A 69,576-nucleotide genomic window follows, 5' to 3' on the forward strand; every position below is an offset into this window, starting at 1 on the left:
CGTGAGGAAGGGGCACCACGGTTCTGCGGTCACTGAGGAGACACTCGTACCCTTCCTCAGGCAAGGGAAACGACGACAACAAAGTAAACAAACAAACACAAGGGGCTACCTCAAACAAAGCAAGAAGAACCATCGACAAAACAAAAAGACAACTGACTGACTAGGAAAAGATATTCATCGATGCTAAACCTGCTAAGGGGTCAATATTCAAAATTTGTAAAGAACTCATACAACTCAACAACAGAAAAACAAAAAATCCCACCGGAAAATGGGCAGAAGACCCAAATAAGCATTTCTCCGAAGAAGACATACTGCTAGCTGGCCAACAGACCTACGAAAGGATGCTCAACGTCATCAGTCACGAGAGGAGTGCACATTAAAACCACAAGGAGAAATCGCTTCGCATCCGTCGGAAGAGCTGTCATTAATAAATCGAAAAACAGCAAGCGCTGGCGAGGACGTGCCAAGAGGGGCAGAAAAGGGGCCCTCGTGTGCTGCTGGTCGGGTCGGAACACAGAACAGTCCGGAGCTCCCTCAGGAAATCAGAAGCAGAGTCCGCGGCCACCCGCCCTGAACGCGCCCGATCCCGGCTGATCTCGGAAGCTAAGCAGGTCAGGCCTGGTAACACTTGAATAGGAGACCGCCTAGGAAGACCAGGTGCTGTAGGTGTTAACAAAAAAAATAGATTATAAAAGGAAACAAAACCCAGAACTACCTTTTGACCCAGCGATTGCACCTCTGGGTATTTATCCACAGAGTTACAAAGCACGGTTCATAGGGATCTGTGCATCCTTACGTGCACGGCAGCCCTGTTCGCAACGGCCAAGATGTGGCGGCATCGTCCTAAGCGCCCCGCGGCAGGCACCCGGCTGAAGAAGTTATGCTTCAGACGGACAATGGAATGTTACTCAGCCATCAGAAAGTGAAATCCTACCATTTGCAACGACACGGGTGGACCTAGACGTTATTATGCTGCATGAAGTAAGTCAGCCAGAGAAAGATAGATACCATGTGACTTCACTTATATGCAGGATCTAAGGAACAAACAGAACAAATTAAACGAAAATAGACTCGCAGATACGGAGGACAAACCGGTAGCCGCCGGCGGGGTGGGGCTGGAGGGCTGAAAGGAAGAGGCACAAACTACTTGCAAAACAGCCCCGGGGACGTGGGGCACGACGGGGGACACGGTCGGTAGCCACGGGGACGTGGAGCAGGACAGGGGACACGGTCGGTAGCCACGGGGACGTGGAGCACGACGGGGGACACGGTCGGTAGCCACGGGGACGTGGAGCCCGACGGGGGACACGGTCGGTAGCCGTGACGGCTGTGGGTGGCGCGAGAGCGTCAGCGACCGCTTCAAACGCCACACGAATGTCTAACCAGCGGCCTGTGCACTTGGAACTAATAGTAAAAGACAGTCTTTGGGGGGAAAAAAGAGAAGATAATCATGAAGAATTTTGTACTAAATAGTTGGAAATTTGGGTAAATGGGCAAACTCCTGGCAAAATACAACTTATTAAACGCACACAAGATGAAGTAAAAATGTGAACAGTCCTATAATTATCAAATAAATTTAATAGGTAATTTAAAAACTTCATACACACACATACAAACTCACAACATATGGGCTAGTTATTTCAGTGATAAATTTCAACATTTAATAAAATAACGCTGATATTACATGAATTCTTCCAAAGAAATATAATAGAAAAAGAATCATTCCCCATTGTCAATGAAATGTAAAAGTGAACAAACTGATAGCATAAAGGAACACAATACAGTCTAAATTTTAGGAGTTAGAAAAATACATAACACAATGTAATATACAATGCAATACAGTACAATACATTTAGATCTGGAGGCAAGTGATTGGAGTAAGGCAGATTCTTTTTTGTAGAAGGACTTTTTTTTTTGGTGCTGTTAAGTATAGATATTGTGATTTCAAGACAAGCACCAAATACAGACATATGTAACTTCCAATTCAGTGTAGGAAAAAAATACAATGATAAATAAAACCCATCATCAAATTTTTAATAATGGAAGAAAATAGAGGAAAAAATTAGAAAAAGTCAGACAAATAGAAAACAAAGTACTTCGGTGGAAACATCGTTATCAGTCACTATAATCGACATAAATGTTCTTAACTTTCAATTAAAATGCACGTGTTGTCAGACTCGATTATAAAATAACTCCTTGCTGTCAAGTAAGAGAAACTCCTGTAGAGTCAGAAAGAGAATGGAAAGTAAATGATGAACGAAGATTTTAAGTGAATCAAAGGAAAGCCGATATAGATATAGCTATACTAGTTTTGGACAAACAGATTTTAAGGCAAAAAGAACGAGTAGGTATAAAAAGCGCCCGTGCAACGATTCAGTATAATATTATATAATGATAAAATCAATTCGCCAGGGGACAGAACAGTTTTAATTTTTTAGGCATTAATAACATCTTCAAAATCCATAAAATAAATTTTGGCAGAATTACGATAATGATAAAATGATATATCTCTCACCACGGAGGGAAGATTTGTATCCACTTCTTCAAGTAATTGAAAGGTCGAACAAACAAACAGAGGAAAAGAAGATTTAAACAAAACAATTAAAAGTCTAATTATAAGGAATCCTGCATGCTGTAGGATGCTGCACCCAACACTTATAAAAGACAAAGCATCTATGAAAACAGATAATGGATTAATTACAAATCTCAACACATTTTAGAACTGGTCTAATAAAGACCACCTTTGCTGACCAGGATGCAATTTAGTTTAGAAAATAGTAACTAAAGATAGCTAAAACTAAATTTAAAATAAATAACAAGTTGAAGAGAAAATCATATTGGAAAATTTAAAATGTTTAAACGAAAAGAAATGAAAAATGACTCCTGAAAACTTCGGGAATGCAACCGAAGCAGTGCTTAGAAGGATATTTGTGTCATCGCACTCACAACTGAACTAAGTGGGTGGTTTCCTTAAAGAGTCACTTGCTAAAAGAGGTTTGACCCTGTTTTGAAATCTTCAGGCCCTGTTGTGACTTGCAAGGAACGTCCTAGAGCATCCGAACCAGCCCTGATTCTTGTGAAGCGCCAGACCGGCTGGGGTACACGGGCGACTAGCAGCCCCGCACTGTGGTCTGGACCAGCTGGGGAAACCTTTTCGCTCTGGGCACAAATCAAACCTGACAGCTTCCTCAGTCGCTTGGCAAAGGTATTGGGGCAGAGTAACAGGAAATGATTAAGATATATACGCCGTCTCCAGAATTCAAAGAAGCTCAGCAAGCATCGTACCACCTTCCCTGTGGCTGTGGGCAAAAGATGGAATATCTTTTCTGTGACTTAGGTGACACTATCTTGACACACTCTGACCTACTAATGGCGTAACTTCTGTAAGGTGGCAAGAAATTGCATTTTCGTGGATTTTTATTTTGGCAGGTGATATGTGCTGTAAATACACGGCGCCTGGGTGCCCGCTCGTTCCAGCTTCTGGACCCCACTGGCCACTGTGACAGTGGTGAATTTTGTGTGCCACCTTTAAGAATGATAAGGCAGGCGGCCATGTGTGACAGAGACCGGAGCTCAGCATCCTGAGCCAGGGGAGTAAATGTGTGCTGCTGTCCCCAGCTCATGCAAGCAAACGCTTCTACCATTTTCTTAAATTATTCGCATCCATTAAAAATAACCAGAGTTCCCTTCACGGGTCCCGTTTTCTACATTTCTCTTTAAATCGGCTTGTTTCGGCACCTTCTTGTCTTCCGGAACGTCGCTCTCAGAGGCACGTGGCCCCAGAGGCGGCAGGTAATACCCTTTTGGCTTCGTGCTCCATGAGCGTCCACCTCCCCATCCCGGATGTAAAGTGCGGTTGTCTTTTGCTTCGTCTTGTCCCTTCGATCAATACTGTGTTCTCCCCACTTCTCCGCGATCCTCTCTGTGGACCGCATGTTCTGAACAGTTGAAGTTCCCGGGCAGCAAGCAGCAGAAACTGACTCTGGCTGACGTAAGCGACAGGAAAGAACCTACCCGAGGTTCTGGAGAGCGGCTGGTGCACAGCAAACCTTTGCGGGGGGGGGGGGGGGCGGGGGGGTGCAGGACAGCGGCTCAGGCTCAGCGGCGGCCGCAGTCGCCCTTCCTCCCAGGATGTGTCTTTCGAAGCCGGTTCTGGGTGGGAGGACAGATGGACTTGCGGTTGCACGGCACAGAAGAGAGCGAGCCACACCAGGCAAACGCCGCATCGCACCGCACCATAAGGTAACGCGGTACGACTGTAAGCAAATCCATCCAAACACAAGCCCGTTCTCGGAGACACAAAAAATCGGGAAAATGGAAGGATAGGAACCTACTGCATTCTACTAAACGAAGATTTTCACTGTTACTATTTTTTAAATAATATTTTCCCCAATGAATTAGAAAAAATACTATAATTTGAAACACTTCAAATGTACATAACAGATTAAATTTGCCAATAAACATGAAGATATAAACAATCTTACATTTTGGTAGTATTCACGCTTTCCTTAAAATTTTTAAAGTTAAGGTTTTTTTTTTTAACTTACAAACATAACACACACGGATTACATTGCAGAAATATATGCAACGTAAGCAAATGCTTCCTCTAATTCTGAGATAATCCCTAAGATAATCCCTGTAAAAAGTTGGAGATGTTTTCCCCATTTCTACATATGCATGTATTAAACATGATACTAATTTATTGGATATTAAATGAAAACTGGATTCCATTTTTCCTGCATTAAATACTGTCTTACTTTTATGACATTTAACTGTATCTTGGAAAGTATTTCCATATTAGGACGTATATTCTAACCTCATTCTTTTCAACAGCCCTATGTTATCCCATGAAATGAATATATCACAATTTATTGAACTAATTCTATTGATGGACATTTATGTTGTTTCGGATTTTTCCCTATAATCAACAGTGTTTCAGTGCAAAGTCCTTGTCCCTACACCTATGCTGACTTATGTTTCTGAATCAGCTTTTCCACAGAAATGCACATATTTGAAACATCAGTGTATGCGAACTTACTTCTTGCATTATTAGCCTATCACGAACTGCTCAAATACTATCGAAATCTTTGTTACGTAATATGTATATGTTACTTCATACAGGTGTCATAATTTAATTCATACGATGGTTCCCACATTTGATGATTTTAGGTTGTTTCTAAGTTTGGTTAATAGAAATAGTTTTGCACTGAACACTTCTGTCTCTAAAGCATTATTTGCATCTCTGAATAATTTTAGGGATATTCCTGAAAGTGAAATCATTATACGAACATTATTTAAGGCTCTCGATGTATACTGACAAACTGTTCTTCGAAGAGGTGGTAGGATTTACATTTGCATCAGCAATATGAGTGCCTGTATTGCTGGCCCCTTACTATTGATATATTAGTATCTTTTTCTGTGCACAGTTAAAAAATAAGTATATTTATGTTGTATCATTTATTCACTTGTAGATTAATATAAACAATTTGCCAGTAGGTTTCAAGCTGCTGGTAAATTCCTTTCCATATTTACCACAGAAGTGGCCCGTGGTTTGGTTCATGTCCTTGTTATAGGACACCTAGACAATCTCTTGATTTACTCTTTTATAACGATGGAGCGCTGAGCACCTGGAAACGTCGAAATGTTATCCGGGTCCTGTCGCCCTGGTCCCCTTAATGCGTAGAGCAGAGCAGTGTCCTGCATGGGCCAGTGAGGGCAGGATCTGGCCAGACTGGGTTCTTGCGACCCACCGCACCGAGCTTGGGCTTCGCTTTCATACTACCTCCATGCTGGGTCTCACGACCTTAAACGTCCTCTTAGTGCCGTTAAATACAGCTCCTGCTTCTCTTCTCCGTGCCAGGAATGTTTATTTTAAGCCTGTCGTGACCTTTCTCCAAAGCTCTTCGGCACTTAAGCCACCTGCTGCCAATGGGCACTTCATTCCAGTTGGCCTGGGTAATAACCTAGGCCTCTCGTTGGCCTCTGCCTGCCGCAGGGAGCTGAGAAACACGCGCGGAGTCCCCGGTGCCTTCAGACCCCGCTAAGGCCGACAGCCATCTTCCTGGGCACCTGTATCAACCACTCCTCGTAACGGTCTGTATGGACCAGAGTTTTCTTTCCAACTACACAGTACAGTACATTCCAAGTGCTTTGTCAGAAAAGGGGTTCGTTAAGAGTTTTTGGACTGGTCTTCCAAACTGAAGGAGTAGTTTTAGTAAGAGAAAGATGCTTTTAACCAATCACCACCACTGGAATTTATTCATGAGATTTCAACAGAGATTGCCCAAAAAATGCAGTTGTTAGCTCCTGCCGCTCCCCCAGACACTGCAAAGTACATTTATGAAGTAAAGTCTGGCCGTCATGGATAATTTCCTAGAACAGCAACAAACTCCCGCCTGACTCTTGTTTCATTAACATGTAAAATTTTTTTCCTATAAAGCCATCAATGGGATCCTTAATTCTCTGAGCCTATTAGTTATCTACATGCAGACATCATTTTTTCTGCATTTTTTGTTCTATCCAAAGTTTGTGATTTCTAATCCTAGGCATTGAGAGCAGTTCAATTTATCAGGAAATTCTTCTTTTGAAGTTAATTTTTGTGCCGCTCGTTAGGACCAGGAGTAAAAAGCATCCCGTGCGATACGTGGGCCACTGTTTCAAGTTCAGGATCCTCTTGGTTCGTGCTCAGCCTAGGTCATCGTCAATGCCCTCTCCACTCAGGAGGACGAACGGTAAGCGTAAGGACCGCACCGCACCGCGGATACGATGCACGCGGGGCGTGGAGGGGGAGCCCGGGGGTCTCGCCTCCGCCGCTGGCCGGAGGCGCTAACCGGCATTTTCGCCTCCTACGGCTTATTCCGTGTTTTGCCTATTTCCGGGGAACACCGCAGCTGCTTAAAGTTCTTTGCCTCAGGGCAGCCTGCGCCTCCCTTCCCGGGGGGCCTGCACCCCCGCGTCCTCGGTGGTCCCGCCTGTCGGGGCGGCAGGATCGTGCCGGCACCTTTGACCCCGCGCGAGGCGCGTGGCACAGGGCCCCGGGGGCTCCCGCGCGCCCCCTGCCCCCCCCCCCCCCCCGCACCTGCGCGGAGCGACCCCGCCTCCCTTCCGCGGACAAAGTGGGGCGGCCCGGCCTCCGGGCTACCGGCCTCGGGCGACGAGCTGCCACGGGGACGGTCCTGTGCACGGCGACATGTTCGGCGGGGTCCCCGGCCGGCGGCGACACCCGCCCCGGCTCCGCCGCCGGAGAAAACCGCGTCGAGCCGAGCACGGGCCGCGGGACTCCGCGCGGGGCCGCGATGCCTCAGCGGACGCGCTTCCCTTCGGGCCGCCCGCTTCTACACCAGAAAACGCCTTTTTTGCTAAAAGATCGTCCCAGTTCACCACGAGAGTGAGGACGGGGTGCTGCGCACAACGATGGGGGAGAGGCTCGCAGTCCATTCTACACCAAGCACTGAACTCATTACGCGGGAGGGGGGGGACCCCCACCCCAACATTCAAAGACACTTAATATTTTTCTAAGTAAGGTTTTCTCCATCATGATGTATACTCATTGTAAACAATTTAGAAGACAAAAGTAAAACTAAAACTTCCCATAATCACATCATTCAGAAAAAAACATTTAACACTGAGATGTTTTTGTGTCAGCTTTACGACAAAATTCTACATATTTTCTTTTAAATTATAAAAGTAATACTCGATCATTGTAACATCCAACCGTTAATTTATATTTTAGAACGTGAAAGTTCTCCCTATTTCTGATTCCGGATATAACTACCGTTAACATTGTGGTGTGCTCTTTCTCATACATTTTTTTTGGTGTACATCCTAAATCACATTTTTTAAAATTTATAAAATAGATCTCACTGTAAATAGTTTTACAACTTGCTTTTTTCTCTTGGTGATAATCTTGGATATCTTTTGATATAAATACATAAATCCTAGTCTTTTTAACGACAGTATAGTATTCCACTGTATCTGTGTATACAAATTTTGTTTAACTAATCTACTAATGGATTTGAAAATAATTTCTAATTTTTAACTATTACGACAGCGATGCCGGAAGCATCTTGTGTGTCCGTCTGTGTTTACAGATACGTACACATACACCTATCTTGGCATAATTCCCTGTACTTTCAAGCTATTCTTTAGAAAAATACATACACTGCATGAGCGGTCCAGTTTTCAGGGTTGTGTCCGCAGCGAGAAACCTTGAGAAACGGTAACGTCTTTCTCTAGGAACAAGAGCGAGCTTGTTTACTGCTTTCTATAAAGGCGGTGGGCTCTCCCGTTCGGTGTCCCCGGCTGTGACCCAAACACGCTAGGTGCCAGAACCCGCCTGGGCCCGTCTGCTACAGTGATGAAGACGACGACGTGCGTGAGCACGTAAACAAACGGATGCCTGGAACAGAACAGACCTGGACAAGACCTGCACACATGTGGAATCCTGACACGTGACCGCTGTGGCGTTCTAAATCAGTGGGGGAACGATACAGTATCCACTGCATGGTCCTAGGACAATCATTTATCAACACACAACATCGATTCCAGTAGAGTAAAGGCCTAAGAGGAAAAAGCAAAGGCCTGGACCACTCTCACACCGCGCACGAAAGTGAGGCGGGGGGTGCGGGGGGAAGAATGGGTCAGGCGGGTCAAAGGCTACAAACTTCTAGTCATAAAATAGCAAGTCATGGGCATGTCACACACAGCAAGGCCGACTATAGTTAACACTGTGCTGCATTTCTGACAGTTGCTAACAGAGTAAATCTTAAAAGTTCTCATCACAAGACCAACATTCTGTAAGTACACGTGGTGACAGATGTTAACTGGCCTTACTGTGGCGATCATTTCACAATATATACAAATATCGAATCATTGCATTGTACATCTGAAACAGATAAATGTCCATTACAGCTCAATTAAATAAGACAACCTACATTCCGACCACTAAGAAGGATAAACATGTAACGTGCAATGGCAATTGCATGGCAGTGCATAAATGTACCAAATTAACAATTCCATCTTAAATTTATACAATGTTATGTCAAATACATTTTAATTAAAAATACACAGAAAACAGTTTCACAGCATTTGCTCATTCATTCATTCATTCATCAACGAATGCTGCCGATGTGCTTCGTGTGCCAGTGGCTCCGCTGTACGAGGCCGCGGAGCGTCACGGAGAACACAGCGGACGCCAGCCGCGCCTGCACGGGGCTCGCGCTGCAGTGGGAGAGACAGGGCAACACACGGACGGTGACACATGCAACATGCACACGTGATAGCGCGGGGTGCGGGGCGCCCTTCGAGGCGGGACTGTCACGAGGCGCACGTGTTTTCTATGGCGGCTGTGATGAGCGAGCGCGGACTCAGCGGCTTAGAGCAGCAAGTTCACTGCCTCCCCGCTCTGGAGCTCGGGAGTCTGACCGCGTCTCCTCGGGTCGAGACCACGTGTGGGCAGAGCCGCGCTCCTCCCGGGGGCTCTGGGCCAGGACCTGTTTCCTTCCATTTTCTAGCTTCTAGAGGCTTCCTGGGCTCCTTGGCTCGGGCCCCCGGCCCACAGCAGCCTCGACCCGACCCCCGCTTTCATCACCACATCTGATTCCCTGGGTCTCCCGCCCCCGTCACTCACGAGGACCCTGGGGACTCCGCTGGGCCTCCCTGCACAATCCTGGCCGCTTTCCCTACCTCCAGGCCTTTCTTGGTCACACTGAGGTCACTGCTGCCGTTGAGGCAACATACTCGGAGGTTCTGGTGACTAAGACGTGGACGTCACTGGAGGGCCACCATTTAGGCTGACGCAGAGGTCCTCACTGAGAAGGCGCCGTTTTCTGTGAGCACGTGAAGGAAAAAAGAGCAAGTGAAGAAGCCGGTGGGAGGCGCGGAGGGAGCAGCAGGCGCCCAGGCCCTGGGGCAGCCGCGCCTCGTCTGCTGGAGGCTGGACGGTGGGGCAGAGTCAGCAAACTGCGGACAGCAGGTCAAGGGGTGGAGGGCGGCGTCCATCACGCAGGGCCTTGCGACGCCGGCCGTCCCTCTGAGGGAGGTGGGCGTCCTTGCAGGTTGAAGTGGAGGAGTGACACTGCTGTGCATTTTAACCGAATGACTCGGGCCGCAATGTGGACAAGCGACTGCGAGTCGGGAAAAGCTGAAAAGTGGAGACGAGTGTGCGTCGTCCACTGCCACAAAACCAAGTCTCCCCTGAACTGGAGGACTTTAAAACGAGCATTGATTTTTCCGATTCCGTAGGTTGGCTGCCTGGTGCTGCTCTATGGTGGTGACTGCTGGGGCCACCACATTCAGGAGCTCAGTGGCGACAGGAGTGTCCCAGATGGCTTCACGCACCTGCCGCCCCGGCCCGGCTGGCGGCAGGGCGTGGGACCGGTCAGACTTCTCACACGGCGGCTCCACGTTCCCAGAGAGCTCAGGAGAGGCTGCCAGGCCCCGTACGGGCCAGGTCTGCATCCCGCCCAGGGTCACCTCCCCCACAGGTTCTCTCACAAGTCAAAGGCCAACACAGTCTGAGGGGCGGGGAAACTGTCAGCCCAAATAATGGCCTTCCCAAGACGTCCACACCTTAGTCACCAGAACTTGTGAATGTTACCTTAATGGCAACCTCTTACTGAGGGTACGCCTGTAACCAAGCAGTGTTTCAGGTGACAGATGACAGTAGCTTGGGCTAAGGGGGTAATAGAATTTGAAGAGACGGTCGCATTCTGAATCTCTGTTAAAGGTAGAGCAAGAGGATTTGGTAATAAATAGTGTTTTAGTTGGCCTGGGCCATAACAAAATCCCATAGACTGGGTGGCTTAAAGCAGCGGCCCCTAACCTTCGTGGCACCAGGGACCGGCGCCCCTATGAGCATCTGATGGTCTGAGGCGGAGCCCAGGCGGTGAGGCCGGCGCTGGGGGCGGCTGCCGACATGCAGGAAGCTTCGCTCACTCCGCCACCGCTCACCTCCTGCTGTGCGGCCCGGTTCCTACAGGCCACGGACCGGTACCGGTCCACAGCCCAGGGGGTTGGGGACCCTGTCGGCTTAAACAACACATTTATTTTCCCGCAGGTGTGAGGCCCGGGAAGTCTGAGATCAGAGCGGTAGCAGGTCAGTTCTGGCGAGATCACGCTTCCTGGTCGGTCACCTGCTTGCGGTGTCCTTGGATGACCTCTCCTCGGTGTGCGCATGTGGGGGAGTCAACGAGGTCACTCTCTTCCTTTTTTAAGACCATCAGTCCCACTGGATTAGGGCCCCGCCCTTAGGACGTTGTCTAACCTTAAATACCTCTTAAAAGTTCTATTTCCAAATACAGCGGCATGGAGGGTGAAGGCTTTAGCATACGAATTTGTGGACACGGGTCAGTCTGGGTCACGGGTCAGTCCGTAGCAAATAGGATGTGGGATGTGAAAGAAAGAGGAGCCAAGGACTAGTTTTTCAGTCTAGTTAATTGGAAAAAGATTTACGTTAACTGAAATAGGGGATAATGCTGGAGATGGGGTTTGGGGGGTTCCGTTCAATCTTGGACATGTTAATTTTGAGATACATATTAGATATCGCATAGGTAACCCGATCTGGGTTTGGGCTGGAGATGAGCTGTCGGGACCGGAGATGTAAAACCTGACAGACATAACGCTCGGGACTGGCCCATGTGACCGCAGGCGGCCTCTGACACCCCGAGGACGGGAGCTGGCAGCGCAGCGCCCCGCAGCAGCGCCCCGTGCCAGCAGGAGGAACCACCGCGCCCTGAGGGGGGCGAGGGGGGCGGACTGGTGCGGCCGAAAGGCTGCGGGTCTGGAAGTGACACAGGGAGTGGCCACTGTGCTCGGTGTTTACGGGTCCAGTGCGGCGAGGACTCAGTGTTCATCAGCAACTACAGCGGTGTGGAAGTCTTCGGCGATCCTGACAGGATCTGCGCAGCGACAGCCTGGTGAGACGGGCCCAGGGAGCATGGGAGGACAGCGGAGGGGGTTCGCTGCAAAGGCAGCAGGGAGGTGGCGTGTGAGCCGCGGACAGAAGAGGAGTCGCATGTATTTTAAGGTGGACAACATGATCGCACGTTTGTGTGATGACAGAAACAACGAAGTAGAGGGCAAAAGGAGAAAAATAACACAGGCGAGGAAGGAAGAATTACTGGCACACAGGGAGGGAAAATGCCCCGGATACCTGCATGGCTCACTCGTTCCCCTCCTCCGGGTCTGTGTCTACATGTCACCAAAAATGAAACTCATGCCCTTTACCTGTCATCCTTCTGCCCCCTTCTCCCATGCCGCAGCCCTAAGTAACAGGAATCATCTTCCTCTCTACAGATCTGCCTACACATTTCAAATGGGAACATACAATGTGGCATCTGTTTTAACTGGTCTCTTTGACTTAGGATAGACACACTGTTTCCAAGGTCCATCCCCACTGTGGCATGAATAGTACTTTGTTTCTTTTTATTCCTAAATAATACTGCAGGAACATGTATTTTATTTACCCTTTCATTCACTGATGGACATTTGGGTGGTTTCTACCTTTTGATTACTGTGAATAGCGCTGCTATAAACACATAACCAGGTGTGCAATTACAGGGTCACATGGTAATTCTGTTCGACTCTTCAAAACTGCCTTCTGCAGTGGTCACGAGATTTTACATTCCTACCAACAACGTATGAGGTTCCAAGTTCTCCGCGTCCCCACTAACACCTGTTTGACAGCCATCCTGGCGGATGTGCGCGGTAACTTGCCGCGGTCCCGCCAGCCCCTTCTCACGCCCTCCGATGCCAGCCTCCTTCGCGCTCTGTAAAGAACCGGACATCGTTTTCTTCTGCTGCATCCCAGCAGCGTCTGAGAAATAACGCTGAGCCGGAATGCGTATACTTCACTTTGGACCTTACAGGTGTCTCTCAAACATTGCAGTAATTCCCTCGGACACCCCTCCTCCGCCCCTCCGGAATTTAGGTAGTAGCTACATAATAATGTAAAGGTTGAAATGAAAAATCTCTTGAGGGCTTATATTTCTTCTCTTCATTGTCTGAAGTTGTTTCAATACCAAAACCCAATTTTCATATGATTTTTTCCTGTATGACAAATACGAGGATTAACGAACTGAATAAAAACAAGTGCACTCGAAAAGCTTCGAGCGTTATTCAGAGTCAAATGTGGGGACCTGGAATGCAAGAACAGGAGGAAGAGAGAGCACTGTTCCGGAAGTAAGGTCTCACTGAAATCTCTGCGTTCCTCTCCCCACCCCGAGGCGGTAGTTTTCCTTTCAAAACCACCAAAAACATGCTTTGCCAAAGACCGAAACCATGTACGTGCATCTGAAGAAAACAAGGACCGTCAGGGAGGAGGCGCCTTTCGCAGGGTGCCAGGGGCTGAAAGCTGTTTCCTGACAAAGGTTGGCAGCTGTGTTGGGACACCTGTGGCAACTCCCTATGCAAATGAGAGCCGGGAAAGCGTCCTGGGATTCACCTCCACGAAGCACCGAGAAATCATTACAGGTTGTAGAACTCGGTGTTCTCGTCCTGACGCTGATGGGAAGCCGTTCAAGCCGCACAGCTGTACCGGGCGGGGGACGGCGAGGGGGCGGGGGAGAAACAGGGCTGAGGCGGGTTTTGTAAGCTGAGGACTTGGGAGCGGCCACGGCAGCGGAGCTGGGAAAACACGCTCCTCCCAGACTCCGGCAAAACGGCAAAACGGGCACTGACTCTGAAAACGGCGGCCACGTCCCGGCCGCCCCGGAGCCAGGCGGGGCCGCGCCAACACGATCACGCGTCCGTCGGCGTTGTCTTGTTTTCCTCTCGTCATCCCTCGTCCCCGAGGGTGGACACTGCCGCCTCCGTCCGCAGGGCCAGACCCTGCACGACCGAAAATCACATGCCCGACGCCCACAAACCACGAGTGCAGCGCGGGTCCTCGGGGGCCGGTCTGATCCGAGAGGCCGGTCGCTGCACGGGTGCGAAGGGGCGCGCAGGTGTGCGGGCTGCCTCGCGGCCTCGGAGCTGCAGGGGACCCCGCGACAGGCGCGGGGCGCGAGTCAGGGACTCGAGGTCAGCGCCGCGGTCCAGCCGGGCGGTTTCGCTCGCGTGGCATCTGTGTCGAGGCCACCGCGCACGTCCTGGAGCAGCAGACGCGTGTGCTCCCCGCCGGCCGGGGCCCCCCCGACTCCGCACGGCGTGGCCGGGGTCCGTGCGGGGCGCGGGCGGTGCGGGTTGCGGGGCGCCGCCTGCGCGCGGACCCCCCGAGGCGGCGGCGCACCCCACCCCTTCGCTGCCAACCGCCCCCCTTCCTCCCGGCTTTGCGCACTGACTCGCGCACGTGCTGCGTGGGAGACGCCCCCGCGCGCCCGCGCAGCTCCTCGCACGACCCCGCGGGGCGCGGGCGGCGCCGGCCCCGGGGGCCCGAGCCTGAGGCCGCCCTGCCGGAGGCGGCGGGTCTGCGCGCAGCGTCCGGCCGCAGGGCCAGGGAGCCCCGCGCCACGCGAGCGAGGACGCGGGAGGGCGGGGGCGGGGGCGGGGTCGAGGAGCGGCGGGGGGCGGGGACCGGGGACGATGGGGGCGGGGCCGGGCCGGGGCCGAGGGGCGACGAGGGCGGGGCCGGGGCCGGGGCCGACGGGGCGGGGCGACGCCGCACGGCGGCACCACCGCCTGAGAACACGCCAGTCGCGCCGTCACTTACTGATTTGCATACTCCCACCAGCCTAGGTCTGGAGTCTCCGCCAGGACTGCGAAGCGTAAACGCTCCCGGCTCGGTGGGGTCCCCCTCACGCCGCCTCAGCACCCCGGCCGGCCCGCGGGCGCACTACAGCCCCCAGTGTGCACCGCGCGGGGCCCGGGTCCACGCCGAGGGCTCGCGAGGGTGTCCCGGGGGCGCCTGGACAAAACAGCCGCGCATGTTTTGCGCCGCTCTCCGCCCCCACACGGGCGTCGCCTTCAGGGAGACGCATCGCCGCACCGGGTAACAGTGCACGCCGCGAAGCGTGTGGCGTCGCTTCCGTCTTCGGGCACGGCCGAGGGCAGCGCAAGGACGGCACGCAGGCGCGAGGCGCCCTGCGCACGCGCGGGGCGGAGCGAGTGGCGGCGGGGCTGGCGCGGGCCGGAAGTGTGTGAGGCGGAGGGCGGGGCTTGAGCGGCTGCGGACGCGCGCTTCCGGCCGTGCGTCGACGTCGGCCGGCTGCAAAGGCACCTGGGCCGGCTCTCTCGCCGCCAGCTAACGCGCTCCGCCGGTCCCGAGGCGGCTCTCTGTCTCCGCTTCTCGCATCGTCGGCCGTGACGACATGAGCAACAAAGAAGGTGGCGTCCTCGACCGCGCTGGGCCTTATTTACTCAGAGGGGGCGGACCTCCAGCCTTATTTGTCGGAATTCCCCTTCCGCCGAGGGATGTCCTCCCCTTGCTGGCTCGGGGAGGGGGGCGTCCCGGGGGCTGTCCCGGCCACGCCGGCCCTCTTTCCACCTCTCACTTTCTCAAACCCTCGATCTGTTTTTGTAAATCTTAACAAAGATGACTGCTCCGCCTCGTGCCAGGTCCAGGAACCCGTTGGAGAAGGCCTGGCCGAGTGAGCTTACGGTTTGGGGGCCAGGCAGGGCCGCTTCTTTGTCGGTCGGCCGAGGAAGCCTCTAAGGCCAGGACCTGTGGGTTTAAAGGAAGGAAGGGGTTTGCCTGCCTGCATTGTGTTTTGTCACCTCTTGGTGATGGAAGAGCCCTATCCAACTTTTTTCTCCATCTCTACGTAAGGTTCAGGAGGGTTCAGGAAAAGGAAGCATGACAATTTCCCACATAACCAGAGGAGAGAAGGGAAGGATGTTAATTCCTCTTCACCCGTGATGTTGGCCTTCAAATGTAAGTTCTCTGTAACGTAAGTTGGCAAAGAGAACAAAAAGTGGTGACGATTGTTTAGCCGTGGTGCACAAGTGAACAGCGCCTTAGAACTTAAGATGTGCACATGCCCACGTTTTACTCTTCCTGGAGGTTTTGGATGGTGCTAGGTCGGCCATGAAAGTCAGGATTGCAAACGTCTTGATCTTTAATTCCCTTACGGTTTAACAGGTAAACATTGGTAATGAACACGAGACATGCCACATAACTAAAAATTATGGTGTCCCTGATATGTAAATATATCAGATGTGTGTACACACGGTCCACGCGTGCTGCTTCGTGACTGGGAGAAATGCAACACTAGGCAGTTGCGCTGTGCGGGCATCGTAGAGGGCACGCGCACCTAGGTGGCATGGCCCACTGCTGTCATCGTACGCACTGTGCTTTTGTGTGACTGGCAGCACGGTAGGTTCACACCGTCACCACAAACACGTGAACGATGCGTTGTGCTAACACCTTAGGAAGGCCATGACGTCCCCAGGTGGTAGGACTTTTTCAGTCCTGTTATGTGACCACCATTGTATATAAGGTTCATCGTCGACCATCATGACTATATCAGGTGCATGTATATCTACGTACGTTTTACATTAATTTTTTAAATGCGTATTGGGGTTGTTTCTTCAGCTAGACTTGAAGACAGGGACCACGTTTTGTTATGATCAGCACTCTGCGCAGTGGGAACTCCTGTTAGTAAATCATATATGTGTGTACGGGTGTATGTGGATTCACAGTCCCCCTTTCCTCAGTGTATTAACTTGGTCAGGTGGTTCCTCATTTCAAAACAAAACACGAAACGGAATTCTTCCTCTTGTGCACTCTCTACTGTCCTTACAGTTTCTGTGGTTCAAGAACCTGGTAGGGGCTTAGCTATTTTAACTTGCAGTCATCTGAAGGCTTGATTGGGGTTGGAGGATCCACAGCCGTTGACAAGTTAGGGCTTCTACCAACAACCAGGTGTCAGTTCTTCACATGGACTTGTCCATAGTGCTGCTCGAGTGTCCTCATGGCATCTGGCTTCCCCCAGACAGGGCAAGGAGGAAGCCACGATCCCCTGTGTCCTAACCTCAGATATCATACACTGTTACTTGGCTACATTTTATTTGTTAGAAGGGAGGCAGTTTTAATTCTCCCTTATATGTAAGGAAAAGAGAATTAGGCACCACCTTTCAAAGCGAGGAGTAATTTGTGGACATATTTAAAACCACTGTAGCATCGATAGTGACCGTCAGAGACGTGACAGTTGTGATTGAGAAGAGAGCATGTCGATGCAGCTCCGCGCTCAGTGGGCAACTGCAGCCGACCGAGTGTCCTCCACCCGTGCGCTCTGCCGCGCTGTGCAGAGCTGCCGGTTTCCGAGCGTGTCTTGCTGCTGTTTCACGCAGATTCTAAGCTTGGAACTGCTTCTGACTTGGTGCTCCCCTCGTCCAGCTGGTGTGCTGCGGTTTCATTCGAGACCTAGCTCAAGGAGCCTCTTGGAAGGCTTTCTGATATTTCTCTCAAGCAAACTCGATGGCAGACATTGCAGTCACTCATGATCCAGCCTTTCAGTCATGCAGTATTTATTGAACATCTATATTCTAGCCCGCGTGAGTGCCCAAGGATAATGTAGTTCCTACTTTCCTGAACCTTTTACGTATATTTATAGAATGATCACATTTTATCAGTTATATGTCTGTCTGCTCCTTTACTAAGCTCCTCGAAGACAGGTCTTGTCTTATTTAACTATTCATGGTATCCACCTCACAGTGGTTGTTACGTATTCATAACAAAGAATGCATTTGACTGTCTCGAAGTACAACACACACTCTTAGCCTAATTATTATCTCAATAATAAAAGACCAGATGTGTTTAGGTCCTTGTCAACTATTAATTTGGTTAATAGTTTGTTCAAGATTTTTTTTGGTAATTTATGCAAAATACACCTGGGTGCCTCTTAGGGAATAGGCATCTTGCTAGGTTTTTGGAGTGACAGTGCTCCTGGAATAGAGTGGTGATGAAGTGTTAAGTGGCTCGTGGGTATTTCAAGACTAGGGCTTGAACATTCAGACAATTGGTGTTATTAAACGTTACAAACTTAAAAAATTCTGGTTTCTTGGGGTTGTTTATATAGTATGTGGTAAGGTAATGAAAATAAAACTTTGTTACTTAGGGAGGTAGTTGGAAGTTATTTTTAAAGTAGTTATGTGTGATAATTTTGTGATCTCATGTATAGTCTTGTTTTTTTGTTTTTTTAACGATTTGTATATCTCATGAGGCTCTGAGCTGTAAAGCTCAGTCAAGGCGAGTACCTCTGTTTAAAGAAAGAATGTTTTGGTTGCTTAGAAATAAATGATTTTGTCCTTATTTTTTACAGAGTTAACAGAAGTTGCTTTATTACATATAGTAATGATGTTATTTGATCGGCTTTAATTATAGAATATGCATACTTATGGTCATAATGATGTATTCTTAGCATTTCAGCAGGAACTTGATGCAAGACATGACAAATATGAGAGGCTTGTCAAACTCAGTCGGGATATAACTGTAGAGAGTAAAAGGACAATTTTTCTTCTCCATAGGATTACGAGGTGAGTAAGTAAATTTGTTGGTTTGATACGTACAGTATTAAGTATATATATAAAGCATTATTCTATGTACCCATGTAATTAGAATATGTATCAGCGTATTCCGCGACTTATTGTGAACATTGGGATCAGAGGACGTTAGCAGCAGGCAGATTTTAAGAATAAACATTTTACTAAAAATAGGAGGGAAGAATTCTTATTTTCAAAGCAGCTGGAGATTTTGCGTTCTCTTAAGATCATTGATGTAGCTGTTCGTGAAAAGATTACGTTTTTGATGGTTTATTAGAGCCTATTAAAGCTTTACTGGGGTGATGTATGTGAGAATTTTAACATGAGATAAATGTCAAAATCCGTTGAACTTAGGCTCCCACTCATTTTCCACCTCACCCCGGTGTGTCTGTTTGCCTCTCGACCGTCGGAACGGCCTTCGGTGCCGTCGTGTTGCTGAATGTGGCGCACGCGCAGCTGCTAGTGTCCTGATTCCCATTTTTGCAGCGCGTGATGCTGTCGACCACGTAATTCTTTGAAAATGCCTTTTCCTTCAGCTCTGTGACATTCTTCGAAATTTCTGTCTCAAGGACTTATTTCTCGAGGTGGGCTGTCTGTGTTTTATAGGTTTCTTGGTCGCAAGTGAGAGAAACCTAGTGTAACGACTCGCGAAAGCGGAGGAGGGCAGTGGATTGCGAAGATTCAGGAACATCTGAGCGCAGCCGGGAATCTCCGTCTTTCCTCTTTGCTCGCTCTGTGATTTCACTGACGGGCTTTCGTCGCGTCTCTGTTCCCCGTGGGGGTAGAACGTGCCCACGCCGCCATCCTAGGGAGAGGTTCTCGCTTCCCGTTCTCAGTGCCCCTAGGAGGGTGGCAGTGATTGGCTTTCTCTGTGTATCTACGAATTGTTTAAGGAAGACCGAATATAGTTTATCTTTGTATTATTAAAAATGTTGTTGAAGCATTCTGTTTAATAACTTATAGCTTTTAAGATAAGTCTCTAATTCTTTTAATTTTTGGTCCATTAAGTGGGAGCAAATTTGCCATGGCTTTATTGGAACGTGGCATTGTTAGCTTTATCTTACCTGACTCAAAGTAGTTTTTGCTTATTTTCTTTGAGTTCTCAGGTAGCTTGTGCACACTGGGGCTATATTATGGAAAGAAGCCACACTTTTAATTATGAACACTTTTTCAGTACAAATCGCAATTCTAAAACAATTGCCATCAGCATTCGGCAGTTTAAATGGAGCTGTGACAGGAGAACTGAATGTTTTAGGAAAAACCACGTTATTGTGGGAAGACATCTTGTCTGTATCTGTTCACCGCAAAATAATGAATGCTCGTTAGAGCAAACTTGGAAAATAACCTGTAGGAAAATAACGAGTGACGGACAGCGCAGTGACCGGACGGCGGGGCCGGCGGCAGCCGCGGCAGCGAGCGGCCCCCCGCGTGCAGCCTCGTCGAGCGTGACCATTGTGTGCGGTCGCTTTTTGATTAGTAAACAGAATATGGTAAACTTTTAAAAAATAACAAGCTACGGAAAAGTGAAAATACTTTATGAGAGAAACCAGCTAGCCAGAGTCCACGGAGGCCGCTGCCGTGACGGATCTCACGCTTCACCTGCAGCCTCGTCTCCTTTAATGCCCGCGACGTGGTTTTCTTCATCAGCGAGCTTCGAGCTTGTGTCTTTTCAAGGAATTTTTGCATTTCCTCAATATTTCCTTATTATCCTTGTATTTCTCTGGGGTCTGTAGCAATGTTCCCTCTCTCATTCCTGATGTAGGTGATTCGTGTCCTCTCTTTTTCCTGATCTGTCTGGCTGTGGGTTTTATTGATCTCGAAGGCCCCAATGTTGCTTCATTGACATCGTCTATTTTTTTCTTTTCTGTTACACTCACCGATTTCCGTTTTTTCCCTTTCGATTCATTTGCCCCTCTTTTAAGGTGGACACTGAGATCAGAGAAGAAACAGGTGATTTCTTCTTAGTACAGGCATTTAGTGCTGGGAATTTTCCTTCTGGTGTCTACACGTTAGCAGCATTCCATGAATTTTGATTTTATTTTTTCATCCTTTTCGGAAGACTTTCCCAGGGAGGTTCCTCAGGTCCACGCGGGTGTCTCGCTCCTGCCCGGTCACCGGAGCCGCGCCCGCTGCACGACGGGGCCACAGGGCCCGTGCCCCTCTTCTCGCCCCCTCAGGGCGGCCGCGGCCTGCGGCTTGGTGCCCAGTGTCTGAAAGCCATCGTTCTGGGCGCGTTTTTTCCTTCTCAGTTGTTTCTGGTGGGAGGATGAAGTCAGTCCATGTTACTCAATCCCGACTAAGAGCGACATGTCTAGGTGTCATATTTTTATGAGCATAATTTTTCTTGTAGTTATGATCATAACGTATAACTTTGTATACTTTTCACTTAATGATGTAGCATTTTTCATGTTTTACACACTTTTAATTAAATCAGTGGTAGTTTTGAGTTAGGCGTTTCCGCGTGCAGTATCTAGTCCCGGGTGTCAGTCGGTAACTGGATTGTTTCAGTTTTTCACTGCAACGCAGCTGGCCAAGGTGCTGAACGTTCCCTGTGTCTCGATCATAGTGCCCCTGACATGGAAGAAATACTGACCGAGTCCGAAAGCAAGCTGGACGGCGTCAGACAGAAGATACTGCAGGTGGCCCAGGAGCTCTCGGGAGAAGACATGCATCAGTTCCACAGAGCCGTGACCACAGGTGGGTCCGGGTTCTCTGCCGTGCTAGCGTGTTCCGTCGAGAGTGTTCCATGATGTGTGAGTTGCATGAACTTTAGTTGGTATGCGGTGAAATAGTGCTGGCTCTAAGCAGCTGGGACTGCTGAATAGTAATGTAAAGGTGACCCGAAACCGTAATGGGCTTCATCTCCCTAACTGTGTAGTAATAGTCATTGATAGACTTTAACGAAGTAATTGAGAAAACAGACTTCACAGGATGGGTTTATTCTTGAGTGCGTGGAGTGAATTCAGACGGCACATCTCGTTTCCTCCTGCAGCTGTATCTCGCTGGTGGCTCTAAGTTTCAGATTTAGTAGGGTCATGACAGAGAAGGTATCTCCTAGCCAGGTGGACCCACACCTCTCACAGCGTGACTCCCTACTGGGAATTTTAGGTTAGCAGTGGATTTTATATTTAAAAAGTTCTGGGGAGTACTGGGTCTTGGTGATCATCACCATTTTCAAATTACAGTCAATCCTTGAGCAGCCCAGAGTTTTGGGTGCTGACACCCCCCCCCCCCCACCGTGCAGTCAAAAACCTGCATGAAACTTTTGACTCTCAAAACGTGACTACTAAATGCCTACTGTTGACGGAAGCCTTACCGGTAACGTAAACAGTCATTGAACACGTGTTTTGTATGTTATCTGTGTTACATGCTATGTTCTTAAAGTAAGCTGGAGGGAAGAGAATGCTTTTGAGAAAACACATTTGCAGAACTGTATGAATTGAAACAATCCGCACGGACGTGCACACGCACGGTTCAGACCCGGCTGTGCAAGGGTCAGCTGTGCTAGCGCTTGATTTTTTCTCCCCCTCGTCTTTCTCTTAACGTGAGTTCACCGACGGGCCATGCCGTAGAGCTCAGATGCACCCTGAAGTTTGCAGAGACATAGTCAAAGGATGCTTGGTACTCACAGGAGCAAACGAAGGTGCAGTGTTTCTTTCTGTCAAACGCAGATTCCCTGAGCTCAGGTCACGTCCTGCTGAAGTCAGGTCGGTGGGAAGTGACTTTGTGTCATGTTTGTTCAGCGTACGTCCAGTTTCGGTCTAATCGTTTGTAAGTTCAGAACTTGTTTTTCAAAAGTGTTGATCTGTGGTATGTTTAAAAGGCTTTCGTTGTTCAGTGATTTTGTGTATACGTTTTTATTGAGGTGTAATTGATCTACAACACTGTTGTTTTCAGGCTTACAGCGTAATGATTTGATATGTGCGTATGTCACGAAATGATCACAATATGTCTAGTTACCGTCCATCCCCATGCGTATTTGCAGCATTTTTTTTTTCTCGTGATGAGCTTTTAAGATCTTCTCTCTTAGCAACTTGCAAGTATACAGTGCAGTGTGAGCTGTGGCCCCCGTGCTGGCCTTTGACTGGAAGTTCGTCCCTTTTGACTCTCTCCGCCCGTTTCGCTCGCCTTCCTCTCCTGCCTCTGGCAGCCACTGACCGTCTGTTACTGTCAGTAAGAGAAAGTTCCTGTACACGTCAGCTGAAGCCAGGGTATGTGAGAAACTGAGGTGATAACTCAGATGGTTCTGTGCGGAGCCATAGCTTATTCCCAAAGGAGATACCGTCCTGTCGTCGTAATTTAGACTTTCCTGACGGATTTGTTTGGTTTTTTAAGTAATAGCACACGCAGTGAAAGAGATTTAATGACTTCGGTTCGCGGCATCAGGTGGCACAGATCTGAACGTGCAGATGTGGCAGGGCTGGGCGAGGGAACCGGTGGTTTCGGGGACGGAGGGTGGCACGAGAGCCGGGGAAGCCCCTGGAAGAAAACGGGGGAATGTCTTCATGACCCCCTGGCAGGAAGAATTTTTCGAAAATGGTGCAAATAAGCGTTACCTGCTAAAGGAAAAATAAATCAGTTGCATTTCATTAAAATTTAGAAATTCTGTTCATTGAAAGACAGCATCAAGAAAAAAAGGCATGTGACGTCTGAGAGAAGACATTTACATAAAGCAGATAAAGGACTTGTATACAGAATTCGTGAATTTCTGCAACTGCTAGAGAAGACAGACACTTAAAAATGGATAAAAAAACTTGATCAGAAGCTTCACAAAGGTAAATGTTCAGGTGGCTGATGAGCATACGGAAAGGTGCTCAGAGTCATTACTCACTCGAGTGACACAGACTAAGACCGCGGCGAGACACCGGTCACTCACTCGGCAGCGGGAGCGAACGAAGGCCGACGAGACCACTTTAACGCCCGGCCGCCTCTCGCTGGGAAACGTGCCTGCCGTGTGCTCGCTCCAGTGTGTGCCCGGGGCGGGAGGCTCGTGTCTCCGGAAGGCACGTGCGGGAAAGCCCGCGACAACTGCAGTCATGACATCCTGGAACTGGGACGTGTCCCGGTGTCCACCGCGGGAGGACGGGCGGGCTGCGGCCTCACCGTGCGGGCGAGAAGCGCCATGTGGCAGTAAACGGACGAGCGCACGCCGGGCGAGTGCGAGTCGTGCGTCCTGCGGGGCAGACGCCAGGTCAGAAGGAGGCGAAATTGATGCAGGGCGATGAAAGGCAGGAATGCGGGTACCGGGGCGGGTACCGGGGCGGGGGTCGGGGCGGGGGTCGGGGCGGGGGTCGCCGACTGGAGGCCTGAGGGAACCTTCCGGAGCGGTACAAACGCTTGATACTTTGTCCTGGGTGGGGTGACATAGGTTTACCCGTATGTAAAAATTCACCAGGTTACACGTTTGAGAGTTACACACTTTACTGTCTGTAATTTAGAACCATGTGAAACCAGGAAGGTCACTATTGTCTGATGCGTTCTTAGCTCCTTTGCCCAGAGCGGGCCTTTGTTTCCGGAGGTCACGTCACCTTAACCCTCTTCATGGCAGTCCTGAGGGGGACACGCGGGTGCTGTGTCGAGTGAGTGCCATCCTTCTTAACGATCCTCCTGGTCAGAATCCCTGGCGAGGAGTCTCTCGTCTCTGCTGGTTGGCAGGTCAGGTGATGTTTGTGGCCGCCGGCGCGGGGAGCCTCAGGGAGTGGCCGCCGCGCCCTTCCCTCCCCTAAGGCCGTGTGGCAGCTGGCACCGCCCCGGGGAGAGGTCCGGGCAGGCAGAGAGTAGTGCCCACTGCGTGAGGCGGGCGGCCGTGGGCCACCTCGAGGGCTGGAGGGTGCGGGGAGCAAGCTGGGTCTGTTTCTAGAAAGTCCTCGATCTGCAGGAGCCACATAGTGTGTAAGCGTCTCGCTGTGTCAGAGCCACAGGAAGCCATGGGACTCTGCGTCTTAACCGGGCCACCGAAGGCCGGAGCCAGGATAACTTCCAGGACGTCGATCGAGTTTTCCTATCACGTCGTGCCGTGAACCTGTCACGCGAGTGTGATACGGTGAAAGCTGACGACAGTGGTCGTCACCTGTGACCTTAGTCCGTGCCTAAAGCTTAGGTGTTTTTATAGAAACTTGTTTCTCACCGCGTTGGTTCTTCATCGTAGGACGGTGTATGGTGGTTAATTTTCCCAGTCCCATGCACTGCAGAGCTCAGCCCTACACGTTCCGACAGCTTAGTCCCCAGCCATGCGGTAGGACGGCCCAGCTTTGCTTCGTCTGGCCGGGAATCGACCGTCCGTGGCTCACCGGGTGCAGGCTAGGGCAGGACTCCGCAGCGGCGGGCCCATCCAGACGGCACGGAGGGAAACCGAGGAGGTCGCGCTTCACTTCAGAACGAAACGAGCGCGGGGGAGGGCGGACGGGCCCTCGCATCGAGTCGCCAGGGTCCCCGCGTTGAGGAGGCGGCGCCGCCGGCGGGGCGGGGTGCAGGGGTGCCGCCTCCGGACGCCCCGCTGCACGGCGTCGTGGGGGATCGTCGCCAGCACCGTGTTCTGTGTTAGGCCTTTGTCGATCGTGTGTAACTTTCCTTTGGAAGTGTCTTACTCGCGGATGAGAAATGTAAGGCCTCCCTGTGTCTCACTTTGCCCTGAGCTGTCTTAAAACAGGGCTCTGTAAGTGGAAGCAATCGGGAGTTTTTTTCTTAAAGCTTAGGAGCGAAGCAGGCAGATACAGACGTACCCGGGACTTGACACTGTGCTGCCGTGTTTTAGTGGGGGAAGCGAGGTGGTTTGTGAACAGCGCCAGCGACACGCGCTCAGGAGCCGCCCGCCACTCGCGGCCGTCACAGGCTCGTTCGGTGCCGCTCCAGGGGCCGTTCTCTTGACGCGAAGATACAGCGGTTCTGGCCTTGAACTGCAGGGCTCGGTGCGTCCCCCGTTCGGAGTGGCGCTGACGGACGCAGGGCGTCTCCCTGGGGACACTTGTGGGAGTGCCAATGCCCCGCGCCCTCCTGATAACTGAACAACGGCGCGGGGCGAGGTCCGTTTTCTGCACGTTCCTCGTCGGAGCGGAGTGCGGGTTGTCCCGAGGGAGCGCCAGCGGGCGAACGAGTCACGAGTTGCTTAAAGGTTTTGTGCCCTCTCATGTTTTTGTTTTTTTTTTCTTTTCTCTTGTTGAAAAATTAACAGTTGGGGAAAGAGTCCTCCATCTCAAAAAAAAGATTTATTTATATCACTGTGAAAATGATAAAAATTGTCATTTAATGGGGAGACATCTGGGTGCACGACTCTGAGTCAGACCCTAACTAGTATTTTAATTCGCTTACCCAAGAATTCGAAAAGTGGGTCAAGTGGTCGTTTGGGGCCAGTTAGGCTTTTTTTAAGCCGTCATTGTGTATATTCGTGACCTTTGCAGCATCCCTAAGATGTAGATATTGTCGTTACCTCTTGATGAGCGGTGGAAATTTGAGGCTCGTGGGGGTTGAGCGACCTGGCCGGGGGCGCAGTTGCTAAGCGGCACCGTCGCTCTCTTACCGGATGCGTTGACTTGGCCTAACGGGTTTTAGACCCTGACGGGGGAACGGCTGCTGCTTGCTGGGACCCCCCCCCCCCCAGCCGTGCGGTTTCCGGTCGGCCCAGACCACCAGCGCCGCTTTTCCCCACAGCGCTTGGCGCCTCGTGGCGAGCTGTGGCATCTCCGCGCGTGTTGGGCTTCTTCAGTGTGACTCTCCCCGCTGCGGTGTACACTCCGCAGATGCCCACAGAAAGTTCCGTTGCTGTTATTCACGCTCGTAGCCCAGACACTCACTAGGACAGTGTGTCCTGACTTTAAGGCCTTAACAGGACAGGCAGTTAAAACACCAGGTGTTGGACGCAGCCCTCTCACGTGGCAGTAATAGGCTTCGCGGTGGGTTCGGGGCGCCCTGGCGGAGGCTGTGGGTGGCTGTCCCTGCACCTCGGAAGCTCTGCAGGGAGGGGATCTGTCCTGGGTCTTATCAAACGACCAGAGGCTGGGACACAGTGCCACAAGTGACGCCACACGCCTCCTTTGTCCTTTTACTCCCTTTCTGCCGTGAGAGTTGGAGGCCAGAGGATGAGCGGGGGAAGGGGCCGGCTCCCCAGTCACCTAGTGACTCATTTTCATGCCGGAAGTCACGGGGAGAGTTTGGGGATGTTCCCAGGAGCAGATCATGCTCGGACAGAGCGTTACTTAGCTGGAAAGAGAGATCAAACCAGAGGTCTCACAGCATGTACGAATCCAGCGATTTGAGTTACCAGAATGATTTGAACAGTTTATGCCAATGTCTTATATGATTTGGGAAGCAGTTTTGTACTAGATGTAGTGTACTGTAAGAGAACAGAAGAAATATTTAAACCTGGAGGGTTATATTTATATAATGAAATATGATTATGGAAAGAATCTCTGCTTGGCACCTATGCGTTAATAAATGTTTTCTTTCCTCTGGAATTTAGCAGACTTGATCGGTATGCTAAGACTTATTTTCATTTTGGATAAAAAAGTAGGTGCACTGTTTGCTCAACATACGCCGTTATGTTTCGCTGTTGGTAGCATGAGTGCACGTACTTCGCCAGGCTAAGGCTCACACATGTGTTCGTTCCGATGTACACTTTGTGTGTTTGAGGGGGGATTTTTAGCAGACTGGCCTGTGAATCAAACCTAGATCTGGTTTTACTTTAGCATTTAAGCGATCTGGTAAAGATTACTTGTGAAAAAAAATCAGGTGGTATCCTACAGATAGTTATGAATGCAATTTTAGAAAGTTTTAAATTAACCCTTTTGAATTGTATAATTCGGCAGTTTTTTTGTACAGCCACGGGGTTTTTACCCTTGCTGTCCAGCTATCACCACTGTCAAATTCCAGAATGTTTTCATTGCCCGGAAAGAAAGCCCTTCCCCACGAACCCCCTCCCCCTCCGGTCCCCCGGCACTCCCTTCCCCTAGGCAGCCGCCCACCCACCTTCTCTTGCCAGGGCGTTGCCTGTTCTGGGCGTCCCCTAGGAGTGGAGTCGTGGGGTGCTGTGCGGCCTGTCGTGCCTGACTCTCTCACTCAGCGTGATGTGTTCAGGGTTCATCTGTATCATACCACGTCTCAGGACTTCGCTTCTCTTTTATAGCCGAGCGGTACTCCTTTGAACGCGTATATCACGTTTTGTATCCGTTCATCATTTTCTGGACACGTGGGTGGTTTCTGCTTTTCCGCTGTCCGTAACATTGTTGCGAACACCCGCCCACAGGTCTCTGGACATGGGCTGTCATTTCTGTTGGGCATACGTCTAGGAGTGGGGTGGCCGGGCCACATGGCAAACAACTTGTAAAATACTGAAAGCTGGAAACAGTAGAGACATAAAATTCAAGTTTATAATGAAAGTTCTGTTTCGGGTGTTTACCTTTATGTATGCTTTTTGATGAAGATTTGGACTAAATGTGTATTGCTTAAATATTATAAGAATAAGTAAAAATAATTAGAAGCCTTTAATTGGGTTTCCTTGTATGCTTTCTAATAGAAGGAGAAGAAAAATAAAAAATTCCGTCAAAGCGGCCTGCAGCCTTCTCTCTCACTGGCTGCTGCTGCTGTAAACAGTTCTGATCTGGATCGCATCCAGGGCGGAGGCGGCAGGGGAAGGCGTCGTTTGATGGACCATGGCAGTGGGCTGACAGTTTTCACCTTGGGGATTAGTCACGGAAAATAGCGGATGTCCTTTTCATCGGGTTGAAATGTAACTTGTTTAAACATCCTTTTACGTACATGTGACCAAAACACCTCAGGGTTTGGAGCCAGGTATCCTTGACCGTTTTTTTATGGTGGGTTGTGAAACCTCCCTCGTTTCTGTGGAGCAGAAGCGGTCACCTCATCTGCCAGGAACTTCATTCAGTCAGACACACCGCAAGGACAGCTTAATGACTTCAGATCCACTCAGAAATGCGGCCTTCGGTAGCCGCCCTCATTCATGGAGATCGACACCAGAGATGGATTTTGAGGGCTCCTGTTCTGTGTCCTGTTTTCTTCCTTATAAAAAACAGCCCGTATAACTCTAGGACCCCCAATCCTGAACATCCCCAGTTTGAACTTTAATCTCGTGAGGCTGTTTCCTTCGCAGGGGACCTAAATCCGAAGCGCTTTACCTGTATGCAGTGAGATAGTTCTGACCGTTTGAACACCTTTTAAAAGCGTTTTTGTGGCAGCGCTTACAGTTTTATAAAACCGGCGAGGAGGCGCAGGCAGGGACTGCTCTCAGCAGTTCGCCGAACCCAGCGGCCTTTTCTGTGCGGGGTGCTCGGGGGCCGGGGTGTGGCCTTTGCCGCAGTGCCGTGTGCGGCTGGCGCGCCCTGACGCCTCGTCTGACGGGTGGGTCCGAGGGGCTGAGCGCCGCCTCCGTCAAAACCGTTCGACTCTCTGGAGCGGAAGAAGACGACTCGCGAGAGGGCAGCGCAGGCAGTGTGGTGTCGGGGGGACCTGGGGACAGGTTGGGGGAGGCGTGGGCGAGAGCGGGGGGCGCGGCCACGCGGCGTGGAGTCGCGTGCAGGAGCAGGCGAGGCGGAGGAGCACGAGCTTCCGAGTTAGGACGCGTGTTGTCATTGCTCTCTGGGTGGCCTGGGCGAGTCCTCTGAACCCCGAGCCTCGGCGTTCCCATCGGCAGGGGAGGGACAGTGCGGCAGCCACGCGGGGCCACGAGAGCGTTAGGAAAGGGGCGCGGTGTCCGCCGCCTCACGTGTGACCGGCACCCAGCACTGAGCGAGCCGCTCCCGATGCGTGTCCGAGCGTGTTCCCGGGGTCGCGGGAGGCCCCCGGGCGCGCACCCGGAGGAGGTGGGAGCAGGGGCCTCGCTGCTGGGCCCGGCCGAGGGGCCGCCCGCGCGGCGCACGGGGCTGTCGTTCAGCCTTCAACGGGAGGACGTCTGACGTGGGTCACCCTCGAGGCCGTGACGCCGCGGGATGAGCCAGCCACAGAAGGGCAGACGGTGCTGCCCGCGGGGAGCCGCGTCGCGTGTCCGCGGCGCGGCGTGGGGGGCGGGGTGGGGCGAAGGCTCCGAGCGAGGCGGGGGGCAGCAGGGAGCCCGAGGCCAGCCCGGAGAGGAGGCTGCAGCGTGGCGTCAGGGCCGCAGCCAAGGGCCGCGGGTCCCGCCGGGGCCGCCTGGGCGCCCGTCCCCCGTGCCACCCTCAGGGGTCTCCGGACAGACAGAGTGGGGAGGGAGGGCAGGAGGGGGGTCGTGATTGAGTTTAAGGAATTGGCAGGTTGGTTCTTCGGTAAACCTTTTCGTCCTCCAGGCCTCGGCTGACTGGAGTAAGTGGGGGCCCCCCTCCTCGTGGGGCTGCGTCATCTGCTTTGCTTAGTCTCTCGGTGCGAGTGTTGATCACGTCTTAAAAGTTCTCCCACAGCCCCGTCTGGACGGGCGTGGACCACACAGCCGGGCAGCGGCGCTGGCCACATGGCCCCGCGAGGCGGGCGGCCGCGCGGTGTTGCGTGAGGCTGTGGGGAGCGGGCTGGCCCCCCGCGTGCCGCCGCATTCCACCCGACTCTGTGCCTTGACCGTCAGGTCTGCTTGAGATTTCGGGGTCCCCGTGGTCGTTCTCCGTCCTCATGTGACGCGGGCTGTGCCGCTGTCGCTGAGCCTTGTCGTGAAGCCAGGGACGTTGTCAGCCGCCGTCAGCGAACACCTTGTTCTCACGCGCCTCCCGCCGCACCTGCTCACCTGCGGGGCCAGCGCTCGGCCAGCGTGTCCGGCTCCGGCCCTTTAAGCGCTGCCGGATCTGCTGAGCGCGGCGTGAGCGGGAGCCGGCTCCCGGGCTCGGAGACAGGGCCGCGCTCGGGGTACCGAGAGGCAGCGAGGGACAGGAACGCGGGGGGATTCGTGTCGTGGGTACGCACCGGTTTTGCACTTGCTGACTTAAAGGATTTGGGAAGGTTCTGACACACAGGCGCGTCCCTGGGCCCCTCTCGGCTGTGCGACCGCCGTGCGCTGTGACTGGGTTGCGCAGCGCGTCTCAAGGCCAAGGCCGGGGTCTGGGGGTCGCGTGGGGTCCTCTGAGCCACGCGGCAAGAGCTCCAGGGAGCCCCGTGGGCTCCGAGCAGGGGAGCGACGCGGTCAGTTGTGTCATCACGAAGGAAGTGGTCTGGGGTGAGATGGGGTGCGCAGTGGGTGTGGGGGACAGGGGGAGGCCGGGAACCGCTTAGAACGGCCAGATGGGGGGCTGGGGGCGGGAGGACGACTGCGAGTTGGTCGTCGGGCGTGTCGCGTTTGGGGCCGTCTGTCGGGAATTGTCAGGTGCACGTTTGGAGCTTGCGACTCTGAGCCGGACGTGTCGGGTCGAGGGACTAACTGCAGCCACACGTGGACGCGTCTGCGGGGGCCCAGGGGTGACAGGCGGAGGCTCCGACCACGTGGCCCGAGGGGTGGGAGGCGCGTGCCCGGGGCGCTGCTGTCAGGGGAGCCGTGGGGAGGGGGAGCCTCAGCCTCCCGGTGCCGGAATCTGGCCGGCGCGGCCTCCGCGTGGAGCGGGCGAGCTCGTGCAGGAAGCGCGGCCGGCGGGGCCGGGCGGCGGGGAGGAGGGCGGGCCGGGTCCGCAGAGAAGGTGAAGCGGACGCGCAGGGCCCGGGGGACAGTGCGGCTTCCCGCTGGGGCTGCATCTCGGTGGGGCGCGGGGCGCAGTGACGCCCGGCGGAGGGGAAACGGCGTCCTCAGTCGTGCCCATCAGGGTCCAGACGGAGCAAGCTGCGCAGGCGCTGGACGCGGGACGTGTGATGGGAGGCGATGCCCGTGAGAGGGTCCTGGGCCGCCAGACGAGGCGCGGCCACCGCCGGGACGGGCCGGAGCAGAGCGGCGGGGAGGGCTGGCTCTGGCAGGACCCCCCGGCGTGGCTCTCGTGGATGGCCGAGGCGTGTGCCGAGGCGTCGAGCTGAGGGAATTCTCCGGAAGACTGTCCGTGGGGCAGAGCCACCCCCCAAAGCCCCGGAACTCCCTGCCCAAGGAGGCGGCTCTCTGGGAAGCCGCCCTGAGTCTAAGGGAAGCTGTCCCCAGCGAGGGGCAGACGCCCCCGCATGCCCTGCCGCCTCCCGCAACGGCGGAGCCCGGAGGCGGGCGCGGGGCGCGTCGTCCCTCGTTCTGCTGTGGCGGCCGTCCCCGCGCATCTCGTTCGGCTCCTCGAGAGGCCGCACGCTCGAGCACGCTTCGGGAGGTGGCGCGCGGTCCTTAAGATTTGCTGTTTGCTTTTCACGCTGAAGTGTTTCTGGACGGAAGTGAGAAATCCAGGTTGTCTCTGGGGAAAGGAGCCGGGTGGTCACCTCTGTAGCACACTGAACTGGCAGGTGTTTTTCATCTTAAGATGCCGCTAGGGGCTCCGTGAAGCCCCGCACTCTGCCCGCTGCGGGCGCCCGGCTCCCAGTTCCTTTCCACGTCCTCTGTGGCCCTCGCGCGTCGGGGCTTTTCATGTAGGCGTTTCCTCCTGTCGCCCTCAAAGCCGGGTCGGCCGTTTCCCTTTCTGTCTTTGACCCCCGTCTGGCCTTGGACGCGGTGGCGCGCGTGGTCGGCCGCCTGCGCGCTGCGGCCCTGAGCCGGCTTCAGTGCGGCCCTGGCCCCGGCGGCGGGGCCCGAGGGGCGGACTCCTGCCGACCCAGCCGAGTCCCGCCTGAGTGTGCTCCCCGCGGCCAGCACGCGCGCGCCTCTCGCCTGCACGTCAAAGCCTTGGAAAAGAAGACGGAGCTGGTTTCTCGACCCGCAGTCACGACGATCATTCTAAAAAAATGCTTGACGCCCGTATCACCGCATAAATTACAGCATGGTGGAATAATGAAGTCATGGCTCTAGCACTTGGTCGTTCCGTAACACTTGTGAAAGTGTTTATGGTACTTTTGACCTTTTCCAAAATGTATTTTTAATTCAGCGTGAATTTTGTACGCGTTACATCTGGTGCAAAATTGTATTGCTCGTTAGCTTTTTCCTTTAACTCAAACTACTGCAGCAGAAAGGAGTTACCCATGTGAAGAAAAAGATGAGGAGAAAACATTATTTTGTATTTTCACACTAATCTGCATTATTTATAGTTTCTTTTAGAATTTTTAGGAGGCTCAAAATGATCTTTAATTCTTTTTCATACAATTGTTTATTTTGCTGCTTCATGGAGAAAAAAATAATCCGCTCTATAATGTTCATTAAAACCTATCAGGATTTTCATGAAAAGCCCTTTTTAAATTCTTAACTTTCTTTTCCGAAAATTGTCGACACTTCCCTGTAGGAAAGAGCGGACGTCTAAGGCTGACGACGCCTGAGCTAGGCGGGAGAAGCCAGTGTGTCCTCGCGCGGTCTGTGCGGCTCAGTCTCAGAGGCGCGTGTGGTGCTCAGGTCTGGTCCCCGACGCCGGGGACTGCGCCTGGGCGTTGCTGGAGGGGGTGGGGGCGGCGCTGAGCTCGCGTCGAGCTGGCTGGCTGTCGCCAGTCGCCGGCAGCGTTTTCTGGGGACGCGCGTCTCGGCGAGCGATGGTCCTTCGTGATGCTCTCGGCTGGTTTTGCAGGACTGCAGGAGTACGTGGAGGCGGTCACGTTCCAACACTTCATCAAAACGCGATCGCTTATCAGTATGGATGACATTAACAAGCAGCTGGTATTTACGACGGAAGACACTGGGAAAGAAAATAAGACGGTAAGAGTGAAAGCCGTGTTTCCCGCGTGTTACCGCGTGTCCCGGGGTAACGCACGTGGGGGCTTCCTGGCCGGCGGTGGGCGGGACGTGGAGCCGCGGTTCCTTTCTGAAGCGTGGCCGTGCGCGCGCTGGGGAGGGGGGGTCGTCCTGCCGCCGCTGCGGGGTGGGGGGGGGGTGGCCAGGCGGGCACGGCGGGGGCTCCCAGGCAGCGTGACGCGCGGCCGGCCGTGCGGCCACTCGTGGCTCCACGGTGCGCGTCCCGCACGTCCTCTGCGCGCGCAGCCTCCTTCCGTCCTTCCGTTACCCCGGGAGGTAAGAGTCGCCACCCCCGTCTGACAAAGGAGGAAGCCGGCGTCGAGAGTTCGAATGACGTGCCAAAAGCCACACGGCTGCTGAGGGTGACAGCTGAGCTCTGAGGCCGGCGGTCTTATCCAGACCAGCCCCTCGCCCACCACGTTCCCGGGGGACCGGCCTCCAGGGGGCCTTTCGAGGGCTCTGACGTGAAGGCCGTGAACCGGGGCGTGACACGTCCTCACGGTTGTCCTCGCAGAGCAGCGTGGAGCCGCTGTGACGCGGGGGGCCGTCAGCCCCTCGGCTCGGAAAACCACGTGCCTCTCCTGACTTAAGGAGGGAAAACTCGCAGTGCGACTTTTCACTAGAAGCTGTTTTCCCTGGGCTACGAGGTGTAATACTCCAGCAGTGAGCTCGAGGGCTTGAAAATGTTATATTTCCTGAGAGAATGAGCACACTTAAAGATAAAATTACGGTGTTGTTTTTTTTTTTTTTTTTTTTTTTTTTTTTACCTATTTTCTTTGTTTCATTATTATTTTTAAACTTTACTCAAAACGAGTCAGGATAGGGAGGCAGAAGAGAGAAGAAGCTGTACGAATTGTGTTTTCTTAATTGTTAAATGTTAATATTGAAAAGCGAGAATTTGGCTCGACACGTAACACTCTAAGGAAGCCAAGTATTTTCTCAGTTTTTCATATGGTGTGAAGTTTATTAAGGAAGAAGTTAATTTTGAGAAGTAAAATTTCTCCACAGTTTTGATTCTTTTGGTGCAGGTTGAGTTCCAGGAAGGGTCCTCGCTGGTTCTCAGTGGGAGGACGGGGCAGATAGGAGCGAGAAACTGAGAGTCTACGATTATGGCATCATCGTATTCAGACACACTTCAAACTGTTAAGACCGTATTCATAAATAATTTTTTCTTTTAGTATTAAAGATTCTTGGTGCTCAGAATTCTGGGAATTTTGCCCAGATGTGCCTGTTGAGAGTACTGTGAAACATTTAATTTTTCAAAACCTTTTATTATGAAAAATTTCAAACATACTGAAAAATAGAACAGTAACAAGTGAACACCCGTCTACCCACCACCTGTGCTCAGCCATCGCGAACATGTTGCCATAATGTGTCTAAATATTTTTTGCTGAGCATCATTAAATTATGGATGTCATGCTCTTTTACTCCTAAATACTATAGATCCATCTAGAAAACCTGCATTTTAAGTAATTTTCTTTTTCCTAGTCTGAATATACATTATCAGTAAAGCAGAATTTATTTTCTTGATAATTAGTTGAAATGTGTTCATTTTTAACATGCTTTTTTCTCTAAAATCAACTTAGTTTTAACAGGGGAACTCCTGTCTCATGATAGAAATAGGAATATTCTTTTAAGCAAAAGGAATTTTTTGTAAATGACCATGAAATGCAGCCCCCTCCCCGCCCTCAATCTAAGTGAGCGCCGCGCTCAGTCTCCGCCGCGAGCAGAGCGGAGCAGGCGCTTTGATGTCGTGGTGGGACTTCAGAGGCGGCAGAGTGACTGGGGAGCCAGCGTGGGGCGCTCGCCCCGAGCCAGCCGTGGCGCCCATGGCAGTCCTGGGACCCCATTTCTCGCACTTCCCATTGAGAGCACCGGGCCGGGTGGGCCCCGACGCGCCGTCCCGCGATGTTGAGTGACCTTGGTGATACCGCCAGTGCCTCGCTTAGTTCTCGGCGACGCTGCTACTTACAAAGTTCAGATTTCTCCGTGTGACTTGGTCGCCGCCGTCCTTCTGGATGCGGCCTGTGCCGCTGCTTTAAACTTTGTCGCTAGTTTCTGAGACGCACCGCGTGGCCCTCGCCGCCACACCTCTGCAGGCGCCTCTGCCTAGAGCATCGCCGGGGCCACTGCAGGTTCACCTCGCTGGGTGTGATGCGGGCTTATCAGTAATAACTTAAGCATCGCCTGGCAGAGAAATTCCGGTGGCGAGGAATGTTCGTGGTGGTGGTGACAGTGACAGCTGACGTTTGCCGAGTGTTCCTGTGGGTCGGGCATCATGCCAGGAACGTGGTATGTGTCACCTCATCCGCGAAATAAATCTCTGAGGTAGGCACTGTTGTCCCGTTTTGCAGATGAGGAAACTGAGGTTTTAGAGATGAAATAATTTGCCCAAGGGCGGCATGCACCCTGAAGCAAGGTCCCGGAGGAGGTGGGAGGAGATGGGTCAAGGTCATGTGGAAGAGGAGGGACAGCCCGTCGCCCGAGACTGGCGGACAGAAGGTAAAGCTGGGCGTGGCCGTGGACAAGCCTGCTTTCTTGCTGCAGGGCCGAGGTCATGGAGAGCTCGTGCCACGGGCTCTGGCGAGTGACCAGGCCGTCGACCAGAGGCGGCGGCGTCTGCCGAGGGCAAGGAGCTTTGGGGTTGCATAGGGGGCTGAGGACAGTGCCGAAGGTCTGGACGAACGTCCCGAAGCCCAGTGCAGGCCCCGGGGGCGGAGGGGGGGGTGACTTGTGGTCTGACGGACTCCACGTGGTTTCGATTTTCGCCATCGTGCAGCTCAGTGGCGCTCAGCCCCTCGAGTAAAGTACTCGGGAAAGTGGGTTTTCACACCGGTTCAGGGCTGTGTTTTTGCTGGGCGGATGCAGCAGAAAGTAGGTGTGTCCGGCTGCCTGGGAGGGTGTAGCGGGAGAGGAATCAGCCCTGGCGGTATGAGGGCAGGCTGGAGGGGGGCCGGAGGGGGGCCGAGTGGCCTGTGGGCAGGAGCGGGTCACGGACGTGGAGGGCCTCGTGGATGGTTATAGTGACACAGTATCACTTAGCTCGAAGTAATTTGGTTCCGCTCCCCACCCCCAGGGCATGACTTCGTCCTGTAACAAGCATAAGTGGTCACTAAACAAAGTAGATGTGTTTGTTCGGGAAGGACTGGTGCCCGGATGTGCCGCCGATGCCGTGCCTTAGAGTAACCGTGACGCGCGCATGTTCACCGTCTCACCGTGTGCCTTCTCTGTGCGTGTGCGTGTGTGTGTGTGCTTTCTCCCCAGCCCTCTCCCGACGCTCCAGATAAGCAGTGTGGGACCTGGAGACTGAAAATCACTCCCGTCGACTACCTCCTGGGGGTGGCCGACCTGACGGGCGAGCTCATGCGCATGTGCATCAACAGCGTGGGCAACGGCGACATCGCCACGCCCTTCGAGGTGAGCCAGTTCTTGCGCCAGGTGTACGACGGCTTTTCCTTCATCGGCAACACTGGACCTTACGAGGTCTCAAAGAAGCTGTACACCCTGAAACAGAGCCTGGCCAAGGTGGAGAATGCGTGCTATGCCCTGAAGGTCCGGGGCTCAGAAATCCCGAAGCACATGCTGGCGGACGTCTTTTCAGTTAAAACGGAGATGCTCGATCAAGAAGAGGGCATTTCTTAGGACGACGTTACTCAGTCACGCTTCTCTTAAGAACTCCTAAGACAGACCCATTTGTAAGACTGTTATTTAGTATTTTATTTGACTTTATTGTGGCTTTTACATAGAAATCTCTCAGTTGTACTTGTTTTAAATTATATGCAAGCTGCACATAAAATGATCAAAACGAGTCATTTCTTTCACTCGTGAAAGTTTGCGTACAGATGTTGGCACACGCGCCTGTTGGAGTTTGTGCTGGCAGAATCTCATCACTGCCTTCGTACTGTGAAAGCGCTTCCACGCGCATTTCCTGTGGTAATAGTGGGAGATGTTTGTAATTTATGCTGGTGATTTTGTTACAGAAAAGATTTCTTGGAGGTCTGGACTTGAGGTTTTTGTATAAATTTCTTGGTAATATTGTGCCAAGCCTCCAAAAGAGGCTTATTTCATAGAACGGAATTAAAAATTCCTAACTGATCAGTGTAATTTTATGAGGCATGGTAGGGAGAATTCATATTATTATATTCTAGCTGATTTTAGGCCAATTTAAATCCATATGAAACAGCCTTCCAGAAAAATCGACGGATACCCAGACATTGGTTTCTAAATTTAACTTTTTTATCACAGAAAGTCGGGTAGGAAGTTGAAGCTAACATTGCAATATTTTCACTGGTGTTTGAGCTGAATTATGTACTTGTACATACAACTGAAGAGCTTTTAGCAGTGGTGAGCAGTTTTTTTGTTCATTATATTACATTAGGCATGTTCAGAGGCTTTGCTATTCTATCTAGCATCTATAAAGAATTACATTTAAATAATGATAATGAATTTTTGAAATTTTTGAAATACTAAGTAAATCCAAACCTTTATAGTCGTCCAGTTGTTCATTGATAGTACAGCATAAAAAGTTGCCAAAGAAAAACGTCTCACGTACAATTCAGCAATAAGACGAATGTCGGCGCGGCCGGGAGTGACAGCGGCCGCCCCCGGCCCTGTCGGGGTCGGACTTCGCCCGCCGAGGTCAGCCCGGACCGTCCCTGCACCGCGACCCGTGAGACCGGTGGCCGACAGCCAGACGCTTCCATTCATTCCTGTGAGTTGCGAGAATCTAGACACTGGATTTTATTTTTGGAGAGAATAGCTGCTCTGTTTGTAAAGGCCGATTCTTCGAAAGTGTAATTTTCCAAGAAAAGATCGCCTTGTGGAAAATAAACCATAGACAGGCCTGATGACCTCGGTCGGCTGGATGGTTTTGCGGGTTAGGGAGTTTTTCCGGGTTCCCTGTCTGACGATATACTGCCGCAGCGTAGTCTCGTTATATGTATTTTTGTTTCTTCTGTCACTTGATGTTAAATTTGTGTTCAAGTAATAATAGGTGAATATCTTAGAGATGTTAAAAGCTGAAGTCTTTGATTAAAATATTGAAACGTAAAAGTCAATGTTGTTTTTCGACCGCGTTGAGAAACACGTGAACCGTCGTCACTTGGATGCAGTTGCAGGTTGCAGAATTACTGCCCTCAGCTGTCGATTGCTCCCTCTGTCCTGCCGCACCGCGGAAGTTGTTTTTTAAATATCTATCATCCTACATAGTTACAAACTGTTTCTTTTTGAGACCGTTCGAGAATGTTTAAGGTGAACTCTTAGCAACATGCGGGTATGGGATACATGGCGTTAGCTGTGAGCACTGTGCCGGCCCCAAACCTGTCAGCCTTATCATCACTGGGACTTCATACCCTGGGGACTGAGCACGGTGCCCCCGTTCCCCGCGCCCGGCCCCTGGCGACCACTGCTCTGCTCGGCTCTCTGAGTTTGTCCTTTTCATATCCCAAGTATGAAGTCACACAGCACTTGTCCCTGACTCACCTCATTTAGCGTAGCGCCCTCGAGGTCTTTCCAAGTTGTCCCAAATGACAGGATTTCCTTTGTTCTTGAGGCTGGATGCTAGTCCAGTGTGTGCGCGTGCGTGCGTGTGTGTGCGCGTGCGTGTGCAACATGTTCCTTACCATCACCCGTGGACAGAGACCTAGGTCGTTTTCATACTTTGTCGTGAGTGACCCTGCAGCGACCCTGCGTGCAGATACCTTTCCATTCCCTGTTCTCACTCCGTTTGGATATGTGTTCGGGAGGGATCGCCGGGTCACGTGCTAGCCCCGGTTTCAGGTTTCGGAGGAGCCTCCACGTCATGCCCGCAGTGCCCGGACCGGGGTACAGTCCCGCCGGCGGCACGGGGCCTCCCCCGCCCCACACCCTCGCCCGCGCTCGGTGTTCATCTTCCCGGCTGCAGCCGTTCTGACCGGTGAGAGGTGACGTGTCGCCGTGGTTTTCACCTGCCTGTCCCCGGCGAGCGGTGCCGCCGAGCCCCTTGCGTGTACCCGCGGGCCATGCGCGCGGCCTCGTTCGAAACCGTTCACTCCCGCCCGTTTTCAGTCCGGTCGTCAGCTTGTTCGCCGTTGGCTCTGAGGGTCCTTTCCTGCTTTGCGTGTTGCCCCCTCCTCTGTCACGTGGCTTTGCAGACGCTCTCTCCCGTTGGGCAGGTTGCTTTTTTTTTTGGTGGTTTCTTTTGCTCCGCAGAAGCTTTTTACTTCGCTGTAATCCCACTGACTTATTTTTGCTTTTGTTGTCTGTGCTATTGCTGTCGAAAGTGTGTTCCCTCCTGGCCTGCTTTTTCAGAAGAGGCCTCGTTACCCCCCCCAGTGATCTTCTGACTGGTGAGAGCAGCGGCTTCCCCCAACCACAGCAGAGCGGCTGCGAGACACACAGCACCGGGACCCAGAGCTCAGAGCCCGGAACGGTTTCCATGTTTGTGACGCGAAGGCACGCCCCCGGGCGGTCAGTCCACCCGGCGCAGGGCACACGTGCCCACAGGAGTGCCCGGCACGGCCCGGGGTGCGCGCGTGGGCGGGGTGGAGCCGTGGCGCCTGGGGCGGCCCCCAAGTCGCGGAAGCCAGGTGGCGCCGACCCTTGAGGAGCGGAGGTTGGGGTCACCCCCAGGCCGGGCGTCCCGGTCAGCGGTCAGCGGCGGCTTAGGCCGAAGGCGAAGGGGACGCCGCCACGTGGGAGGAGAAGGAAGCGAACCCGTCGCCGCAGGAGCAGCCGCGGGCGCAGCCGCAGGACCGCGGGGGCCGGCGACGCGTGCGAGCGCCTGTCCCGGCTGGTCGCTGCCTCCGTGTGTCCTCGTTCGCGTGGTTCTTTGGTGTAGGTTGTACTGTTGCTGGTTGACCTTTTTTAAAAGAATTATTCGTTGGGGTGACATTGGTGAATACAGTTATCTAACTTTCCGGTGTACGTTATCATTTGACATCGGTATGTTCTGTGTGTGTTTACCGCCCAGAGTCCAGTTTGACCCCCTTTACCCCGTCCGCCTGCCCCGTCCTCCGCCACCCCCTGCCCGCTGTAGTCCGTGTCCGTGAGTCTCTGTCCTGTTCCTCTGTTGCTGTCAGGTTTGCGTCCCACACGTAGGTGATATGTGATTTTCGGCGTTTCCTGTCTGGCTTATCTCGCTTAGTGTGACTATCTCGAGGTCCATCATGCTGGTTAACCTTTTAATTTGGTCTTCAGGTGACAGGGCTGTAAAGGCACCTCGTATGGACCAGGAAGGCTGGACCCAGAGGTGGGCCGTGGGCGGTAGCCCCCCTCCCCTTGCCGGGCAGCGGCGGCCGCGCCCCGACCCCACGCGGCCGGTTGCACCGTGTCTGTGGAGCCCCGGGGTTCCCCGGAAGCTTCGCCCTCGCCGGCCGGGTGTGCGCGAGTGCAGGGCGGCCGGGGGGCCGGCCGGCGTCGCCCGCTGGCGCTCGTCCAGGGGCTGGAAGCCCGGGAGCCGCGCTCCTCGATTCTCTTGCCGAGGGGCCTTGTCTGCGGCGTGCCCGTGGGGAGCGGGCGTGATACTTGGAAAGCGAGAGGGCGGAGGCCAGCATCGTCTGTGCAGCCCCGCCGGGCAGGACGGGGCGTGCGGGGACGGGGCCTGCGGGCGGCGTACGTGCGGCTCTGCGGGCGCCCCCACGGCCACCTGCCCCGGGGCTGCAGGCGCCGAGGTCATGGGCTGCGGCTTCCTGCGGTTCCTGTGCTTTCTCGAGTTCCGGACCTCGCTGGCCGCGCCCCCTGTCCTTCCTGTCACCCGGCCCTTCCAGGCCTGTGGAAGCACCTGTGCGAAGCGCTTTCCCCGGGGACACCTGGAGCGCCCTCTGCCTCTCCTGACCGAAGGCTGACCGATAAGAGGCGGCTCTCAGGCCCGGAACGCGGATGGCTCTTGGGGATCGGAGGAGACGCCCGATCTGTCCCCGTAGAGAAGGGCACACCGACCCGGCGGGGGCGCTGTCCCCGGGCAAGGGGGGGCAGGCAGGCCGAGGGCCGACGGCCGATGGCGGTGTCGGTGCGTGGTGCGTGGCGTGTGGCGCTCGCGCCCGAGCTCCTGGTCCCTCCCGGCCGCTCCGGCCACATCTGTCCGTCGTTCACACCGTGGTGAAATCACTCATGGGATCGTTTCGAATATTAAAAAGTCTGAAACGCGGGAGCAGGAATGACGGGGCCGCCACAGTTCAAGGCTGTGAACCCGCCGGGGAGACAGACGACTGGGCGAGCTCCGTCCCCGAAAGGTGCCCGCGCCGTTTCAACTGAAGAGCAAGATGCCCGTGGGCCACGCCCGTGCGGCATGGAGGGGCCCTCGGGGGCCCGCACGTGGGGCGGGGCAGCTGGGCGCCCCCTGGCCGGACGCAAGCGGACGCGCCGCGAGCCTTCCACGCCGTGCGGGGCCCAGCGCCCCAGACGGTCCTGGCGTCACCGTGTGCGATAGTGTCGTCTGGGGCGTTACCGAGACCTGCGTGTGCCGGGCCGGGTTTGCGTAGCTGCGGGAGCCGGACGGCCGCGGGGACCGTGTCCGCTGCATCTGCCGGACGTGCGCGAGGCCGCCGCTGCGTCCCCAGCTGCCGACGCAGACCGACTTCATTGTGCAAGTCTTAGAAATACTCTTCGTCCCCGCTTCCTGAAGAACACACATGTTTTCGAGGCCAGTTCCTCTCCTCCAGCCCCGGACCCAGCCGGACGTTCATCGCAGACATTTCAGCAACACGGCCCCCTCCAGACGTCCTTCACCGGGCTTCGTGCCACGCGCGGCCTCTGTCCTCGTCTCAGCCTGCCGCGGCGCTGGCCACGGCGCTGGCCACGGGCGGCCACCCTCTCCCACCCTCTCCTCCTTGGCACACGTTTTGCCCCGGCGTGTGGCGTGTGGTGGGTGGTTTTATTCCTTCGTGGGGATGGAAAACGTCATCCTTTCCCCGTCGGCTGGCAGCGCCCTCGCCGTTGCCCTGAGTCCTGGAAGAAACACGGCTTCCTCTGCGGACGCCCCCTTTTCTGTCTCTCTGGTCTGTTCGCCTGCCCCTGTACCAATAACGTGGCGGTTCCCAACCCCCGTGGCACCGGGGACCAGTGCTGCTGTGAGCATCGAAGGCCTGACGACCCGAGGCGGAGCCGAGGCGGCGATGCCGGCGCCGGGGGCGGCCGCGGACGCAGACGAGGCCTCGCCCGCCCGCCCGCCGCTCGCCTGCCCCGCGGCCTGGCCCCCGACAGGCCCCGGCTGGTGCTGCTCCACTGCCTGGGGCTCGGGGCCCCCTGCAATAACACACTCGCTAATTACTCATAATGTATAATGAGTTTTGATACATTACACCTGCCTCACCCCGTTTTTCTTCTCTTATTTCTTGTATTATTTCTTTTTTCAATATTCGATAGAATTCTGCATCGTTTTAATCTGATGGCCACTTTAGTTTTGCTTGAAATAGGCCTTTCTATAAGGAGGAAAACACCTTTACCTCTGTTCCTGTCATGCAGGTTGACGTGGTCACGTGAGCTACGTGGACTCCTGGCGAAGTTAGTATCACCGGAGTGGACGTGACAAAGAAAGGCCACGACTTTTAGTGATCCATTGTAAAGACATTGTAATTTTCCTGTAACTGGCATGTTTAAAGCAGAATTATAATGAGCAGTCCCTGAAGCAATAAAAATACATACAAGAAAAATGACAACTTCATGATGTCCAGATAGACACTCACGTAAATGTAGATTCAACTTAAATTTCTAGATCACAGGCTTGTAAGGTCTTCTTAACCTTGTCACGCCTAACGAAACGCCGGGGCTAACCTGTAGACGTCCTCACGGCATTCTGCACACAGCCCCCCGGCCCGGCCCGGGCCCCTCCTTCCCGGGCCCCCTGTGGACAGGGCCACCAGCCACCGGCCGCCTCCGGCTCGGACGAGCACTGCTGTCCGGGGCCACAGCGAGTCTGGGGCCCACAGTCTTCCTCCCACGTGTCTGCCTTGCCTCGCGTGGGTGGAGCCTCGCGCCAGAGGCGCAGTGCGTGGGGGGCGCGGCAAGGGGGACGCCCCGGCCGGTCACGTCGGCTGTGCTTGCTGGAGCCTTTCGCTGCGTTCGTGAAGGACGGTCCCTTCTCTTCCGGGTTTGCTAAGACCGTTTTGAAATCGCGCTCATGTTAATTCTATCAAATCTTTTTCTGGGCTCTATTAAGATCATGCAGTTTCTGTGCTTCAGTCCGCTGCTGTGGTGAATGACATCAATACATTTTCTGATGTTAAACTGCTCTCGTATTCCCGGAGTAATACCAGGGGGTTTTCCTTGTTTTCTTTTTAAAAATTACACACCATAGTTTGGTTCTGCTGACATTTGGGATTTTCGCATCCATGTTTACAAATGAGAGTGGCCCCCACTCTTGCCGTTTTGTGTTCGTTCCTGGTTTTGTTGTCGGGGTCAGGCCGGATTAAACCGGTGGGCTGGGAAGCCGTCGCATTTTTCTTTGTGATGATTTCGGGGCCGGGGCCGTCTTCGTCTGGCATGAGTTTAGCTACCCGCTCCCTTTTCGTGCTTGGTGTGGGGCGCGGAGGGTGTCTTGTTGCTTTGTATCTTCCGTTTACCAGACCTCGCTTCCTTCCTGCCTCCTCGTGGGTTCACGTCCCTCTTCCTCCCCCTGGTTTAGAAGTTCTGTGCTGTTTCGTCGGTAACGCTGGCGCTCGGCGCACGATCGGCGTCTCCGGCCGCCTCCTGAATCGCACGAGAGGCTCGAGGCGCTTCGCCTCTCGACCCCCCAGCCCCGCGTCCCCGTGGGCGGTCTGGCCGAGCCGGTCTGGCCACGCTGGCGCTCATTTGGGGCGCACAGGTGACCAGATCCTCCGCGCGCCGTAGCTTCTTGGCCCCCCGGTTTTTTTTTTCTTCTAGGATTAGTTCGTTTCTAACTGAGTCCTGTAGATGCTAAACCGTTTCAGTCTCTTTGTCTTAAAGCGCCTTAATTTTCTTACTCTCAAATAACAGTTTACTTGGGGCGGGAATTTTAATCTGACAGTAAGTAAATGTTTTGGAATGCTTTGAAAACGGTATCTCAGCATTCTCTGGCGTCTGCCGTGCCTCTGTGATTTCTTTTGTAGAAATTCGCTCGTTTCCCCTGCAGCCGTTTTTAAGATGTGATTTTCTTGGCGCCCCGCAGTGACACGGCAGTGCCCGAGAGGTGCATTCCTTCCTGTTTCTTCTGCTCGGGGCTCCTCGGGATCCTCGGGCACGTGGATTACTGTCTTCCATCAATTAGGAAACGTCCTAGTGTATTCTCTTAAAATGTTGCTTTTCCCACATTGTCTGCGATCTCTCTTTCCCTCCTCTGGTATATCTCGCACCTTTTCACTTTCTACTTCATCTCGCTTAGCCTCTTGTTCACATTTTTAATATTTATCTTTTTGGGGTCTTCCCGATTAATTTTCTCAGCACCATTTTGCAGATCTCTAATAATCTTTTCATTATTAAACTTTTTAGCAGGAGGGAATCTATTGATTTTTTGTTTCCATAGCTGTGTTTAATTTCTACAATTTTATTTATTTCTCAAATCCTGTTTTTTCCCCTAATACCTTACTCTTTCCTCATGATGTCATCATTTTTTTTTTTTTTTGAAATCTCTTTAACAATTTTAAACGTACTCATTTCATAATCTCTTTTAGACTGTTCTTTCCGACCCGAGATCTTGGGGGGAATCTGGCGTGTGCAGGGGGTTCAGCACGAACTCGGGCTTCGCCTCCTGTCCTGTGGCATTGAAATCCAGGCCTGGTGCTTGGTGCCTGTTGGGGGGTCCCGTCTCCTGCGCCCTCCTCCGTGACACGTCAACTCAGTGCGCCCCAGTCCGCGCTGCAGGCCTTGGTTTCTGACGGGCCCGCCTTCCCCAGCCCGCTTCTCCTCCCACGTGTTACTCCTCTGCATTTCCAGTACGTGGCGTTCTACTCGAGGTCAGTCTGCAGTGTCGCCAGTCCTGGGAGTCAAATTTTTAAAAGAGAAAAAATTTTTAATTTAAGTTTTATATGTACCTTGTAGAAAAATCTAGAGACAAAAAATTTATACTCGCGATAACTACTATTAATTAGCATTATGTTAACTCTGTCTTTCTAATCTTGTTTCTCTGTGTATGTGTGCGTGTGCAGTTCTGTGTACACATATGTAGTGTGTACACAGAACTGCACACGCACACATAGAGAAACAAGATATGTAGTTATAGTTAAAGAATTATGGGCTTCATAGCATTTTATAACGTGACTTTGTTCACTAAAGATAAAGTCGGGGCATTTACATGCTAACCAGCGTGTTCCTATGAGGAATGTTAATGGCTCCTGAGTTTCCCGCCATGGCCCTATCGTACAATTTACTCAGCCACCTCTGCTGCTGGACGTTTATAGATTATTTAAAGGTGTTTGTGATTATAAACAAAACGGTCTCAAGTGACCTCATCCCTGCATCTGTGTTTATTTCTGTAGGATCAATCGCTGAAAGTAGAATAGCTGGGTAATATGAATTTTTTTTTTTATTTCCTGACCAATTGAATTGTTTTCTTCTAGAACAGCGATCAACCAGGCTCCCCTTTTTAAAACTCTTGCCCCCTAGTCTCTGGGATCTGGCTGGCACGGCTGTATGTACATGTCCTTCCCAGAGCTGCAGGCAGCGCCCGCTCTCCCGGGGTTACTGCAGGGTGGCCCCTGGCCTGACCGTCCCCCGCCCCGCACCCTGTGCGAGCTCACAGGAGCCCCGTGGGTCGCACGTGCTCCCACGTGTCGGTACGTGCAGCGGGGAGAAAGGTCGCCGTGATTGCTTTTCCACATGGAAAGGAGCGCGTGTTTGCCGCGCATTTATCTGCCGCTCCCCGGCTCCCGGCCCGCCCTGCGTGGGGGACTTAACGAGACTAACAGGTGCTGTTTCCGCAGCTTCGTGACAGCGCTGCTCGGCGGCAGCTTCGCCGGGCGTGACTGGGGTGGAGCTCAGACCCGTGGCGGGCGGCCGGGTGTGTGTGGGGGGCGCCTCAGCTCCCCAAAGTCCCTCTGGCGTCTGCCCGAGCTGCCTAAAGCCGTTTGTGGCCCCGAAACCTCCAGGGTGGACTGGTTTGTTATTCACGTGTTATTTTTGTTAGAGTGTACGTTACGTAAAACGTTGCCATTATTTTTGCTTAAAAATTTTGAAAAGAGACATGATCTCAAGAAATCGTTGATTTCATTCAGTTTCCCAGCGGTGTCACGATCAAGAACAAGCAGGTTTTCCGCTCATGCGTAGCGTAGTGCACAGGGCGCAACCGCGCCAATCGCGGGGTTCGCTGTGAATTCAGTAACGGGGGGCGGGGCGGCGGGCGGGGTGCCGGGCGGTCGCAGCGAGCGGGGCAGAACTTGCCGAATTTATGTCGTGGTTTGTGGGGATCCTTGTGCTGTTCTCATCTTGTGAACTTTTGCCATTTTGCATAATTTAACGAGAGAGAGAGACAGACCGAGAGTCCCGTGGAGTCTGAGTTACGGAGAAAAGCCACAGACCCGGACGAGGGGAGAAGCTCGACCGCGGCCAACGCTGCCGTGAACTCGCTTCCCTCCGCCATCTGAAGGGAGCAGTGCAGACGCCGTGGAGGGTGTGCGCGGCCCCGCGCACACGGGCATCACACAGACACAGGGCGACACATGTGCACACACGCACCACACACGGGCACAGGCCCCGCACACGCACACCACACACGCACAGGCACACCACACACGCGTGGGCACCACACACGGGCGTCACACAGACACAGGGCGGTGCGCACGCGCACCACACACGCACGGGCCCCGCACACGCACCACACACGGACACAGGTCCCGCGCACGCGCACACACGCACCACAGACACGCACGGGCCCCGCACATGGGCACTGCACACACACACCACACACGGGCACAGGCCCCATACACGCACACACACGCATGCACCCAGGTGCACCACATACCCGCGTGGGCACCGCACACGGCACCCCACACACGCACGCACGCGCAGTTGCCCTCGCTGAGAGCCGCCCCGGGGCCTTGCGGGCTCGGGCGTCCGCGGAAGGCCCGTGAGCCCTCGCGCAGCGGACCCTTTTCACCTCTTGCGAAGTCTTTGGGTAAAACATGCACAGATGTCCCTGCATTTACCATCGCCACGTTTTCGAGGGAGGAAAAAATGGAGATGTCGCTGTATTTTTACACAGGGATCCGAGGCACTGGCTTCGCCATGTGTGAAACGCTTGCCGTGACCGCCCCCCTCCCAGGCCTTTGACCCCCACCCAGACCCGCGTTTGCCGGTGTCGGCCCCTAAAGCGGAACAAAGTTACCGGCATCACAGAGGCGCGATCCGGAAGCGGTTGTCAGACCATCCGTTCACGAAGTGTAAGGCCGAAATTTGAGTTTCAGCATCATAAACTTCATTCGATACCCGTAAAATTGCGAGTGTTCAAGTTCAAAATTCAGTGATATGGTGTTTAAAGAAACCATTTTATTTACAAAACATGCGTTTTTTTTGGGGGGGGGGGCGCCCTGCAGCTAGAGTTACAGCCATGGGCACAGGCCGCTTGTGGGGTGATGACCCCCAGGTTAGACCAAGCGAAACCGCTCGGCAGAGGTGACTGCGGAAGTGTCGATGTCCTGCGGCCGACGTGCTGGCCCCGGTGGCCCCTGGACGGTGACGGAGGAGGCGGCGCAGCCCGTGCGGGGACACTGCGAGGGACTCGGGGAAGCGCGAAGCTCGGGGCAGCAGCCGGCGCACGGGGTCGCCACACGCACAGCCGGGAAGGCGGCAGAGCCCGGCCCGGCCTGCATCGCAGCCCCGGGCTCGTCCCCGCCGATGTCTGGCCTCGACCCTCGACCGGGTCTGCGTGGGAAGGAGGCGGGGCCGGGGCTGGTTTCCGCCCCTCGCGCCCAGGCCCCTCCCCCGCACCCGGTCCCCTCCCCCGCGCCGCCCTCCACCCCGAGTAAACGCAGCCGTGAAGCGGGTGCCACTCACCCTGCGCGGAGCAGCAGCCGTTGCCACCAGGCCCAGCCAAGGACGGTCAGGGTGCAGCGGCCGGGCCCAGGCGACACTCGTCACATCCATAGAGAGGACCCTGTCACCACCAGCCGCAGGAGGACAAAAAGAGTTATGAATTTGACCGTTTTTTCTCTCACGAGGCAGAGCTTTGACAGACGAGTACCCGGGGTACAGACTTGACACTCCGGCCATGCTGGGTGTCCCCCGGGTCACCCGGTGGGTGTCGGGGGGCAGTGGGTGAGTGTGGAGAGTCCCCGGCAGGAGAGGCAGCTCCTGCACCCCCCTTTATCCCGGCTTCCCCTGTAAATCCCGGTGCGCTGATGGGCGCAGCCGCTGAGAGCCGGCCGGGCGGGACGGAGCGGGCAGGGCCCGGGTCAGCGCGGCCAGGACCGGGGCGAGCCCGGGAGGAAGGACGCAGCCGAGCGGCCGGGCCTGGTGCCGGCCAGCTCGGCCCTCTTTGCTGTTAGGCCTCCTCCCTCCCCTGCTTTTCCTCTGTCTGTCCCCGAGGCGCCTCCTTGGGCCTCCAGGCCACAGCCCGGTGGCCCTCTGCCTTCTGTCCCGGGAGCGATGGCCGTCACGCTTTCCACGGGGCATCACCTCTTCGCTGCCACAGGCAGACCGATTTCCACGAGGCATCTCCTTAAACAGAACGCACGCTCACTCCCGGTCGTCATCTCGGGGTGCCCGCCGGAGCGCGGCTTCGGGGGGAGGCAGATTCCTGGGAGCAAGGACAGTGGAGGCTGAGGGAGCCAGTGTGCACCGTGCCGGCCCCGCTGGCTGTGGCCACGCGCCAGGCTCCCCCGGTCCCTCGCACAGACCTGCGACCTCGGGGCTCGGGGCGCAGAGGGCTGCACAGGGGTGACCTGGCTGTGGCCGGTGGCTACTCAGCGGCCCGCACACGTGGCCTGGTGGCACCTTCGTGCGTCCGGAGCCCTCTGAACACACCGGCACCTCCGTGCCGGGGGGTCAGCAGAAAGTAATGACCCGTTTAAATAACAAACCCATTAAGTAATTTTTAAATATGGAACCGTAAGGAAGAAAACTAGTGGTCCCTAGTCCCACGGCCGAGCTGACACCTCTCCGGACGTCAGAAGAATCACACACACAGGCTGAAAACATGCAAAACAGCCAGGGAGACTCAGTGAAGGGGAAGCAGCCTTCGGCCCCTGCAGCCCCCCTCTCTGAAGATAATCATCTTGTGTTCCTTCAAATCGTGTGTGCGTGTGCGTCTCTGTGTACACGTGTGCATGCGTGTTTGTGTGCACGTGTGTGCATGGGCATCTCTGCGTCTGCATGTTCACAAGTGCATGCATGTCTTGTGTGGACATGTGTGCATGTATATGTGTGCCTGCGCACACGTACACGTGTGCATGCATGTATGTGTCTGTGTGCGTGCATGCATGTGTACACGTGTACTGTGTGCATGCATGTGTTTGCATATATCTGTGTGTGGATGCATATGTGTGCATGTGTGTACTGTGTGCATGGGTCTGCGTGCACATGTGTCGCTGGGCATGCATGTCTGCGCATGCACATGTGTGGATGCACACGTGTGTGCATGTGTGTACGTGTGCATGCGTGTGTATTGTGCACATATACATGTGCATGCATGTGTGTCTGTGTGCACATGTGTCTGTGTGTACTCTGTGTGGTGTCACAGGACTTCGGACAGAGCCAGGGTCGCCGTTGGTCTCGCTCCGACAGAATGCCGAGATGGGTCACTTCCTGTCTGGGCTTCGACTGAAGCCCTGAGCCCCACCTGGGCACGACTTAGGAGAGGGCAAAGAGGTAAATGGGGACTCGGAACAGACGTCTGCACCCCGCGCTCAGGCAGCATTGTTCCCGATCCCCAGAGATGGAAGCGACCCAGGGCCCGCCGCGGATGAACGGGGGCGGCGGTCACGGGGGTGCGGCGGTCACGGGGGGGTCGGTGGTCCCCGGGGTGTCGGTGGTCCCTGGGGGGCGGCGGTCCCTGGGGGGCGGCAGTCACGGGGGGGGGGGAGTGGCGGTCACGGGGGGTCGGCGGTCACGGGGGGCGGCGGTCCCTGGGGGTCGGCAGTCACGGGGGTCGGCGGTCACTGGGGGTTGGCGGTCGCGGGGGGTCGGTGGTCCCCGGGGGGTCGGCGGTCCCTGGGGGTCGGCGGTCACCGTGTTGGTGACCGTTCGGGAAGAGGGAACAGTTCTGGGGGCGGACGGTGGCCGTGGCTGCCCGGCACAGTGGATGCATCGATGGCATCGAACTGCACCTGGAGACGGCGAGTGTCACACTGTGAATATCACAGTAATGATAAAAAATGAAAAGGGGGGTCGGAGTGTGGCTGGAAGGGGGGGGCTCGTGCCACGCCTCCACGCCCGCCGCCACCAGGGGTCACTCTGAGAGCCAGCCGTCGGGGCCCCTCTGCAGCGGGGCCTGACCCTGCTGGGAAACGCCCGGGCAGAGGCCGCTGGCCGGTGCTGGGGCCAAGGAGGCTGCTGTCTCGGGGACATTGAAGCCAAGGATCCCCGAGTATTCCCTGTTGACCAGCGCGGGCTCCGCAGGGGACAGCCGTCCGCAGCCGTGTTTAGGTGCCGCCCGCCCGGAGGAGCAGGGAGCAGCCGAGGCGGGCGGCGGGGGCCGCGGCAGCGGCCCGCGGAGGGACCCGGGTCGGGGTGCTGCTCCGGGGATTGGGTACTTAAAACAGGGGCGAACACTGGTGAACTTGCCTCTGGAAGGAGTTCGGTTGCACCGTCTGTCAGGCCCGGGGCACAGGAAGCCGGGCGAAGTCCGTGCCCCTCCCCGGAGCTGCCCACCGCGCCCGCAGCCGGGCGGAGGTCATCACACGACCCCTCCCAGGGCCAGCGGGGAGGGGGCCGGGCGACTTAAAACGAGGACGGCAGGTCCGTGAGCGTCGGATGGGACGTGCAGGCGCCCGAGCCGGAGCCGGCTCTGTGGTGTGACGATGGGGGGCCATCCGTCGGGAAGAGCGAGCGGAGGAGCCGTGGGTCCGCCCAGGTCCCCGCGCGGGGGCAGGGGACGGGAAGAGACGGGCGCCGGCGTGGACCGGCCTCGCCGCCCGTGCCGTTCGGTCGGCGCCCTGGTCGGCCCCCAGCCTCGTCCTTCCTCCCCGGTCTCGCCGCCTCCGCGCTTCCTGTGATCGGCATCTTTCCACCGTCTCTGCAGACGTGTGGTGTGACCGGGGCTAGGGGTCAGGAATCTCGGATTCCGGTCTGCCGCACGGGCTCAGGCTTCTCTTTGGGGGAAAAGGAAGACAAGCCGGCCGCGCGCCTGCCGCCCGGCCACGGCACTGGGCGGCGGCGGCGGGCCACGGCCGCGGGAGCAGGGTCGCTGCTACGTTCGGACTTTTACAAACGTACATCGCGGTGCTGGTTCTACGTGCGAGACTCCTTTCTTTGCATCGTACATGGCAGTGCGGAAACTAGGGGATCGGATACCAGGGCAGGGAGGGAGTCTTCGTCAGTCGAGGTTCAAATAGTAGAACCATCTGGACCTATTTTAATCCAGATAGGGTCGTCGGGAGACCTGGGGGCCAAGGCGCAGGGAGCAGACGGGGTCAGGGACGCCCAGGCCTTCCGAGATGGTGGCCCCTTCCAGCCACACAGGGAATCAGGGCTGCGTATTCTCAGAGCGAGAGCCAGGTGGGTCCCTCTATACAGGCGGGGCTGCGAGCAGCCCGGCCGGTGAGTGGACGCCCCGGAGAAACGAGGCCATGAGATGGGCGGTAAAGGAAGGTCCGCTAGTAGCCTTGGACGTGAGGGTCCACACAACACGTTCCTGCCTGGTCCCCCGCCCCTGCGTGTGGTCTTTGTGAATCAACTCCAGTAACAGGAAGGAGACTACAGTCCCTCCCTCTCTCTGTCCCCCGAGTGTGCAACGGTCGGCTGGAGACTGGGCACGGGGTACGTTATTGTCAGAGCCCGCGTGCGCTCCAGAGCGCGGTGCCCGTGTGTCCTCTCTGTGCAGAGGGCAACGATGGACTCTTCCCTGGAGACCGAGCGGGGAACGGGGCCAGACTCAACTCGCGCAGGCCTCGCACGGTGTGGAACTCGGGAGACATTCCCGAGAAGACAGAACGGGCGGAAGAAGCGAGAAGTATAAACACTCCGCTCCGGGCGACTCCGCAACATGCCAGTCGAGCTCTGCGGGTGCCACGCTTGTCCTCAGAGACGCTCGGAAGCCCGATCGGTTTTAAGGGACACGACCGTTCGTGCGCACACTTGGAGGTACAAACGACCCCACAGGGGCATTGTCCCACGGTGCCTTGAGTCGCACCTCACCTAAAATGCTGAGTAAGGAAAGTTCTAGAACCTTTAATCCATTGACTCACACACGGAAGCGCTGATTCAAGTGCATTTCACCCGTAAACATGCCGCCTCCACGGCGGCTTGCGGCCTCGCCGGCGTGCGGGACGCGGCACCGGCTGCCGACCGGGCCCCGCGAGCCGCTCGCACGCACTCGACCGCGCCTTATCACGCCGTCACCGAAGACAGACGCGGGCTCAGGGTCCGGAAGACGCCGGACGGAGGTCCTCGAAGGACTCGGGTCTCTCCTGCTCCTCGGTCTTCGCCAACATCAGCGGAGAAGCTGTCGCTGCGTTTGCTTCTCGCAGCCTAGTGCGGAGGAGCCGGGATTCGTGGCCGGGATTCGTGGCCGGACGGGAGAGCTGAGGAGCGTGGCACGGCCCGGGGCTGACGTGTGCCACCTGCCACGATTTCCGCGGTGCCCGCGAGTCTCGGGGCCCCTTACAGAGCCGCAGGCGGCTGCGGTGGGAAAGCCCAGCAGACGGGCTGCGTGTCATCCGGGCAGAGGCCCCCCGCCGGGGCGGCCGCCCGCCCGCCCGCCAGGCCGCGGTCAGGGAGGCCCGCGGAGGCCGAGTCGCCTGACGTGTCTGCGCCGTGGCCGAACCCCAGGTCCGACAGGGACACGCGAATGTGTAACGTGCGCGAACAAACGACCCGCGAGCTTCGACATCTGCTTTTTATCTTAACCGTGTTTCTTTGTCTTGTCACTGTGGAAAAAAAACTCCCGGAAACGTCTTGAAAGCTAATTAGCTCCAAATTTACTTTAGGAAAGAGGACCAAGGAGTTTCGGTGGCGATTTTTTCTTTGTTTCCGCTGCCAGGCCGGTCTTCGCCCCTCCAGTTTAACGTGAGTGAGTCTTTATTTGCGCCCAGGTTTTTTGTTGCTTTTTTCCCTCAGTGCAGAGATCTCTTTTTGGAATAGGCGCCTGCCCTCTGACTCCTGTTTACGAAGAACTCGCCCTCTCAAGTGAGCCTTGAGGTGCTGTACTCAACGTCTCTTTTGATCGTGTAAGCGCCATCGATATGCTATAATGTAATATTTTAAATGCTGCGTATATATTTCCTTTAGTAAATTTCTAGGCATCGTAAGAGGGAAATGTGATAATAATAATGTACTTTTTGAGTCTGTTTTCCTTCAAATCACTGCATTTGAAAAAACCGCCCTAATTTTCCGGACCAGTGCATGTTCTCAGACACAGGCCTGCGTGTCCACGCGCTTGTGTTTTTCGATGTATTTAACAACGTTATTCTGACACAGGCGGAGATGCAAAGTTAATAATTTAAAACGAGCTTTAGGATGGTGCGCGATCGTCCGCTGTCTAGGGAGACCGACGTTCCACTCAGGTCCTCCTCGTCCTGTGACAGCCAGCCAGCCTCGGGCCGTCTCGCCTTTTAAAGCAAACAGCTTTTTACGAATCCACGTGTGCACACACAGGTATTCGAGGACTGTACATGTCACACGTGCATGTAACGTGTATGGTGTGGGCCGCACACGTCACACACCTTGCTCTTCATTTGGAGCAAAAGGTATTTGGGGGAATGAGCAGGCTCGAGGGGGGATTTGGGGTCTCGGTGGCTCTTGCCGGTTCCTGAGTAGTGATGGCCACGCCAGCTGCCCGCCCGCCCTGGCGGGGCAGGTGCAGGGGGCCGTGGCCGCTGGCCGTCCCTCCTGTGGGGCCTGCAGGGCTGAGGGCTGGCCGGGACCTGCCCGGAAGCGGCACTCCCTGCCGGCCTGGTCACCGCCGCAGGCCCAGGAAGCTGCTTCCTTGCCAAAGGCCGTGCAAATAACAGCACGCAGAAGGCGTTTTCCCTTCAGAAGAAGCGTGAAGCTGTGTGTCACTAGGCGGAGGTGGCTTGTCTTCTCCTCGGGGGACCGGACACTTGTGGGGGGCGGGGGCGGGAGGAGGGGGGGCGGGAACCGGCTCCTCCTCCTGCCCAGGAAGGGCGTTTGGAGGTTTGCGGACGTGTTACCACAGACTGGGCGTGCGCGGCGCATGTCGATGCCACGCGCGAGTTCGCGTCGCCATGGTTTCAAAACAAACGGAGATGCAGTTTAATTAGCACAGGAGCATTCAGTCATCTTACTAAAACAGCATGGGTGTCCGCGGCAGCTGCGACACAGACAGTGACTGACGGACAGGCGGCCTGACCCTGCGTCGCGTGGGGAGGTGGCCGTGGGCCGGGGGACCGCGTTCTCGGCGACCGCCACGACACCGAGCGGCTCGGGCGGCCGCCGGCCTCCCCGTGACGGCTCCGGGACTCGGTCGCCGGCGTGGTTGTCGCCGGGCGTGGCGCTCTGGCGAATAAAAACAGTTACCTGGGGCGCCGCGTGGTTGAGCTTGTAGCCCCCCTTCTTCCTTCCCTCTTGCGGTTTCGCCTCTCCCGAAACCCTGTCTCAGGGTGGATTTCTAGACCTGAAATCCTGGGACTAAAGGGAGCCTCGTGGTCACTTGCTGCTCTTGTTCTAACGCTTTCCCCCCGTTCACGCGCGCGCCCGATTTGGGCCCCGCGGCTTCGGAGTCGTGAGCCACCCCGGTCCTGAGGACGCGCGTGGAGAACACTCTGCCCGTTCGTCTGCCGGCGTCGTGTTAGCTCAAGGGGCTCGAACAGGAAGTCGCGTCGGCGCCCAAGGAACGTGGGTTCGAAGTCAGGTCCGAACGAACGGCCTTTGTGGAGCGCCTGCTGCATGCGCCGGGCACGGGCGGATTGCGGAGTTGGCCCTGGAGACCCGGACTTGAACCGGAACCCACACTCCGCCCGCTGGTCCACCTTCCCAGGCCCTGGCGACCTGTGTCCGGGCTGGTCTCGTACCGGCCCGGCCCCCGCCCGGGGCGCTGGGGGCTGGGGGCAGAGTCCGCAGCAGAGCGGAGCGTGGGGCCAGCGGAGTGACAGGTCCTCTCCTGTCACCTCGGAGCCCGGTGCTGGGCCGGGGAGGGAGGGAGTCGCCGGTCCTCCGTCCAGGGGCCTGGCGGGGGGACGCCGAGTGTGCCAGGAGGGGCCCCGGGAGGACTCCCTCCTTCCCGTGAGAACGCCTCCCTGAGGGAACGCGGTCCCAGGGGGCCTTTGGGCCGCCCGCCCTCACGTGGCATTTTTAGTAGAGTTCTGCCACCTAGTGGCCACTTGTGAGAAGCGCCTTTTCCTTTGATCTATTTACTTATAAAAAGATGTGTGCGCAGACATTAGTGTCTCTCGGCCCCGTTTTCTTTGAGAAACGTTTAAGAACAAAACATCAGAGCGTCCGAAGGGCAGCGGCCACGGCTCGCGCCGAGCTCAGAGCTGCTGGGAGAGCGGCATCGGGGCAGACGCGCTTCTGTTTCGGTTTGTTTTGATACTTTAATAATCTGCGCTTTACGTTTTTAAATGGAAAAAAGTCTTGTTAGAAGTACAGATGGGGAAACTCAATAGTAAGAAAACAAACAACCCAATTAAAAGTTGGGCCGCAGACCTGAACAGACGCCTCACGGAGGAACGTGCAGGGACGGGAAATGGCACGTAAAGGGCACTCGGCCTGACGGTCAGCGGGGACGTGTGGACGAGGCCCCGGCGGGGTCACGGGCGGGCCGAGGGCGCCTGGCCGCGCGCCGCCCCTCCCCCGCCCCCTTCCCGCCCTGCTCCCCACTCCACACCTGGGACCCCGTCTCGGGCCGCGCCCTTGGCCGCCCTCCCCGCACTCCCGATGCTCCCGATGCTCCCGATGCTCCCGATGCTCCCGGGCCGGTGCCCGCTCGGCGGACTCTGCGGTGACCTGGCGCCTGAGGCCCACGGTTCGCCGCAGGCTTCCCTCGCGGTGCCGGTGCCGGTGCCGGGCCACGTAGCCGCCGCCCACGTCAGGCGGGACGGTTTCCCTGCTCTGCGGCCCCCGCCCCCGCCCTGTGCTCCGACCACGTGGCCCCCGCCCCCGCCCCGCCAGCCCGTTAGCTCCGTGCCGACCGCAGAGCCCGGCAGCGGCTCCTCCGCAGCCCGCGTGCCGGTCACGTGCGTGCTTGCCGGCTGATCGCAGCACCAGCCGCGCGGCCAGCTGTCCTTGGCCGGCACCGTTTGCTGGCGCGGGGCGCTTCGCGTTTCGGAGTCTCCCCTCGTTCGTTCTCGACTTCAGTGACGTCGCGGTGAGAGCTCCAGGCGCGTCTTCCGTGCGACGCTCACACGGTTTTGAAAACCCCTGCGGCCGCCGCCCGCCCGTCCCGGATCCTTCTTCCTTCTGAAATCCGGGCTCCCCGGCTGCGGACTCGAGCACAGACTTTCCACCAAGTGAACTGAGCGGGGCAGGAGGACGGCGGCCGAAAAACGGATGAAATCGTGTCTTTTAAACTGGTGTTCTCATTTTTTGAACCCGGCGGCGTACGGTGTTCCGTTAGTCTCAGCTGCACGCGCAGCGACTAGACATTTATGCTTCTTCCCCCCCCCCCCCCCCCCCCCCCCCCCCGCCTTCGAAGCCCCGCCCCCCGGCGGCTGGCGGGATGTCTCCGCCTCTGCGAGTTCGTTCTCCTTTCGATTGTTCATTTATTTTGTTCTTTAGATTCCGCACGTAAAGGGACTCGGCGGCATTCCTCTTTCTCCGCCTCGTTTCCTCCGCTCGGCGCGGTACCCTCCGGTCCATCCCCATCTTCGCGGACGGCGAGCCTCATGCGTTTTTGTGGCCGAGTCGGGTCTGTCGTGCGTGTGCACCGCCTTGTCTCGGGGTGCAGTTTCCTCGGGTAAGGACCCAGCGGCGGGGTGACCGGGCCCTTCTCCGCCTCCTGGCACGGCCTTTGCTTCGCAGCCGTTTTGTCTGGTCTAAGTATCGCTCGCCCGGCTTGCGTTCGTCCGTTTCCGTTCTCCTGAAACGTCGTCTCCCATCCCTTTGCTCTCGGTCTGTGTGCGTCTCTCGAGCCGCAGTGCGTCCCTCGTAGGCGGCACAAGTGAGGATCTGGTCTCCTCCCTCTTCGGCCCCCCGTCTTTTGATTGGAGCACTTAATCCATTCCCATTTAGAGAAATTATTGCCATGGTATTATTCACACTTCTTGCCTTTCTATTCTCTTCTTAACGAAGTCCCTCCAGCGTTTCCCGTGATGCCGCCTCGGGCGTGATGACCTCCGTCAGCCTCTCCTTGTCTGGGAGGCTCTTCGCTGTCCTTCGAGTCTAAGCGATGGCTTTGCTGGGGGGGTCGTCTCGGTTGCAGGTCTTGGCTCTTCACCGCTTTGGCTGTTTCGTGGCCAGCGTTCCCGCCTGCACGGTCCCCACGGGGAAACCGGCGGGCAGTCCTATGGGAGCTCCCCCGCAGGCAACTCACTGCTCATCTCCGCTGCTCATGCGATTCTCTCTCTGTCCGCGACGTTCGGCATTTCGATTGCGACGCGTCTGGGTGCGGGCCTCCGGGCCTCCCACCTGGGGCTCTGTGAGCTTCCTGGGCTTGCACGTCCACTTCCCTCCCCAAGCTCGGGACGTTTTCTGTCATTATTTCTTCGAATGGGTTTTCAGTTCCTTGCTGTCTCTCTTCTCCTTCGGCTGCCCCTGCGGTGCGAGTGTTGGTTGGCCTGATGTCGTCCCAAAGGCCCCTTAAACTGTCCTTGTTTTTTGGACTCATTGTCTCGTTCCGGTTGGGTGTTTGCTGCTCCCTCGTCTTCTGAATCGCTGATTCGGTCCTCTGCTTCGTCTGCTCTGCGGTTGGCCCCTCCAAGGTATCCCGCGTTTCACTTCTCGTATTCACTTAGGATGCGTTTCTCTGTCTCCCTGGCGCGGCGGCCTCCCTGTGCCTGTCTCTGTGTGTTGGGCGGGGCTGCTGTGTCTCTCGGTCTCGGCGGAGTGGCCTTACGTCGTAGGTGGCCTGTGGGACCCAGAGGCGCAGTCTCCCCGAGCCCGGTGCTGCGGGTGTGCCCCGGGTGTGGGCCGCGTGTGCCCCCCTGTTACAGCTGGACTTCGGTTGCGTTTGGCGCTCGGCTAGGAGGGCTGGACCCACAGGCCGATTGGCCGAGGACCGGCCGGCTGTGCAGAGGCCCGCCCCGCGGAGCAGGGTTCTCCCCAGCAGGGCCCTGGCGCCCGCCCGGTCTGCCCTGTGGGGGTGTCATTTGCGGGGGTGGCCGGGTGCTGCTCTGGTGTGGTCTGAAGCTGCCCCCTGGGTGTGTTGGTGCTGGAGCCCCCGGGAGGGGCCCTGGTGCAGGCCGAGGTCAGCCACTGCCCGGGCTCAGGCTGCTGCCGCCTGATGCGAGCTACAGAGTGACCGGCAGATGGCGCCACGTGTGCTGGGCTTGGAGGCACCTGGGAGAGGCCAAGCGGTGAACCGAGGCCGGCTGCCTCTGGGGCCCGGCCCGGGGCTGCTCAGCAGGGGGTGCGGGGCACGTGGAGGCCAGACGCTGCTTGTTTGGGGCTTGTCGGCCTTCGAGAGATTTTAGGAAAGTCCGCAGCCGGAGGCAAGACAGGCTGTGTGTATGGAAAAGCCGCCGGAAGTAGCCCAGGTGGCCCGCACTCTGAGAAGGGCGGGGTCCCAGGGAATCACCTGGGCAGGGCGAGCGGTGTCAGCCAGGCTGCAGGAGGCTCGGGCGTGGGGCCCACCTGCGTCTGCGCAGTGGAGGAGGCGGGCTCGGCGCAGGAACCGTGGCCTGTGCCAGCGCCTCTGCCTGGGAGGAAGCCGCCCCTCCAGCCCTCGCCCCGAAGCCAGACGCCTCGGTCCCCTGCGTCCCTGGTGCCTTGCGAGCTGCGTCCCCAGCGCCGGGGCTCAGAGCGGGCGAGCCCGCCAGAGGCGAGTCCGCACGGACGTCTACGAGGATGCCCGGCATGGAGTCGCTCTTCGTGTCCCTCGGTCACCGTCCCCGCCGGCTTTCACAGCCACACGTCGTGGGGACCACTCTGCCCGGCACCGGAGTGCTGGACGGGGGCGCCCGGTTTGGGGGGCCTCCGCAGCCGGGACGCTGCCCCAGAGGCTCAGCCGCCGCGCGCGGGTGTGGGCCCCCCTTCCACGTCCGCGCCCCTCCCGCCGGTCTCAAGGTGGCCTCTTCTGTGTGTCCCCATTTGCAGGGGACGCCAGGCGACTCTCCATGACGGCGGCTCCGTAGTTTAGCTGCAATTTTGGTGCGGCCGTGGGAGGAGGCGACATGGCGTTCACGGCCGCTGCCGTCCTGGCCGGAGACCGAAACGCGTTGGCGTTTGGCTCCGGAAGGCGGTCGGGAGCCCGCGCGGTGCGCTCAGCGGCCGACGCGCACCGGCTCGGTCTCCGCCTCCTGCCTCCTGGCCACGCCTGTCCTCGCTCCGCTCAGGCGGACGGTGGAGACCGTGGGCTTCCTCGCGCCTCGCCGGGTGTTGGCCGTGGAGTGTTGTAATTATCGACGGATACGCAGAACTTGTTGCTGGATGAAGCTTCAGAAGGGCCCCTGGTGAAACCTGTCGCGCCCCGGCGGCCGAGGCGTCCAGCCCAGGCGCCGGGGGCTGCGGACGGCGCGCCCCATCCCTGTCCGCGGCCTTCGCTGCGCAGCGTTTCACAGGGCTGCGGTTTTTAAAAGCTCAAGGCGAGACCCTCCCTCAGCAAAAGGACCGTGACTCGCTTTACTGCCGTGCACGCCACAGTCCACGAACACCGCAGGTGCCAAACCTACCATGTCCCCGGGGTGCGGGTGTGTTCGGTCGAGGTAACGGTGGACGTGGGTGCGGGAGACTTGGTCTTAAATGAAGCGATTCAGACAAATAGCTCGAGGTGACCTTTCCCATGGTGACTTCGGGCTCGTTCGTTTCCTGGCCACAGTGCCTCGCGATCAGCCCGAGTGTCCAAAGGCAGATGCTGCCCGTTTAGCCCTGCCATTTGCCCATCGTGGCGGGACCTGTACCCTTTATCTGCAGGTGGCTTTGAACTCTCAGAGAAATGCAGTTAAGATGCGGAACTCCTTGAGGTGGGGACGGCAACCGCTGAGGCTAAGTTGCATGTCGGGTACCGACAGCAGTGAGTGACCGGCGACCAGAGGTCCGGCCCGCTTGCTGGGCGGGCGCGAAGCGGTGGGGACCGCCTCCCGCCCTCCCCGGAGGCGCTTCCGCGATGGCAGGGTCACCCCGCGGCCCGGCGCCGTTCGCCCTGCTCGGGAAACGCCGAGCGACGCGAACCTAATCCTCGTTTTATTTATTTGCTGTCGAGCCATCGTGGCTTAAAGTTTCAGGCAGTTACTTTTGTCACATGGTCAATTGATCTCGGAGAATTCATTTGTTCAACTTATTCATTATTCATTCATCATTTTTAGAGTGCTTACTTGACCCGGGGCTAGAATTACAGCCACGCACAGGTAAAGTAATGATTTTTGACTTAATTTAGAGGAGAACTTGCTACAAGTAAAGATTGCTGAGTAGGCTGCCTTGAAAGGCAGTGAGCTTTTCGCCATCGGGAACGTCTAAGTGAGGGTCAGGCGGCTCTGCGGCCGGGGTCTGCAAGTGGGGACGCGTTTGCCCCGGAAGGGGGGACTGCCCGGAGTTCGCGCTCCCGTGTTGGTCCCGATGCCCTGCTCGTGGGGGTTTCCCGCGTCCCCTCCTCCCCGGCCCGGGCGGCTCCACTGCGAGAGGCCTGGACGTCTCCCCGCAGTCACCTCCCTGGGCGCGGGGGCTCCTGGGGCACCCAGGCCTCCGCGTGTCCGGGACCATCCGGGCGGACCGCGCAACCAGGGGCAGCGACGTGCCCCTGGCAGGTGGCCCCACGTGGAGCCCGGCTGCCCACGGGGCGGAAGGTGCAGTGCCGAGCTCGGCGAGGAGCTGTGTTCTGAGTGTGGGACCCGAGGCTCAGGCAGCTTTGAGATGTTCACGCTTCCTTTTCGTACCGGGCTGTGAGTGGATTGATCAGACGATTTGGCGTAGTTACTAGGTGTTGTTGTTGACACGGGAATCCGTGTTTTGCATTTACAAATAAAAGGATTCTGCATCTCACTCAAACACCGACAGGAGAAGGGCGAATGGGAACACGGGAGTGCAGAGGTCGGCCGTGGCCCTCCTGTTCCTGACACGCCCGAAACTTAGGCAACTGTTTCGCGACTACAAACCCCCTGATGAGAGCAGTTTGCGCGCTTCCGTACGACTGTTTAAAATCGAGGCGTCATGGCCGACGCCATCTGATTAGTTTCGGGCGCGTGACGTGATTCGGTTTTACGCACATCGTGACCTGATCGCCACGAGGGGTCTAGCTCCCGCCTGTCCCCTGACGGTCTTCCGAGGAGAACTCTCCGGACCTGCTCTCTTGGCTCCTCGGAGCATTCCCGGTGTTTCCCTTACACTTCCCGTTGCAGCCACGGGCCGGGCCAGGTGACGCGGGGGATGGCGGGCCTCACGCAGCTGCTGTTCGATCCACACGGTAGGTGCCGGGCCGTGACCGGGCTCGCCTCTGACCGGGCCCTTTGCTCCCGTGGTCCGGTTGTAGAATTCTCTTCCCGAGACGTCCGCTCATCCTACTGACTCCTCTGTTCAGGGACATTTTTGGCACCTGTGGTGCGTGTGGACCATGGGGTGCACAGCAGGTGTTTAGGGGTGCGTTGGACTGTCCTCGGGACCGTCAGTCTAAAGGGGAGTTCCGACGGAGCCCGATGTGGCTTCCGGTGCCTGCGGCCGCACATGGGGCTCAGCAGCCCGATGTGAGGGTGTCGCTCTGCTCTGTGACCCGTCCGGCCAGGCCTGCGCATGGCCGCCAGGGGCCCCCCAAAGCCGGGGTCTGAGTGGCTGGCGTCCCTCTGCGTGAGGGCCCAGGGCCGTCCCGCCCACAGATTCCTCCCCGCCTGCCGTGGACTGGCCCCGCACGCCTGTCACGGGGCCCCTGTTCAAACGCAGCCTTGCTGTTTTCATATTAAAAACACAACATAGTCATTGTCAAAACAACCCAAGCCCGGAAGAGCCGGGGGAGAGAGGTGATCGCGGAAGCCGCTGCTGACTCAGTGGCGAGCGTCGGGGCGGGGGGTGGGGGGTCCTCGGCGCCGGCGGGGCACCAGGTGCGCTTGGGCTGCCTCGGGTGGCCCCACTCTGTGGTGCAGCCGTCGCCGGTCGCGCTACCTCGGCCTTCCTGACGGCCACGCAGCGTCCCCCGTGGGCACCGCGCCCCGCCAGCCGCGCCGGGTGGGCGCAGTCACGGGCGCCACCTCCCCGGGCGCCAGGTCCTCGTGTCCGAGGTGCTGGGGCACCAGGGGCGGCACACCTGCCCAGCTCCTTTTCTCCCAGGTACGGTTCGGGTTCTGCCTCTGCAGGTGGTCGCCCTGAGGGCTGCGCGGCCTCGCGTGGCCGTTCAGACCCAGACGGCCGAGTGCCCCCTGACTCCGCCGGTGGCCTCCCAGCGAGGCCCGGCCTCTGCCCCAGCCAGCAGGCCATGAGAGAGCGCGAGCTGAGACGTCGTTGGAGGTTTTTACGGGTCGGAGCCGCAGGTGGCAGCCACCACCTCTGCCTGCATCCCACGGGCCAGGGCCAGTCACATGACCACACACAGCTGCAGGGAGACCCGGGAGTGCCACTCAGCCGTGCACGCCGGAGGAAAGGGAGCAGGTCGGGCGGCCGGCGGCCGGTCTCCGCCCGAGCTCCCGCCGCAGGCCGCCAGGTCCCCGCGCCCTTTCCTCACTGCCCCTCCCGCGTCCCCGAAGGGGCCCCTGAGCCCCGTGCAGCCCCCGGGTGTGGCTCGCCCGTCGGCATCCCCGGCCGATGTGCGCTGTTCTCCGTCCCGTCTAGAGGCCCGGCCTCGTGGTGCCGTGACGATGAACTAAAAAGAGAAAAGCGATTTCCTCCTCCCCAGCGTCCCCCGTTTCCAGCAGTGGGGCAGAGGCGGCGTCGCGGCCCAGAGACTCCACGTCCGCGGGGCCGGACGGGAGGCGCAGGGCGGCCCCGGGGTCCGAGCAGCCGTGGCTGCCAGCGCTGGGGGCGACGGCCCCGAGCAGGCGCGGGAGCCCTCTCCAGCAGCCTTCGGCCCGCTTTCCGAGGGGAAGTCTCGTCTCTCCGTCTCCACGGTCCCCGGGCTCCTCCTGGGCCTTGTTCTCCATGGCAACTTTCGAGCGGTTGCCGGGGCCCCTCCTTCTTTTCGAGGGGCGAACAGCCTCCGCTGCTCTCCGTTGGCTGCTTGAGACTTTTTAAGGTGCACGTAGGCCGTCTCCTTTTTTCTAAAGTCCAGGCGCCTAGTTCATCAGGCCAAACAAAACTTAGTCGCTTACTCCTCTGTATTCTTCCCCGATGTTCCCTAAACCAACAGCGAATCCCAACGTTTTTTCCCCGAGACGTTATTTAGCTTGACTTACTGTGTCATCACCCCAAGCCCTCCTTCCTCAGCGAAATGACGATTACTCTGGCTGTGAACAAGACGAAATTGAAATAGTCGTATCAGCTGGCGAAGGTGGAAAGACAAGATTCTCGAAAGGTCTGCGGGGTGGCCTTGCGGCTTGTCCCCTGAGCCCGACCCCGCATCTCCGAGGCCGCTCGGTCGGTTTGTTAAGTGGGACGTTCCTTGGACGTTGCTTTGACATTTCCTGAAAAGCTAGGAAATGTCAAAAATGATTTTTTTCCCCTTAGTTATATTTCATGTCATTACCATTCAGACATTTATATTCTTTTCTGTCCTTAAGCTCTTTGTAGTTGTTTGGCCTCAGCGCTCCCCAGTGGCCCCTGTATGAAAGAGCCGTTCCCGAGCCCTGTGCCTTGACTTGCCGCTTGGCTGTCCGATTTCCTAAGGTTTTTATCAGGAAGGCCCGTGGCCGCTACAGCACCCGAACCCGTGGATGTCGAAGGAGGACTTTGTGTCGTCTTTGTAACGTCTGACGACTTGGCTGGGTATAAAATTCTCGCGTGTCCCCGTCCCTACCCCCGAAACCGTACAGCGAGTGTCACTCGGCACTGAACGTTACTGTGGAAGCCAGTTTGAATTTTGCCCTTTATATATGCGACTTGGGGTAGGTTTGCTTGTTTTTCTGAGATTCCCGTAGGATTCATTCTTTTTCTTTTGAGTTCAGTGATTTTACTAGGATACCTGGGTGTTGGTCATACTATTTCGATTTTTTCCCCCTGAATGACATCTATACTTTTTCTCTGTAAGTTTAGATATTCTAAGAAATTGTCGTCGGTGTTTCCTCCTGTCTCGGGCCCGTGTTTCTTTTTCCTCCTCGAGGGACACTGCGTTTTTCCTTTCCCTTTTCCCTCGCATTCTGTCACGTTTCTCAAGCCGATATGTCAGGCCATCGACTCACTTTCCAGCTGGGACTGTGCGTCTTGCTGCTTCTGAGGCGGCTTTGTTTATGAATGGGCTGAGCGGACACCCAGGCGGGCGCTGGCCGCCCTGCGGCGGGTCTTCCTGCGGTCACCGCTGCCCGGAAGCCCGGGCGTTAACGCCGCTCGGAGGGCCAGCTGGCCGGCAGCCGCCGCCTCCCCGCTCCTGCCCACGCGTGAGGGGCCTTGGAAAACCACTTCGTTCCCCCGTGTTGTCCACGTGACCACGTTTAGCGGCGGCCCCGTGGTTCTGGGCGGCGGGGTCGTGGTTCTGGGCGGCGGGGTAGTCCGCGTGACCACATTTAGCGGCGGCCCCGTGGTTCTGGGCGGCGGGGTCATGGTTCTGGGCGGCGGGGTCGTGGTTCTGGGCGGCAGCCCCGTGGTTCTGGGCGGTGGCCCCGTGGTTCTGGGCGGCGGGGTCCTGTCACAGGCGTGGCGCTGGAGCGTGCCCTCTGCCTGTTCATTCCTGCTTTGCTGCTCACCAGCCGCGTGGCGTTTGGCGAGCGCCTTAACCTCGTGAGGACCTAGTTTTCTTCAGCTGGAGAAAGAGGCCAGCGACCGGGCGGTTACGAGTAGGAGAGTAATCGAGGCGCGTGAGGTGCCGGTAACGGCCTGGCACGGCCCGCGAGCGGGCGCGGCGGGCCCGTGTGTCCTTTGCATGTCGCCTCCAGTGACAGATGTTTCTGACCTTCCGGCTCCTTCCGGCGTCCAGTGACGTTTTCCTCTGACCGTGCCGGTGCCCTCAGGGCGGGTGCGCTGCTCCTGTCCCTCGCCGGCCCCTCCAGCGTCCATGCTGCCCAGTCCCAGACCGGCCGCCGCGTGCTCTGGGCTTCGCCGTGGCCACCCCTCGCTGTGGCCCCAACGCCTGTTCCTGTCGGCTGTCGACACCTGGCCAACCGCCCTCAAGCTTAGTGGCTTATCGACGTGGCGACACTTACCGTGCTCGAAATCTGCACTTTGGGGGAACCTCAGCCGAGGGAGCCCCTGTAGCTCCGCTTGGCATTGGCTCAAAGAGCAAGGCCGCCGGCCATCCGCAGGCTCGCTCTCCGGCCAGGCACGTGGTGCCGGCCGTCCGCTGGGGCTCTGCGTGGCCGTCCCACGGGGCTGCGGGCCTCCTCGCAGGGTGGCGGTGCCGGGGGTGGGGTGCGGAGCACGCTGGAGGAGGCGCCTCTGACCGCACCTCGACAAGTACGCGGTGTAGTTCCGTCCCGCTCGTCTCGCTGGAGGCGAGTCCCCAAAGTCAGCCGTGTTCCAGGCGAGCGGCATTGGGCCGCTTTTGGACGGCGGAATGTTTTTAAATGATTCTGCGTTTAGCCGCGTGGCGATTCGAGGCTTGGTGCTAACAGCGCCATGACTCAGGGAGGAGGTGCTCCCTCCCTGGCTTCAGCACGAGAGTGTCATGGCCAGCGGTGGCCCGGAGCCGACTCGCCAGGCCAGGGACCTTGGTCCAGGCCAGGGTGGTGTCTGCCCTGGGGACGGGAATGGAGCCGGTGCACTCGCTGGGGCAGCGCACGGGGCAGCGGGGAGGGGTAGGCGTGACACAGGGATGTCAAAGTGAGGGGTGTTGGAACCGTGCAAGCAGGTGCAAACGGAAGCGCTGAGCAGAGTCTGTTTGTTTGCTCTGGAGCCGAGGGCCACGGCGCCCGGGGTGGCCTGGCGTCCTGGGTCTGCCCTCACCGCCAGCTTCGAGATTCCGCAGAGACGCGTGTCCTGACCCTGCCTGGGAAGCAAAGGGACCCTGGCTCCGTCCCCAGCCGTGGCGTGCCCGGTGGGACTCAGGAGTCGGGTCCCTCGGCCGCCTGTACTGTGCCGGGCTGATCGTTCTGCGCCTGTCACCAAACCGACTGACGGATTCAACAGGCGAATTCACTCTCCTATTTCTACATGAAGTGACAATTAGAAATAATTCACTCTCCTTACCTGGGATTGCCGGTCCTTAAAAACACCCTCGCGAGCTGTGAAAAGTTGAACGAGTGTTTATTTACATATTTAGTTTTAATTTTCTGTTTTTAGTGGAGGTGCGATTTGCATACGGCGAGCCGCGAAGTGTTTACCAACCGCCTCTGGGTGCAGGGAGCCGCTCCAAGGGCACAGGGCGCTCCCGACGGGGCGAGGGCGCCGGGCGGCAGTGTGGAGGTCCCCGCCTCGCCCGCCGCCCGTCCTGGAGCACCCGTCTGCTCCTGGGGAAACGGGGAATGATGAGGCGGGCGAGGGTCACCGGGACAGTGGCGTGTGTGAGGCGCCTGCTCACAGGCATCGAAGGGTTGGAGTTCTCTCTCTGCTCACCCAGCCCGCCCCAGCCCAGTCCCTCCCACCCTCACCCCGCCCCCACCCCACCCCCCGCACCCCCACCCCACCCCCCACCCTGGGGGCCACACGTCAGAAAACACGGTAGTGTGGCTGCCTCTGCGTGGCCCCCACCGGCGGTCGGCACGCAGAAAACATGGACGGATGATTCGGCGCCTTATTTTCGGTTTGGCAGCAGGAAACGTCTTCGCACGCCGCCTGATTTCTTTGGAGCCGCAGGAAATTTCGGAAACGAGGTGAAGCGACCATCACTAAGACGCGCAGATTGTAACGAGGCGCTTTGCCTCTCGGCCTCATCTGGGCTCCGTGTCACGTGACACTGGGTGCCGCTGAGGAAAGGCCGCGGAAACGGCGCTGGGGCCGCGAGACCTGGTCATCCTGGTTCGGGATGAGAAAACTGGGAAAGGAAGAAGATGAGACGTAGACGCCCGGGCAAAGGCGAGGAGGCCGCGGAGAGGCCGACCGCGCGGGCCGCTGTTCCGCGTGCGTCCTCCGCCCTGTGGCCCGTGCCACGCGCCAGGGTGGAGGGGGTCCCGGCGCCCTTCCCCGGCCGGCCGAGGTGCCGGTCGCTTTAACCCGGGCCCTCGGAGCGCCGTTCGCAAACGCCGCGCGGGGGCAGCTCTGGGCCGGCGACACATCGCTGGACGGCTAATCGGTCCTCGCGAGCCGTTCAGGCTCTTAATTAAATCTCGCATCCTGTCTAGTGAAAAATTGACAGCGAACATGCCACCCACACATTCCGGACGACAGCGTCACACGGGGGAGGGGGGGCGGGGGGCCGTCTCCGCAGATGGCGCCAGCTCCGAGCTCCGCGGCCCCTCAGCCCGGCTTCCGGCTCGAGCTCAGCGGTGGCGTCGGCCCCTCTAGGGGCCCTGTCCCCAGGAGCTGAACTGTGACCCGCTTAGGAAACGGTTACCTGGGGAAATTCGAACAAGCATCCTGAAAGGTGGAGTGACAGAAGCCCGGGGGCGGGTCCTGCACCAGCCTTGGGTCTGGTTCGTGGTGAGGACAGGCCGACCCAGTGCCGAGGCGGCGGGCATGCCACGTGAGGACTGAAGGGGTCGTAACATAAGGCGCAGAGCCGCCCGAAGCCCCCGGCCCGCGGGGGAACCGCCCCGTCCCGGGTTCCGTGCCACCCGCCCCGCCTGCCCGCTCACCCCGGCCTAAGGGCTGTTTGCACCGCGTCTGCTTCCTGAAGCCCAGGCCTCCTCATTAACGAGAAAGAGGCCGTGAGTTTGTGACATCGTTTCCCCAGCACCGAGCGAGCGTAGAACGTCCGGCCTCAGGCGTGAGGACCGCGCGCCCCCCGCCCCGCCCCGCTCGGTCCTGACCCGGCCGCGCTGGGCCCCGCTCCTCCTGCCGGGGTGTTTCCTGCAGCCGCCGGCGACTCCGCCCCTCCTCACGCCCTCCCGCCCCGCTCACCCCGCGGCCGGTCTGCGGACGCTCCGCCGATCGGCTCCGCTCCGCGGCCGACGCGCCAGGGTCAGCGTGAGACTCGGCAGCGACACTTCCTTGCCCCGGCTGAGCTGCCTCTTGTCCACCCCAGATAACGTCCCCTCTGGTCCTTCGTGGTCCCCGAGGGCCGCGTGCTGCTCCCCGGAGGGGTTTCCCTTCTCGTTACCCGCCCTCCCTCCCAGGTCCGCTCGGCCGTCGTGACTCGGTTCCGATGTCCCTCTTCCGGGCCCTGGGCGCATCTCCCCGTCCTCTTTCCCGTCGTGTTTTAACGCGGCCGCGGGCTGCCCCGGGGGCTGCCCGAGGGAGCGGGGGCCGCCCTGTGTAGTTGGGACTTCATCCCAGCACTAGACGGTTGTGGGATGAACTAACGAATGTCCCTACGAGCAACAGCGAATGCCATCTGCCTCCCATCTGCACGTGGTGACGATCGTCACTGCCGCGCCGTTGCCAACGGCGCCTCGTTCCGCTAACGGCAGCTCAGCGGGTGCTGGCGCCTGTCGACCTTGACCGCGAAGCCGGGTTCCGCCGTTTCTCGCGGGGTCCGCTCAGGCACATCGCCACGCCCTCCGAGCTTCGGTTTTCCCATCCGTGAGACGGGCGTACGTGACGTGTTCGGGCTGTGGACGCAGCTGGCCGGGCGAGCGGCGGCGACGACGGCGAGGGTCGCCCCCAAACTGTCTCGCTCTCGCGAGCCCGTGGAGATCGCCTTCGCAACGCGCCACGTTTGTGATTTTCTGTTCAGATCTGTTTGCAAACAGGCGACTGTCACAGAGCCTCATTTACCGCCCGTGAGAGCTGAGAGAAACTGGGAAGCAGAGAAGATGGATTTTTTTTAATAATTCACAGCAGGCAAACAAATTTACTTCCCGTTACGGGAATGTGTCGGGCGGAATGACCTTTATCAGCTGGTGACAGTGATGGAGCAGGAGAGACACTTTCCGCTTGACCTTTATGCAGCGAGCCAGTTTGTCTCCCGACATGAGGTGGGTGAAGGCTGACAGGCGTGGCGGGACGCGGACCGGACGGAAGCTCCCTGTCGGGAAGGGGACGGGCGCGGGCCCAGCCCCGGGGGCTGTAGGACGTGGTGGCCTTCGCGTCCCCAGGGCGGCTTAGGAACCGCTGGTGCGCGGTCCGAGCCAGGCCGGGGAGCGTGGTCGTCCCCCTGGGGGTTTGCCGTGCGAGGCCGGGGCCCGGGCGCTCCACAGGGACCCCGGTGTCCCGCGGCTCCTCTGCCGTCGTCGGTGGCTCCCCGTCTCTGCCAAGACGTCGGGGCGTGCTCCCGTCATTTCTGGCGCTTTGCTGCCTACCCCTGG

At 56.6% G+C, this 69,576-nt stretch overlaps 1 protein-coding gene across 3 annotated transcripts; it reads left to right on the top strand.

The window, feature by feature from the left end:
• Nucleotides 1-14,828: 14,828 nt before the first annotated feature.
• Nucleotides 14,829-38,143, top strand: TSNAX (translin associated factor X). 3 transcript variants are annotated; one of them, XM_016163380.2, is made up of 6 exons: nucleotides 14,829-14,926; nucleotides 15,704-15,808; nucleotides 18,297-18,411; nucleotides 20,984-21,114; nucleotides 32,928-33,055; nucleotides 36,356-38,143. In XM_016163380.2, exons 2-6 carry the CDS (start codon nucleotides 15,793-15,795, stop codon nucleotides 36,731-36,733), a joined length of 768 nt encoding a protein of 255 aa, XP_016018866.2. In that variant the 5' UTR covers nucleotides 14,829-14,926; nucleotides 15,704-15,792; the 3' UTR covers nucleotides 36,734-38,143. The 3 variants fall into 3 exon arrangements, with proteins under 3 accessions (XP_016018866.2, XP_016018864.2, XP_036091481.1); XM_016163378.2 differs by lacking the exon at nucleotides 14,829-14,926 and adding an exon at nucleotides 15,108-15,261; XM_036235588.1 differs by lacking the exon at nucleotides 14,829-14,926 and adding an exon at nucleotides 15,286-15,524.
• Nucleotides 38,144-69,576: the final 31,433 nt, after the last annotated feature.

This window comes from Rousettus aegyptiacus, unplaced genomic scaffold (assembly GCF_014176215.1).
Source record: "Rousettus aegyptiacus isolate mRouAeg1 unplaced genomic scaffold, mRouAeg1.p scaffold_m13_p_18, whole genome shotgun sequence".
NCBI classification, from domain to species: Eukaryota; Metazoa; Chordata; class Mammalia; order Chiroptera; family Pteropodidae; genus Rousettus; species Rousettus aegyptiacus.

What these genes read in the sequence shown, in the direction of transcription:
- TSNAX (XM_036235588.1), top strand. Translation starts at nt 15,470, where the DNA reads ATGACTGCTCCGCCTCGTGCCAGGTCCAGGAACCCGTTGGAGAAGGCC. An exon ending in CGTGATGTTGGCCTTCAAAT is followed by an intron (nt 15,809 to 18,296) that starts GTAAGTTCTCTG and finishes ATGTATTCTTAG; the next exon opens with CATTTCAGCAGGAACTTGAT. An exon ending in CTGGGAAAGAAAATAAGACG is followed by an intron (nt 33,056 to 36,355) that starts GTAAGAGTGAAA and finishes CTTTCTCCCCAG; the next exon opens with CCCTCTCCCGACGCTCCAGA.